The 62,107-nt window shown below is 31.5% G+C and overlaps 5 protein-coding genes and 1 long non-coding RNA gene across 11 annotated transcripts; 4 read left to right on the top strand and 2 right to left on the bottom strand.

The window, feature by feature from the left end:
• The first annotated feature begins 10,720 nt into the window (after window positions 1-10,720).
• Window positions 10,721-14,669, top strand: LOC105109088 (probable transporter mch1). The gene is made up of 4 exons (XM_011003680.1): window positions 10,721-11,207; window positions 11,357-12,237; window positions 13,906-14,389; window positions 14,424-14,669. Exons 1-3 carry the CDS (start codon window positions 10,872-10,874, stop codon window positions 14,381-14,383), a joined length of 1,695 nt encoding a protein of 564 aa, XP_011001982.1. The 5' UTR covers window positions 10,721-10,871; the 3' UTR covers window positions 14,384-14,389; window positions 14,424-14,669.
• Window positions 14,670-20,107: 5,438 nt separating this feature from the next.
• LOC105109089 (endo-1,4-beta-xylanase F1-like) lies at window positions 20,108-23,633 on the top strand. Of its 4 annotated transcripts, XM_011003682.1 has the most exons (9): window positions 20,108-20,521; window positions 20,598-20,688; window positions 20,793-20,827; window positions 20,917-21,073; window positions 21,336-21,511; window positions 21,656-21,757; window positions 21,889-22,035; window positions 22,148-22,786; window positions 22,881-23,633. In XM_011003682.1, the coding sequence occupies exons 2-9, from the start codon at window positions 20,601-20,603 to the stop codon at window positions 23,217-23,219; spliced, it is 1,683 nt and encodes a 560-aa protein (XP_011001984.1). In that variant the 5' UTR covers window positions 20,108-20,521; window positions 20,598-20,600; the 3' UTR covers window positions 23,220-23,633. The 4 variants fall into 4 exon arrangements, with proteins under 4 accessions (XP_011001984.1, XP_011001985.1, XP_011001983.1 ...); XM_011003683.1 differs by lacking the exon at window positions 20,108-20,521 and having other exon boundaries at window positions 20,528-20,688; window positions 20,793-20,835; XM_011003681.1 differs by lacking the exon at window positions 20,108-20,521 and having other exon boundaries at window positions 20,528-20,688.
• A 1,023-nt stretch (window positions 23,634-24,656) lies between these two features.
• Window positions 24,657-25,148, top strand: LOC105109092 (uncharacterized). Its single transcript, XR_839167.1, has 2 exons — window positions 24,657-24,997; window positions 25,032-25,148. It is a non-coding gene; the product is annotated as an uncharacterized LOC105109092 (long non-coding RNA).
• Window positions 25,003-27,973, bottom strand: LOC105109091 (thaumatin-like protein 1b). Of its 2 annotated transcripts, none has more exons than XM_011003685.1 (3): window positions 27,532-27,973; window positions 26,270-26,942; window positions 25,003-25,412 (listed from the first exon to the last, which is right to left on the bottom strand). In XM_011003685.1, the coding sequence occupies exons 1-3, from the start codon at window positions 27,602-27,604 to the stop codon at window positions 25,127-25,129; spliced, it is 1,032 nt and encodes a 343-aa protein (XP_011001987.1). In that variant the 5' UTR covers window positions 27,605-27,973; the 3' UTR covers window positions 25,003-25,126. The 2 variants fall into 2 exon arrangements, with proteins under 2 accessions (XP_011001987.1, XP_011001989.1); XM_011003687.1 differs by having other exon boundaries at window positions 25,003-25,409; window positions 27,532-27,972.
• Window positions 27,974-47,542: 19,569 nt separating this feature from the next.
• LOC105109093 (uncharacterized protein At2g29880-like) lies at window positions 47,543-49,712 on the bottom strand. Of its 2 annotated transcripts, none has more exons than XM_011003689.1 (4): window positions 49,600-49,712; window positions 48,549-48,893; window positions 48,403-48,475; window positions 47,543-48,326 (listed from the first exon to the last, which is right to left on the bottom strand). In XM_011003689.1, the coding sequence occupies exons 2-4, from the start codon at window positions 48,879-48,881 to the stop codon at window positions 47,842-47,844; spliced, it is 891 nt and encodes a 296-aa protein (XP_011001991.1). In that variant the 5' UTR covers window positions 48,882-48,893; window positions 49,600-49,712; the 3' UTR covers window positions 47,543-47,841. The 2 variants fall into 2 exon arrangements, with proteins under 2 accessions (XP_011001991.1, XP_011001990.1); XM_011003688.1 differs by having other exon boundaries at window positions 48,403-48,487.
• Window positions 49,713-57,156: 7,444 nt separating this feature from the next.
• On the top strand, window positions 57,157-61,441 carry LOC105109094 (auxin transporter-like protein 2). Its single transcript, XM_011003691.1, has 8 exons — window positions 57,157-57,531; window positions 57,644-57,829; window positions 57,968-58,080; window positions 58,206-58,389; window positions 58,637-58,734; window positions 59,539-59,746; window positions 59,849-60,106; window positions 60,834-61,441. Exons 1-8 carry the CDS (start codon window positions 57,376-57,378, stop codon window positions 61,104-61,106), a joined length of 1,476 nt encoding a protein of 491 aa, XP_011001993.1. The 5' UTR covers window positions 57,157-57,375; the 3' UTR covers window positions 61,107-61,441.
• Window positions 61,442-62,107: the final 666 nt, after the last annotated feature.

Consider the following 62,107-nt stretch of genomic DNA (forward strand, 5'->3'; position numbering starts at 1 on the left):
AATTCACATCTCACAGTGCACGCCTTATCATTAATGGCAGCTCATGTGACGTCTGAGGTGAAATGTGAAAAGGAAAGTGAAAGGAATATTACCACTAAGCTCCGAAAATCTCCATTTAACAAGTCTCTTTCTTTGCAACACTACACAGCGCGGGACGAGCAGTACGTTAGGCAAAATTTGTCAAAACATGAAAAGTTTTGAAGCATGTGAAGAAGAGTAGCCGACAGCAATGGCCGTACCTCCCTCTCACAAAATATATTCACCTGGCATCCCATGCCTGCTATACAAAATGATCTCCCTTCCATGAAATAAAACGATTATTGTATTGCCATTCATACAAGATATAGGATTAGTTAACTAGCTCCATTGGTGACCAAAACCATATTATAAATATTTTCTCCTGCAAACCTAACATAATGAAAAAAAAAAAACTTCACTTCATGACAAACTGAGTAGGACCCAAGCTGTAAACAACGACTTGAGAGCCCAATGTTCTTTATGGAAAATATCTTGCACAAATCCCCGATGACCACAGGTTGGATTAAGACAAGTTTTTGTCTATTTGTAGACAGGCTGTGACCACAGCATGTGTATAAAGCACCGTACATACCACTCAAATTTATTCACATCTTATCAAAAGTTATGATAAGCAAGCGGGTCCTTCAGGCGATAGAAATTACAAGAAAGAGACATTCTCCGTCTACCAATTTTGTGGTAGATACCACATATCATATCTTCATCAACGCCCATCCAACTTTTGATTTCAATCTATATTGGTAAACAGTCAGTTTGTAGGGTTCCTTTTGATTCTCTAGTCTATCGGATAAGGTAGAGTGTTGAATTTTCTAAAACGTGTACTTAGTAAATATTATAAATTTAATTTTTTTTATTTTTTAGAGTTTCAAACATAATAGATGTAGAATTATTTAGAGTTTATATAAAGATTACTTGAAAATTAAATTTTTTTATTTTGAATAATTGCTTTAAAGCCGGGCTATCATAAATTACAAGTGCTCCAAATATCCAACTTTTAAAAGTAATCCACGTAAACCATTAATAAGAAATCTTTTCAACCTTTTCAGAAAAGAATAATTGATATACATTTAAATACTAACTCTTTTCTTTTATATTTTAGATATTTATATAATATATTCAACTCATAAAAAATAAGAGGCATAAAGCTTTTTATTTATAGAAAAACCTAAAAACTCTATAACTAGTAAAATATTAATTTACCTCTTAAATAATATAACATATATTATTTTAAGTTAATTTCAGAAATTTATTCAATCATGTCTTTTCTTGATTGTTTCTTAGTCTAGAATTGTAATTCACTCTATTAATTATATTATAACTCTCAATTTCTAAAATTTATTTACAATCAAGTTACATTGAGTTAATCATCTCATTTTAATTTATGATCAATGATTTTTTTATATATGACCTAGTAGGTTCTCTAATAAGTATCTAAATATAAATCATAATACTAAATAAGATTGGATTGAATAAATTAATTTATTATCAATTCAATAATTAATTTATTTATATTTGAAAATTAAATATAATGTCTAGCAACTAGTTATCATGATCCTTCAAATATTAAGAAAGGTCACAAGTAGTTTGATTTAACCTTTTAGAGACCAGTTTTTCAGTATAATTATTATCCTTTCATCAACAATGTTTCGATTTAGATATTATAACACAAAATGTGTATTAGAGATCATTCCATAGATTATGCCCCAAATCAAATCATAGAAGAATAGCCGAGGATCAAGGATAATTATTGGAATAATCTCAAGAATTATGGATCACAACGGTCACAATTATCACAACGATAGTTATTGCTAGCTTTTCTAAACTAGTTTTTGAATTCTATGTATATATATAGCACTCTATTTATCTGTATAGTATTATAAAATATTGTAATCAATTTCATCAATATACTGTCAATATTCAAACTTCATCATGGTATTAAGAGAATCAGCCTCTTACGACAACCCAATCCCCAACTCTCATAACTCAATCTCCACTTCACCTTTCCTTATTAAAATCCTTTTAATTCTTCTTAATATCTCTACTCAGATCAAAGAAAAGCTCACTCCTTCCACCTTCACTCAAAGACATGCACAGTTTGAGGCTCTTCTCATTGGCTACAACCTTCTCGATTATGTTACTAGTGATCATCCATACCCCTTAACCAATAACACCCCTACATTCATCCTTTAAAAATCTCACTGGGTTAGGCAAGATAAACTCACCCTTAGTGTTATTTTGGCTTTCAATACCACTACAATCACCCATTTCATGTCGAAATAGGACTTAATCTTTTAAAGGATGCTGAATTACCACTCTTATATTGGCCCTCACGCTTTTCAAACAGTTGTTTACCTTATACATCATCAACCAACGACTCTTTTACATAATAAATCTCTCTTGAAAGTTTGTTCAACCAACCACTAAATTATCTAAAATTAAAAAAAAAAATTAGTTGTTTGTGTTTGCCCCTAACCCAGCCTTACAATACTCACAAGCTACAACCCAAAACAAGCCCATGTGTTTTTTAGGCTACTCCCAAACCTAGATTGTGTATCGGTGCATGGACTTACAAACCAAAAGAATTTATCTCTCACGACATGTTTTTTTTTTCATGAAACACAGATGCCATTTTCTTCTTCCCTTGTAGCTAAACTCGGCAATCCCTCTATCTTGTTATTGTCGGCCATTATATCACTTCAAATGCCGCAACTACCACTAGTGTGATTGGATGGTGCCCCTATTTTCGCATCACCTTTAGGTATTTCCCTTAATTCTTCATCCTTTATTTTACCTAATTTTTATCACTCCATACAACGCACATCTTCTCATGCGCCATTTTCTTCCTCTGTGTATGAATCGCCCCCTATCAACTTCCAATCTCAAATGCCATCTAGTCAATCTAATTCTCTCCTTGAATCCAAAGATAATCAATCAACTAATGACACATCTCACACCCATTCCATAACTACACACTCGTTGAACAACATCTACAAGCCAAAGTAATTTCATTCAGTCTCAAAACACCTTATTCCACCCATCATTAAACCAACTCGTGTGAGTTAAGCAATACATGAACTGAAATGAAGAAGTGTTGTATCTGATGAGTTAACGGCACTAATGCAACATCACATGTGTGACTTAGTTCCCCTGCCCCCTCATTATAAATTATTAGGCTGCAAATAAGTGTTTCAGGTCAAAATAAAATCTGATGGGTCTGTTGATAGGTTCAAAGCAAGACTTGTTGCTATGGGTTATACTTCACATCCTAGGTTGGATTACGAAACATTTAGTCTGTTTGTAAAACTGATAACAATACGAACTGTTTTAACCCTTTCTGTGATGTAAGGGTGGTCTTTACAATAACTGAATGTAAACAATACGTTTTTACATGGAAAATTACATGAAATTATGTATATAATTCAACCCTTTAGCTTCAAAGATTTGACAAAACCTAATCATGTCTACAAGTTACAAAAAAAACCATTTATAGTCTTAAACAAGCTATAAGGAAATGGTACTCCGCTTAAAGAAAAAAATTAGAACTTGGGTTTGAAAATTCAAAAGTCAACAACTATTTCTTCATTTATAAAATTGTCTCTATTTTATGCTTCATGTTGGTATATGTAGATGATTTGTTCATCACTGACAGTGACAATAAGTTTGTAAGCTCAATCATTAACCAATTTGGAGTCGTTTTCTCCCTAAAAGACATGAGGCCTCTTTATTTTTTTCTTGGCATAAAAGTCATTCCTACCACAACTAGCCTTTTCTTGATGATATACATGATATTCTCTAAAAAAAACAAACATGTTTGATGCTAAAGAGGTGTCCATTCTATTTTCCACCACAACAGCTCTCATATTTATTGATGATACTTCTTCTGTGGATGGCATAGAATTCAAGCGTGTCACAGGTGGACTATAATACCTCTCTCTTACATGCCCTGACATATCATTTGTTATCAATAAACTTTTACAATTCATGCATAAACCGACTACCGCGCACTTGATAGCTGTAAAGAGACTCCTATGATATTTGAAGCATACCATTTATCATGGTATTCATATTCGTAAAAGCTCTAGCTCAAACCTAATGACTTACACCGATGTTGACTGGGTAACTATAATGATAGAAGCTCAACATCTACCTATATTTGCTTTTTTGGTTCCAATGTAATTTCTTGAAGTTCAAAAAAACAAAAGGTTGATGCAAGATCATCCATCGAAGTGGAATTTAAAGCCCTTGTAAATACTGCCTCTAAAAGCATCTAGTTATTGTTCCTATTTCAGGAACTCGACCTATCTATCCCTTCCCCACCAACATTGCTATGTGACAACCTGGGTGCTACCCAACTCAATTTTAATCTCGTTCAACACTCTTGAATGAAGCACATTCAAATCAACCTACACTTTGTTCAAGATATGGTTTAGAAAGTGATGCTGACGGTTCATTACATAAACACCCAAGATCATTTTGTCGATCTCCTTACGAAGCCCATGTCCAAACAATGCACTAAATGCCTCAAAACCAAGATTGGACTTACTAATGGCAACCTTATTTTACGGGGGTGTATTAGAGATCATTCCATAGATCATGCCCCAAATCAAAACATAAAAGAATAGCTGAGGTTCAATGACAACTGTTGGAGTAATCTCAAGAATCAAAGCTCACAACGATCACAATCTTCACAGCTACAGTTATAGCTAGCTTTTCTAGAATAGTTTTTGAATTATATATATAACACTCTATTCATTTGTATTGTATTGTATTGTGAAATATTGTAATCAATCTCATCAATATACTGTCAATATTCAAACTTCATCAATGTGTCTACTATGTTAAATCATGTTTGTTTTCAACACCATAATCATTAGTTCTTTGAATAAGATTTGGAATTCTTTTCAAAACTCATTCCACCTCGCATAAGAACTTACAATGAATACTATTTGAGAAAAAATAGAATATTTTTTCTAATTCATCTAGGGTGACAAATTCTCTCTTGATTACATAAATATCATCATGTAGTTCATGTTATACTCAATATCTATTCATTTGTTATTCTTGATTAGGACAATATGTAGCAAGATCAAAATATAATACTCTTCATATAAGATAATTTAGTGATCTCAAGTCAAATGATTACTTACACAATTGTCACATGAGGTTTTTCATAGACATAAATGATATCTCCAACGTAATTCTTATGTAGGTCAATTTAGTATACAAGTCATCTGACAAGCACCTACATATTAGTTCTAGATATTTCTCATACCTCAACTTATAAGAACAACCATTTTTCAATAAAAAAAGAACATAATATGTATTAGTCTCAACAACTCTAATTAATATTCAGTTTTAATAAAGCATTAACTATAAATATTTAGAAACAATACTTTAATGCAATAAGAATCTCATAATTATAATAATTTTATAATTTCTTTTGGAGATTATTTTTATCTCAAGAACTTTATATTTGTTATAGATTTATTAATCAAATATTAGATTTATTAATGAAATATACCATGAATATTAAAGATAAATAAATATTTATTAATAAATTAAATATCTAAAAAAATCAGTATTATCTATAACCAATTAAACATAGACAGCATAGCATGGAATCATGATATACATGACATTTTTCTCTTAGGGAGACTAAGAGTTGCATCACTCTTCGGTGCTATGGCCCATCAAGATTCTTTATTTTTATATAAAAGATAATATGAAAACTACTTGAATGTATAGGATGCGAAAATGGTCACGGAACTAAATGCAATCGCCACACGGACACATTCAACTCTTTTTATCATTTGTACGGAAATGAGCTTGAGGCCCACTAACGTGAATTAATGGGCTGTTCCCCACAATCAAGAGAAGTCGCTGTGTGGTCCATAGTTTTGAATTGTGGAATATTACAGTATTATCACTTGAGGTCTGGATAGTATTTCAAGATTAAAAGAAATGAATAAAAAGAATAAAAATACGTTTGTTTGAAATGATTAAAATATGATATTATTTATTTTAGAGTATTTTTTTATATTTTTAAAACACAAAATCTAAATAGATATTTCTTTCCTCCGTCACCTCTATTCATGTTGTCCTTACAGAGAGGAGGAGGTAAGTTTTTGACTTGCAAAAAAAGCATATATCCCCAGCTGTTCAGCCCGAGGAGCACTCGCTACCTGCAGTCTGAGCCTAGCTTCCACGCACAAGATGCCCAGCTGGTGCTGTTAATTTTGAGAAATTAATGAATGGCACAAGATCGATGGTCATTTTGACGTATGCTTGCTGTAAATTAACAAGAGAAGAAGATATTTGGTAAAGTAACAAGTCAACGAGGCTAAATTTCCAGGTAAAGGTAGGTAGGTCGGCCACCTCTAACCTTTCTTTTCTTTTTCTGCCGTTTTCGTTTTTCTAAGAATATGTTCCCTTTTCACTTTCAACGGCAGCCATGCCTCTTGAAAGATTGGCAAGCAAAACCATGTTTGTACGTTTTGTACCTTGTTGATTTGAAAAGGTATAATTAAAATTATATTGTTTTGATAATTGTTTAAAAAACAGATCGATTTGCCCAATGGGAACTCGGAACTCCATGTTGAGTTTAATATATAAAATGTGCTTTTGCTAGCGAGTGCGTGCGTCTAGGAAAGTCCATCTGCATTTTCCATTAATGCGAGCAATGGTCAAAACTATTAAATAATATTTTTATAGTTTTATTTATTAAAATAAAATAATATTTTTAGTTTAATTTATATATATTTTATCTGTATTTAATTTAATTTATATATATTTTATTCAAAATTTTAACTATCTTTTTATATTTAATCTTAATTATTTTAACAAAATCAACTTCCAAAAGTAATCACCACGGGGCTCAATCTTTGGAGTAAATCTTGTTGTTCTGTGTTTTCATAGCGAAGGATTAAAAGCTTGGCTGAAAGCACAAGAAGAGAGAAATGGCATATGGAACCGCCCACACGCTTCACTAAATTGCAGATGCAATCTCACGACTGCAAAACGTGCCGAATTGCTTCTTGTCTAAATCACGAAAAAAGATCCATTCAAGTTAAAGAAAGAAGGAGGAGGATGATCCATTTGGGATTTATCCAAGGAATTTGAATTATTCTTCTTTAAAGAAACCCGTGAGCCCATCTGAATAGTCGCACTTTCCAGGAAACTTCTGCCAAACAACAGGTGTTCTGGTCTCTCGGATGCTCTGTTCCCTTTTTCTCAAATGAATCACAGCATTTTGTATCCATACGAAGAACACACCAAATCTTCAAATGCATATGTCCCAGCAATTACTAACGAAATAATATTCCAAACTGAAACGTTGCCGTCATGCGGCGAGTCGCCTGGTAATAGACGACTACCCTTCAGTCAATTATCAAAGAATCAATAATCATCTTCTTCCCATAATGGAAACGAAGCTGTGGGCTGACTTGGCTTAATTAATTCCCATCTACTTCGTCGCCTTTCTGGAGAGCTCCACTTTCTTCACCGAAATTGGAAACCCTTCTGTTTGCACGCAGTAGTTCGGGGCTTAGGGGCAAATGCCAGAACGTATCGATCGAGCAAAGCGATGTGTAATAACGGCGTGTGTCTCTCTGACTTGTAAGCTAGTTAGGGTCGTGTATGCAATAAAGTTTTTTCAATGAATTAAGATAATAATGCAACGCAAAAGAAAATTAGGACTCCGAAATTAAAAATACATGGTTTACCATGAGAGTTCTAATTGAACGGCGCAAGCAGCAGTAACACAACGACGACGACTACAAAACTTTCAGACTCTGTTTATTTTTGGAAAAAGTTTTTACTAAAAACTATATTATATACTTTCGTTAAATGAAAAAAATACTTTCGTTAAATGAAAAATTAGTATTAAGAAAAAAATTTCTTTTATTTTATTTCAAAAACACTTTTCATAACTTGAAAAAATAAATAGACTTATGGTAAAATAACTATACACTTTCAACTTTTTTTTATTATTTGTTTTATTTAAAATAATTTTTTTAATTTTTTATCATTTAGGTTTTGTCCTTATTTTTTTATTTAAAATAATTTATAAAATTAATTTTATTAATTTTATTATTCCAAATTTTTTATCTATCAGATTGTGTCGATATTTTTTAATAAAATATTAATTTTTTATTTTTTATTTTATTTTTTATAATATGTCTAAACATTGAAATTTTTTCCTAAATATATTTTTCATAATACTATCAAATATAAAGCATAATTCACTTTTAATAAATTTATTTTCTATACAAAATAATTTCAAGCAAATAGATCAATGTGCTAAATAAAAAGCTAAAAATAAAAAAAATATTAATTTAACTTTTCAATGTTTGTTTTATATAATCCACTAAAAATACTAAATAAAATGTCAAAAATACTATTTTTCTTACAAAAATATTATTTTTATATATCTTATAAATATTTTAAAACCTCAATATCTCAAAAAACTTTATTCATTTCAATAATTTTTTTATTTGATTAAAATATATATATTTCTATTTATTTTCCATAAAATTATCCTAATTTTATGATTCATGGATTTAAAAAGCTTATTTAAATTAATTTAAATTATTTTTTAATTTTATTATTTAATGTCTCTCTGACTTGTAAGCTAGTTAGGGTCGTGTATGCAATAAAGTTTTTTCAATGAATTAAGATAATAATGCAACGCAAAAGAAAATTAGGACTCCGAAATTAAAAATACATGGTTTACCATGAGAGTTCTAATTGAACGACGCATGCAGCAATAACACAGCAACAACGACGACAAAACTTTCAGACTCTGTTTATTTTTGGAATTTTTTTCTCCTAAAAACTATATTATATATACTCTTTGATGTTTGGAAACCTTAAAAAAAAATTGTCAATGAAAAAATACTATGGTTAAATGAAAAATTAGTATTAAGAAGAAAAAAATTTTATTTTATTTGAAAAACATTTTTCATAACTTGAAAAAATAGACTCATGATAAAAATTATACACTTTCAACTTCTTTTTATTATTATTTATTTTATTTAAAATAATTTATAAAATAATTTTTTTAATTTTATTATTTTTTAGTTTTTTATCCGTTAAGTTTTATCCTTATCTTTTATTTAAAATAATTTATAAAATTAAATTTTATTATTTTTTAATTTTTTAATTTTTTTATCTATCAGATTATATCAATATTTTTTCAATAAAATATTAAAAAATATTAATTATTTATTTTTCAATTTATTTTTTATAATATGTTTAAATATTGAAATTTTTTTCTAAACATATTTTTTATAATACTATCAAATATAAAGCATAATTCATTTTTAATAAATTTATTTTCTATACAAAATAATTTCCAGCAAATAGAGCAATGTGCTAAATAAAAAGCTAAAAAAAAAAATTAATTTAACTTTTCAATGTTTGTTTTATATAATCCACTAAAAATACTAAATAAAATGTCAAAAATACTATTTTTCTTACAAAAATATTATTTTTATATATCTTATAAATATTTTAAAACCTCAATAAACATTATTCATTTTAATATTTTTTTATTTTATTTTAAAAAAATATTTTTTTTATTTTTTTTTTATAAAATTATCCTAATCTTATGATTCATATTATGCATTTAAAAAGTTTATTTAAATTAATCTAAATTATTTTTTTAATTTTATTATTTAATACTGATCATATTAAATTATCAAAAATAGTTATATATCAAAATGTATTAAAATATAATCAGCTATTTTAAATGATATTTTTATCACTAAATTACATATAATAATAAAAATCATATATATATTATTTTAAAAAATACATTACCCATTTAAATCTTCTAAATAGCATCTTTTATCGGGAATTGGAGCTGTCGGAAGGGTTGGTACCTGCTAGGCAATTGCAGAAAAATTTGTTCTTTTCTTATCCATCCGAAAAGTGTATTTTCCTCTCTCTCTCTCTCTCATACAAAGTACTGTTGTTCTTGTTTTAGAAGAAAAATATTCTGTTTCTTGAAATCATCTTCCATTGAAGGGTAAAAAACGCACGATCGAATGAAATAAAAAGGAGAATTACAACTGCAATTTTTCTCTAGAGATCTTGGGACCCCCCACCACTAATCAAATGGCTCTTCTACAATCATGTCGGCCTCAGAAATGAGAATTAATGAATAAAAATCCAAGCATAATTCTCATTAAATCTGATACCCTAAATTACACTGTAGAGATAAAATAAAACTTATCCCATCCTTATCAAACCTCTGCTACAAATTCCCAAGTAAAATTAAAACACAAATCCTCATTAAAATGGGAATCAGAATCCTAACTCTGTTCTAACATTCTCAGTCTTAAGAAGAAGATCCACCAATATTCACAGAAGAATCCATAGCCCTAACCGTTGTGCACAATTGCCTAATCAAAGAAGCTGTTTTCCTGCGAAACTCCAAACCATGGCCGTCCCGATTCACAGACCAGTAAAATCCCCCCCCCCCCCCAAAAAAAAAAAACGTATTTAAAAACACAAAAAATAAAGATTAGAATATATTAACGGTTAAAAAACCACGCACGGCTAAAAAAAAATTCACGAAGTCTTTTAACTATTATCCCACCCCCACCGGACAAGACAGCCATCCATGATGTCATATGACATGTATTAGAACAAGTTCCACCGTCCGTGTCCTTTAAGAACTACGGTCGTCAAAGAAAAAAATCCTCCTTATATATACATGCCCCTGTGTGCCCGAGCTTCAAAGCAAGCACTTTAGGTTCTTTCTTTCTTTCTGCCAATCAATTTCTTTTGAGGTATCTAAGGCTGGTAGACAGGTTAAGATTTAGATTGGATTGATGGGTTTTCATCAAACCTCTTCAATTTCTTTCTCAGCTACAAAATGGCTAGGCTTTGTGACTGCCGTTTGGGTCCAAGCTATTTCAGGCAACAACTACACCTTCTCAAACTATTCTGATGCGCTTAAATCTCTAATGAACTTGACCCAACTTGAACTCAACAATTTATCTGTTGCTAAAGATGTTGGCAAGGCCTTTGGTTTGCTTGCTGGTCTTGCTTCTGATCGTTTGCCTACTCCTGTTATTCTTCTTATTGGTTCAATTGAAGGTCTTATTGGTTATGGTACTCAATGGCTTGTTGTTAGTGGGAGAATTCAACCTCTCCCTTATTGGCAGGTAAATCTTACCAATTTTATAGTCTCAGTAACCATGTTTGTTGTTAAGATTTAACTGTAGCTCAGGATTCTGCCGGGATTTGGTGCATAGTTAGTTTTCGGTGATTTTATGATCTTACCGAATAATTATTTTTCTAATGTGGAATGCAGATGTGCATCTTCCTATGTCTAGGAGGAAACAGCACTACATGGATGAACACGGCGGTTTTAGTAACCTGCATCCGCAACTTCCGCCGCAACCGTGGCCCTGTCTCTGGAATCTTGAAGGGCTATGTTGGTCTAAGCACTGCTATATTCACCGACCTGTGTGCAGCTCTATTTGCAGATGACCCTGCAAAGTTTCTCATAATGCTTTCCGTCATCCCCTTTGCTGTCTGTCTCACCGCCATCGTTTTCCTCCGAGAAACCCCACCTGCCGCTACTATAGAGGAAGAAAAAGAAGAAAGCAAATACTTCAATATCTTCAACGCTGTTGCTGTTATTGTGGCTGTTTATTTAATGGCTTACGGTTTTATTCCAAATCCTAGCCATGCTATTTCATTGGCGTTCTCGGTTATATTGCTCGTTCTTTTAGCTTCTCCATTAGCAGCTCCAGTTCATGCTTTTATTAAAAGCTGGACTTTGAACCGGTTCAAGAACCAAGCGGATGTTGAAAGGCAAATTCAAGAACCTTTATTGATAGAAAAGAAAACCCAGGAGGAGATTCAAGAAAAGCCCGCTGAAGAGTCTGCTTCAGCAGTGGTGGAGCAACCGCACGCTTTAGAGGAGGAGAAGGCAGCTGTGGAGGTAAAGAGGAGGCCGGTGATTGGAGAGGATCATACACTTTTTGAGGCAATGTGGACCGTTGATTTTTGGATTCTGTTCTTGTCTTTCCTTTGTGGGGTTGGCACAGGTTTGGCTGTGATGAACAATATGGGACAGATTGGCTTGGCTCTCGGATATGCTGACGTTTCTCTTTTCATTTCCTTGACAAGTATCTGGGGATTCTTTGGAAGGATTGTTTCTGGCTCGGTGTCTGAGTACTACATCAAGTAAGTTTCTTGATCCCTGGTTTATTTTCTTAGAAGTTGAGTTAATTGGCATTTTCTCACCATAACTTCTCTATTAGTTGACTTTTATAAGTCCTCTTGCAATTTAGAAATTCGAATCCTTATTTTTAGGTATGTGCTTTACCCTTTTTTTTAAAAAAAGCATTAAGCACCACGTTGGTGCCTGCGTTTTCCACACCCGGTTGCTTTCCTTTTCCGTTCTGTTTTTCTTTTTCCTTCGAACAATGAGATATCTTTACTTCTTGGAATGGGCTGTGCCTGCTAAAACACGGCTGCTTGTTTCTTTTCTTGGATATATTTTTTATTAATTGATTCAAAAGTCCCCATTTTGAAAGCACGCTGTGAATTAGACTCAAGATTTAGGCTAGTCAATTCTTAGAATCGTTTGCCACCGTTTTTTTTTTTTAAATTTAGACTCAAGATTTAGGCTAGTCAATTCTTAGCATCGTTTGCCACCGTTTTTTTTTTTTAAATGATTTTCGTTTAGTTTTAAGTTAAATTGTTGTTGTATTTTTGGATTGTTCGTAAGTTGATTCTAAAAATAAGAATATATTATTTTAATATATTTTAAACTAAAATACACTTTTAAAAAATTCTTATACAGATCTGCGCAACCCCCACTTGTCTTGAATCTCGTATCGATTGATTCTAGAAGTGAGCCAACTAATTCAGCACTCGAATTTTTAGGTCCCAGAGGTCTAAAAGCACATGCCATTTTAATAAAATATATTCTTGTCTCGCTGATAAAGTACATGGTTAAGTGATTTAGGGGGGGGGGGGGGGGGGTGATTTGAGAGATTAGTTGAGCATCTTTATAACTCTTCCTTTTTGTTTTTTCAGACCACTCAATTAAATTCGACACCTTGACACATTGAAGGGTCAAATTTTTTGGATGTAATTGTTAGGATGGTCCATTTATAGGGATAGGTTAGGGTTACGTGGAGAATCTCCTTGCTAAGAGCTCATGGCAACCATCAACCATGGACTCCTTGCTTTTTAGAACCTGATAGAAAAAATATACAGTTTGTGTTTTTGGTGTCGATCTCTCCCTTTAATCCTTTGTCATGTATTTATCTGGCATCGTGCTTAACGCATCAAGCCTTCGTTGAGTCCTGAGAAGTCTTTATTTGAACGAGCTCCGTTTAGTCCTGAGAAGTCTTTATTTGAACGAGCTCGTTGGAGTAGTTCAAATATGCTGGTCTTTACAAGGGTCATGACTCGGGATGTCAACCTGCTATGCCGCTTTGCCCCAGATATGAATTCTTATTTCCTTTGCTACCCCGTGACAATGCTTAATTGCCAAGTAAATTTTACTTTGTGCAAGTGGCTTGGGTAATATTCCTCATCACAAGGCTGGGTCCAATTCTTGACTTCTTGGGTGATGTCGGCTTCACGATTGCCACAGTTGAGCTTGGATTTATTCTGGCGTCTTATCATCCAAGACCCCCCCCCCCACACACACACACGATACAGCTCTTGAACTGTTCTTGATGAGTCTGCGTCAAGAGAGTTAAATGTTACTACGGAGTTGAGAATTTCTGTGGTGCAGAGAAAAGAAGGTTAAACGGGTGTTAAATCGAACGTAAATAGGGTCTTTTAAGTTAAAAGCGGGGACATATTCTGACCTTTTGGTCATTTTCGTTTTTGCAGGAAAGCTGGAATACCAAGGCCTCTTTGGAATGCAGCATCTCAGATTTTAATGGCTGTTGGCTACATCCTCATGGCTGTGGCTTTGCCTGGGTCGCTATACGTCGGTTCGATAGTCGTTGGTATCTGCTACGGAGTTCGTTTAGCTGTCTCAGTCCCGACAGCCTCCGAACTATTTGGTCTCAAGTATTTTGGTCTGATATACAACATCTTAATCCTCAATCTTCCTCTGGGCTCCTTCCTATTTTCTGGTCTGCTTGCTGGATTTTTATACGACGCAGAAGCTACCCCAGCACCAGGAGGTGGCAATACTTGTGTTGGTGCCCATTGTTATAGACTTGTTTTCATCATCATGGCCATTGCATGTGTCATTGGGTTTGGTTTGGATGTTCTTCTGGGAATCAGAACAAAGAAGATTTATAACAGGATCTACATGAGCAGAAGATCAAAGAAATTGGCTGCAGCATCCAATCTGCAATGATATGAAATTACTCGCGGCATCCAATCTGCAATGATATGAAATTACTTGGAGCTGCGAGATAAAAAATAAAAAATATATATGGTGGGATTGAAGGGCTTCTGCCCAATGACATCCAAAGTTCATCATCTGTTGGTCAATTTATTTTTGGTTAAAAAGTAAATTGCACAATCGAATTTTCCAATATGGTCTGATTTGTATTCTAAGTAGACGGTGTGCAAGCAATTTTGTTCAAGATTGTAATTTCATTTTTTCCCATGTTAATCAATCATGATTATTATTACATGGACCAGATCCAAGGAGGCCAGAAGTTGTAGTGGATTTTAGTCCCCTGTATGGCGATTGAGTTTTTTCGTGAACCATGGTCAAATAGTAATTTTCCAAAGTGAATTGTGAGGTGTGCAATAAAAACCCTGTCAAGTGTCAGTGACATAATGGACGGCAGGTTATAGATATGAGCTTCCACTTACAGGTCCTCTGGGCTGGTTATCTTCTTTGGTTCAAAGTCAAGGGGGGACGGCAGCTTACCTCGTTAATAGATCTGAGCTTCAACTTACAGGTCCTCTGGCTTGGTTATCTTCTTTGGTTCAAAGTCAAGGGAAGGCTAGGAGAAACTTCTCCGCTGAATATATTAATATGGGTGAATTCAACTAATAATAATAAATCTTCTTTGGTTCACAGTCAAGGGAAGGCTAGGAGAAATTTCTCCTGCGAATAGATTAAGATGGGTGAATGCATATAATAATAATAAAGTTGTAGATTTGGGTTTTGAAGGATTTCTCTCGATGAAGAACTAGCCGATGCCAATCCATTCTCAGCAAGCACTACGACTCATCATTTTCTGCCTCTGCTTCAAGTAACTTTATATTACGTGGTTGGCTGTTAGTTGCAGAATGAAAATGGGAGTAATGAAGAATTACTCCCCGTCTAATATCAACACTGTCACTTGAAACGAAACATTTTAACAGTCAATTTTGAATATCAGCATAGGAGGAACTGCTAGGCAGATTGTGCTTTAAAAATTTCCATAAGCTGTAAATCTTTGTTGTGGCTTACTGAATTGACAGAAAACTCCTATACTGTCAATCTTGCTTGTAGAGCAGAAAATTATTTCGGCTTTGATTCTATAGTTTTGAGCTTTGATTCTAGCATGATCAGTCCATGAAAAGAAGTTCAATAGTCGGGCTTATGATGGGCCACACTTGCTCTAAAGCGATGACGGGCTTTGTGACCAAAACCTCTTACTATACCATGGGCACTCAACAAGTTTAATGCTTCTTGGTTGTGTTTGAATAAATTTATGCTTGAACAAATTAATTCTAATCAACAAAACCTAATTGGCCTGTAGCTAAAGATCCACTGGCATTCTTAATAATGATGATTTTGTTCTTTTATCCGAAAAACTTTACACTTGTTTCCAAGAGTATTGAAGTTTTTTTACATGGCTAATGTGTTGTTTTTAAATTAATCAGTATTTTTCTATAATTATTGCAATAAAATAACTAGATTACTCTTGGATATAAAATTTTTTAACTATTTTTATATTTTCACAATTTTTTTTTGTTATTATCACAATTTAAGGCAATTTAAAATTTAATTAAATATAAAAAAAGTCATAAAAAAGTAAAATAAACAACAAAACAATAAAAATATTTTTAAAATAAAACATATTAAGCATGAGGTCAAGGGATTTTTTGGTTTTTCACAATATGTTTTTAATTAAAAAGTCAATTTAGGACACTTTTGTATTTAGATAAATAAAAAACAGAAAATGCTTGTGTCACCCTCTCAAAGTGTCCAAAAAATCATTTTCCCGATATATTTGAAAATATTGTTTGTTTTTTTTTTATTGGTGTGACGGGTGTCTTTAGTGGTGATCTCATTTGTTATTGGTGAGTTTTTTTCTCTTTCCTCCCTTGAAAATTACAGTTTGGTCCTCTTAGTTGTTAGTATTTTTTTTTTAATTTTTTTCCTTATCCTAATTGTTTCAATTTCATCATTTAATTCAAATTGATGGTGTTATGTTTTTCAATTTGATCCTTGTTGTTTTGATTTCTAATTTTTTTTCTTAATTCTTTTGTAAAAGTTATTATTCTTTTCAATTTCACCATTTAATTACAACATTGTTTTTATTTTTAATGTCTATCTTAAGCTTTATTCTTTTCAAAAAAAAATTGTTCTTTTATTAAATTAATTTTTTTTTTATCAATTTCACCATTTAATTAAAGATAAAATTTAATTTTTATCATCATTCTTTTAATTGCTATTTTTAGAACCCTTTCGTATAATTAAAATTATTTTTTTAATTTTATTATTTAATATGTGATTGATTGAAAATTAAACTTTATAATTTTTTCAGATTGTATACTTCAAGTTTAATAACTAGGGTCACGGATTTAAAAAGTAATCATGATTTTTTTATAGAAAAAAAACTTTGTAATTCTCTTTATTTATTTATTGAATTATTTTAATCATATGATTTGAACTAGAAGTTATATAATTAGCTTAATTTTAATTAGCATGGTTACAGGTTTATCATGACTAATTTTTATATATTTTTCTATCTTATTTTAGAATATTAATATTAATTTTTACACAAAAAATATTACAACCCCGCTTTGAAATGCAAGCATCAAAATCAGTCATTTACCCTCGTCTCCCACAAAAAAAAATATTATACAAATTTCCAATGTTATTCTCATATTTTCCTTACCTATATTTATAATTATAAATAAAGCTCTGGGGAAATCAAATTTCCCCACACCCATTATACCTTTAAATTATAATAGTAATCTATAAAGTTAGTTTTTTTTTTGGCATTTTGACCTTTTTTTTCTTTTAATTATTGATTTTTTTTTAATTTAATCATTATATAATATGTTTATCGGGGTTTAGAATTAATAATTTATTTTAATTTATTTTTTATATAGTTATTATAAAAATATCTTAGCATCATGGTATGATCTATTTTTAAAAAACAAAATGGTCAAATAAAAAATAATTTTAAAAAACTAATTTAATAAACTTTGTGGAGCCAATGACTCAGTTTGTAAGTTTTGCAAGGCAGTCCTAATTGTTTCAATTTACAAGTTTAATATGGTACTTTTTTTATATTAAACTCAATTATGTAATTGTCTATTTTTTTTAATCACATAATTAAAAAAATAGCTTTAGAAAAAAATCATGGTATTAAATTTAAAAAATCCATAGGCCTGTTGACGGATACGACGAGTGTAATTTTTATATTTTTTTAAAAAAAAAATTTTTATCTCATATTTTGATATTGGGCTGCTTGAGAATTGAGTTTCATAATTTTTTTTTATATTCCATGAGTTTATCATGATTTTAAAAAAAATCTTAGTATTGGTTTAACACTTTATTTTGTGATCATCTATTTTTTTTATCGTACAGTTAAATAAATAATAATTTTTAAAAAAAATAAGTTATTAATTTCAATAAAGTTCATTGCCCGGTTTGCGGGTTTAACATGTTGACTTGGGTCACCCAATACACGGGTTTAGTGAGTTTGCTTATCAAACTTTATATGTTTGTTTTTAATTTTTTGGTCCTTTAATATTTCTAGTATTTTTTTTATTACATTCTTATTCAATATTAAATTGGTTAAGAAATAAAATTCATATTTTTTATTTTTTATAAAGTTATCATGATTTCAAATAAATATTATTTTAAAGTTGATTGTCGATTTTGAAAGTATCTAATATTATTATAAAATTAAACAAAAATAAATTATAAAAACAATAAAGTTATTAAACATATTAAAATCTATAATTCATGTAGCAAGGCGATTAAGGCCGATTTAATTTGATATCGTTTCAATATATAAAAAATTATTATTTTAAAGTTTATTTAAAAAATATATTATATTTTATTGATTATTTAAGTTATTTTTAAATTTATTAAATTGAACAATTTATTTTTCACATGATTTAATTTGAAATTAAAACATGGAGTTGAATTCACAAGTTTTGTTGATTGGATTTAATAATACTAAAAACAATTTATATTTTTAATATTTTTTAAAAAATTAATTTAATTAAATATCACGTGCAAATATGCCAGTGAAAATGATGACAAGAACTGTCATCAGAACTCTCGAAATAATAAGGACTGTAATCATTTTTTTTCTTTTTTTTAAAAAAAAAAACTCACAGTGCGAACTTAATGGCCAAGCCACTAGCTACCAATAAAGAAGAAGCATTTGTGTTAGCATGAACAAACAAATTTATTCTCAAGGCACACATAATTTTACAATTAATTTATACAATTGCCAATCAATGTCTTCTGAGTACATTCCAAAATATACAGTAATCCCTCCACTTTGGGATTATATATATATATATATATATATATAATCCGTACACTTAAATTGAAGTTGGGTATTCTGGAACACATTTATGCTCATGTTTGTCTCTCTTTAGAAGGTTGAAACTTTTCTTTTGAAAACTTCAGGTTAGAGAATCCATTGGTGTCCTTATTTGTTTTTATTTTTTTATATGAGATACAAAAATTTAAATAATCTTTGTTATTTATAACAATTCCTCGCATATTTAAAAAAAAATAAAAATAAAAATATACTTGTTAAATTTTTATCTATTGAGTGTAATGTATATAATTTGATATCTTTTGAACTATAAATCAAATGATATAAAGAATTAGATTTAACTTTAAGAATTATCAGTGATTTTTTTATTTTTGTAAATTAAATTTTTTTATTATAAGTCAGTTATTTCACCAATCACATTAAATCTCCATAATTTCTTATTGTTTGATTCAGTTTTGTGCTTAAGAGGCCATGTGTGCTCTTAATTGTTTATGAATGATCTTTTAGTTGTTTATAAATACTCTAAAATTTTATTAATATCTCATAGAAGTGACTTCGGTCCATACTTATATAGGTGATTTATTCATGTATTATTGAGCATAGGAGTGGCTTCGGTCCATTCTTATATAGGTGATTTATTCATGTATTATTGCAATTTAAATACTACATAAAGAATATAAAACTCATTAAAAACCTTTGTAGGTAATCCTTTTTTTAAGAAAAAAAACCTCTCAGTTTGACCAGCAAAGACCTAGTTACGTGGAAGAGAAGGCGGGTAATTGCCCTCTTCAATGTTTTTTAAAAAATCATTTTAGACCTTTTAGTTTTTGCATTTCAAATTTACTCCTTAGTTTTAGACAGCTGCCCTCATATTTCTCAAGAGTCTCTCTCTGCCGCCCCTATCTTTGAATCCTAGCTCCCCTCGTGACCACAGCGCACCATTTTCTCCCCGTGCTGTGAATAATTTTGTCTTGCTGACATTGGACAAGGAAAATAAGGGACCTTTGTAGGACATGTGTGGATCTCCATGGTATGCTGCATCATGAAGGCGTGCCAGTTGAAGCCATGAAAGCTCTCCCACTTTTTAGACTGCAACGCATACAGGGAACGGCAGCTTGAAGTCAAAGCATGCACCATCTTAATTCATCAAACGTACAGGACCTTTCTATGAAGTCACTGTCAATACCTCTTTGTCAGTCAATTTTCTACCAGCTTAAGCTTCGCAAGCCATAAATTATACGGCAGTTGTAACTCAGTCAATTTTCTACCAGCTTCAGCTTCGCAAGCCATAAATTATACGGCAATTGTAACCACTCTTCTGAACAAACCAACCCGTCCTCCACTCCCTAAAACACTGACTAAAAGCAACGGAACATGGATCGTGCCACTAAATTATAGCAGGATCGGCTTCACTAGTTAGGTGATGATGATCCTTTAACACTCACAGTTGCTGGGATTTCCATCAGAGCAAAGGGGGAGACTATTGATTAGGCAAGGATCAATAAAGCCAGATAATAATGGAATAATAAACATCCACCCTACGTACGTAGCTAGGGACTCGACTCTCGGCCACAGATGATAATTAAAAATGACCATTCAGCAAAGGTTACAGGTAATTAAGAAAGATCCAAAAAAGATACTGAATCCATACACAAAAGATTGAGTTTTAATTGATGGATGGCATGTCTTCACATAAGCATCTCAAATAACATGTGAACAAGGGCAACGATAGGCTTATGAAAGACAAGGTAGCACTGTACCCTTGTGAACCACCTCAAATTTAAGTGGCATTCACTCTTGTAAGTTGTAGCCTCCATTCCAGTCCCTCATAAAAACATTTATCTATATAAATTACAATCCATTCCATTCATGCTGTTCATGGCTTTTCTAAGCAAGAAGAGCATGCACAAGGCTCCTATCTTGGGCTTCTCAGTTTTCTTGATCCCTTTCTTGGCTTTTTCTTACGGTGCTTTCTCAATTTCTTGCATTGCTTCTGGGTTTTTAAATTCAAGTTTGTTTGACCTATAATCACTATTTTTTCCTTTTCTTTTTTGTGTGTGGTTAATGCAGATGGACCTTTGTATGACTTCACAGCCTACACTGAGGTAAACTGGTATGATTTAGGAGATCATTGATAAATTCTCCTCTTCAAATTTACATTACCTTTCCATGGCTATGGATGTTTTGTTGGCAGTGTAAATCAGTGCCAGAGAAGCCACTATATAATGGAGGGATATTCAAAGATCAAGCACCACTTACCCAGCACAGAATTAGTACTTCTTCAGATGGCTCTTATACACCAGCTTTGATATTGCAAAATCTAGCTCAAAACACTATGTATTGTTTTTCCAGTTGAGCGATCGTTTCTTCTTTGCTTTAATGTTCCATCTCCTATAAAACTATAGCCTTGATTTTTTGTTGCACAATCAAAGGGCCAGGTTCAACTCAGCAAGCCATTGTGCAAAAACGAATGTTATGAACTCCATAATTAAGCTATTAGGAACCATTTTCCTGGCATGAATGTTTTGGTAACGGCTTGATATAAATCATTGTTATGAGCTCTATAATTGATAGATGTTCCCTGAGGCCAGTGTAGTTTTTGGTGTGATGCAGTTTGGGTCAAGATACAGGGTGCAGATTCAACTCTAGTAACTGCAAGCCTAATGACAAATAATAATTCCACAAATGATTGCGTTGGGACTGTTTTGGCCAAGAGTGGATGCTGGTCGTTTCTCAAGGGAGGATTCATTCTTGATTCACCTTCAAGTGTATCAATACTATATTTTCAGGTTAACTTGTTTATGATTAAAAGCTTCTTCTATTACTTGTTCATTGTCTGGACCTATCAATGTTGGGTTGTCCTAATATTAAACAAATTGTATAATGTCTATATGTTGATGAAATTATTTTCTGTTTTTGAATTGTTCATGCAGGGCACAGCTGACAAAAGTATCGATGTCGCAATTGCAAGTGCTTCAGTACAGCCGTTTACTGAGCAGCAATGGAGAACAAATCAGCAATACATAATTAACACTGTAAGCACTGTTAACACCTTGTGTTTTCATGGGCTGATAGTGTCTGTTTTTCTAGGCCTAGTATTGCCAGATCTAAGAAATAGTTTCAACTGAAAGAAGCAGCTCGGTCTCTTATATATTTCCTTCACCAGGAAAGAAAGCGTCCCGTGACAATACATGTGTCAGATAGTCATGGAGATAGGTTGCAAGGAGCATCCATTACAATAGATCAAATCTCAAAAGATTTCCCATTTGGATCAGCAATAGCAAGAACAATTCTTGGAAATTTACCCTATCAGGCAAGTTCAGTACAAGTAATAGTCTTACAGAAGATTGTAAATTAAATAAATAGGAAAGAGTACTAATTTCTGGCGACAAGGCTGACTAAGAAAATTGCTCTGATTGTTTCAGAATTGGTTTGTTGAGAGATTCAATGCAGCAGTATTTGAAAATGAACTCAAGTGGTATGCGACGGAACCCGAACAAGGGAAGGTCAATTACACCATACCAGATCAAATGTTGGAATTCGTTCTAGCCAACCAAATAGTTGCTAGAGGCCACAATATTTTCTGGGAAGACCCCAAGTACAATCCAGCATGGGTTCGTGATCTCACAGGTCCTGCCCTAAAATCAGCAGTCAGCTCCCGGATTCAAAGCCTAATGAGCAAGTACAAAGAAGAGTTTATACATTGGGATGTTAGCAATGAAATGCTACATTTTGATTTCTATGAAGAAAGGCTTGGTCCGGATGCCACTTTACATTTCTATAAGACAGCACACGAAGCAGACCCCTTAGCATCATTGTTTTTGAATGAATTTAATGTTGTGGAGACTTGCACTGATGTGAATACAACTGTAGATACCTACATTGATAAGATAAGAGAACTTGAACGCGGAGGATCATCAATGAATGGAATTGGCCTAGAGAGTCACTTTTCTAAGCCAAATCTTCCTCTAATGAGGGCTATTCTAGATAAACTGGCTACCCTTAAGCTTCCCATTTGGCTTACAGAAGTTGATATCAGCAATAAATTTGATAAAGAAACTCAGGTGCACTAGGGTATTCATCATTTATTCTCAGTTAATAAAGAATCTAAAATGAATATTCGTATCCTAACATTTCCTTATGGTGTCAACTCTGCAGGCTATTTATCTAGAGCAGGTGTTAAGAGAAGGCTTCTCGCATCCTGCAGTGGATGGGATCATGCTTTGGACTGCAATCCATCCCAATGGGGGGTGCTACCAAATGTGCCTTACAGATTATAATCTTCAAAACCTCCCGGCCGGTGATACAGTTGACAAGCTCCTAAGAGAATGGGAAACCGGGCAAGGAAAGGGCCGCACAGATGATCAAGGATCATACAGCTTCTTTGGCTTCTTAGGTGAATACAAAATAATGGTGCAATATGGCAACAGAACTACAAATTCAACACTGTCACTCAGTCAAAGTGATGAAACGAAGCATTTTAACATTCAGTTGTGACCAACACCATTCCTATAATCTTTATCACCATACTAGGAACAACCGAACAACCAAGGTAGACTGTCAGAAATTTTTGACTAGTTAAATATCATTGCAATGGCCTATGGCTTTGTGCTGCGCTGAACTTGGAATTTCTAGCAATGTTGGGCTTCCGAGTACAGTAATTTATGTATTGACAAGAGTTAAATATTGTTGACTTTTGTTTCTTTATGAAAAGGCCATGGTAGAAGTTCAAAGGTTGGGCTTAAGGTTGGGCGTACTTGGTCCCTTTAACGGGGAACTTAGATTTTATGAGCCCAATGTCATTACAGATTCTTACACAAGCTGTAGTTCAAGTGGCCAGTGGAACTGTTCTGCTAATATTATTTCGAATGCGAATCTAAGGAGTTAAGATTGGGAAGTTTTTTGTTAATACATCACCATCGTCTCGTTGATAAGAGTGATCAAAGAATATCAAATCGTTACAAAAAACACTTGAAGTAACGGTAGATAACTAAAGAATGGATGGAAACATTTCTCACCTGTCAATAATCTTCAGCAAGAAGATCAGGAGAGGTTTCTTTCCTTCCCTTTTTCTTTTTGTAATTTTTGCAGTGGGTTGATGGTGCCTCTTTAAAGCTGTTCGACCAACAATAATAAATTAAAAGCATGGTATATCCTGTAATGGACCTCTAGCAGGCGGCTTGTGCCACACTTTTCCGCCTCTTCAACAGCCTTCTATCGTAGCCCACTTTCAAGCCTTTAGCAGACTAGGGTTTCCCATTAAAGTTCTTCAAGAACAATTGACTTTCTTGTTTCTTGTGGCCGCTTAAGAGTGCAAGTTGAAATTTTTAACTCCTGCTGCTGACTTTATATTATCTTGAGCTTTCTAATGACTGCAAATAATTCAAAGCTTTGTTGAAAAACTTCTCCGGGTAACATGAAGGGCCAGCAAATATGATGACAATCAGTAGTGGTAGGGCCCAGAAGAAACATGATGGAGTCCTTTCAACACACAAGATTTATTCGCGAGATTGATGATTGCTTTCTGTTGATTTTGCAAAATGAGATTGTGATCTTGAACTTGTGGAGTAGTAATTTCTCTTCATTAACTGGTGGGTGTTATTTGTTTTTATTGTATAATTAGCCCGGAGTAGCAATTTCTCTTCATTAACTGGTGTGTTATTTGTTTTTATTGTATAATTAGCCCCTGTAACCATTATTGATGATTGGCTCTTCATGAAAGAGGGAGGCTCATTATGTGCTAATTAACACGACGCGATAAGCTTCCAGGAAATCCATTTCCATGACAAACAAGGACAAGAAATGAGCTAGAGACTTGCATTCCCCGCAAAGGGATCCCATCCCGTCTGTTTTTTTATTTTAAAAACATTTTTTTTCTTTACTAAAAATTATTTCTTTATATATTTTCAAATTATTTAAAAAAAAACACCTGCCAGCAAACCTATTCACATTCACATTCACATTACACAAATCACTCTCAATTTATTCCTAAATTCTTTCTTTCTTTACAATCAACTGGACACGATGTGAAAAGCCCAAAAAAAAAAATGCAAGCACAGATCAAGGCCTTGTCCTTGATCTGTGCTTGGTTGCGTTAACTCTCGCCAAAAAGGCTTAGACCTGTGAAAGCAAAGAGAACCCTAATAATCCTGAAATAACACAGAGAAAACGAACACTTTCTACGTATTTAACATTTAAAATTCAAGTGGAAGAGAATCTTGGAGTGGGTGGTTTACAATCTGGATAAGCGAATCTGTCAGCTTTTCCTAACAAAGGCAAAAGAGAATCTGTCAGCTTTTCCTAACAAAGGCAAAATCCAAGAATCCATCAAGGCTGCAAATCTGTAATGAAAATTCATCACATTCAAGAGCAGGAGCCATTAAACAAAGAGAAAGGTCCTAGTGCTACGAGTGAAGAAGGGCAAAAGTAAGGACAAGAGTCGTAAAAGCCATTATTGCTGATTGTAGAGCAGCAGGAGAAGCTGTCTTGTACGAATCTCCCATGGCCAAACCAGCTAACCATGACCCATCTGCTAGCATGGTTTCTCCTCCGGATCCAGTCCCAGATCCAGCCCCAGAATCAATGCCTGAACCAGAGCCCGTGTATTCCAGCCCGGATCCTGTGCCAGACCCCTGTGATGTTGTTGCTCCTTCTGTCGTTGGCGTTGAGTAGCTTGATGATTTCTGACTGCTAACACCACATGTCAAAAAAAACCATCAATTACAAAATACCGTAACAGGAATAATCATTACGGGTCGGGTCAGATTCTCTGGTATAATATAAATGACAACTTTGATTGCAACCTCAATTAATCCTCGAGCACTAACACAATTAACAAATGAAATAAATTAATCATTCAAAAGAGGATCTTTGTCGTTGCTAATTTGCCTCCATCTACCTCCACACGAACAGAAGGTGAAATTAAACATAATCACCATCAAAAAAATGGAAAAAACTACTACAATAGCCGTCACACACAACTAAAACCATAATTTTGCTTTCCACAAACACTAAACCAGAACAAGGCAGCCCACGATACTCGATATTCCCATGTGTGGATAATATCATTGTGATTTCACCCAGATCATTGTTAAAGCACGCAAAGGAGGGATTTACCAAAGACACTCGCGGCTGCATGCAGTGGACGAAGATCCTAGCCGAGTGTCCGATGCTTTAGTTCATACATATGGCTAGGATCAACCACTGCAAGTAGCCCCGGCTGTCCCTGGTCCTCCTCGCAAAAGAAAGATGCTAGCCGCTAGGCTACCTTTATCTTTAGACAACATCCATGTAAGAAAGAACAAACTTCCAACGAGACAAAAAAATAAGCATCAATTCTATATTAATCAAACAAAGAAAAATTTCAAACAAGTGGAAGATTCACCAGAAAAAAAAAAAAACGAAAACCCAAAATTATAAAGGCAATACTAACCAAAGAGAGACATTTCCTTACCTCGGAGATGACTTCAAACAAGTGGAAGATTCACCAGGAAAAAAAAACCCAAAATTATAAAGACAACACTAACCCAAGAGAGACATTTCCTTACCTCGGAGATGAAGGGCAAAAGGTCACTGTATAATCAGCTCCGCTACAAGTAAAAGTGCTAGTTGCATCATCATAAGCATAACTGTAAGATTTAGGACAAACAGCCTTGAACATCTCTGAATAAACAGATGGTTTGCAAGTGGCGGGTGTGTTGAACGCGCCACTACAACAGTACTCCGGGCTCCCAAAAGCTTCACACGCGCTCTTACACGCGTCGCCTTCACCAACCCTCAGTTCTTGTGGACACTGTATGTTTAGATCCGATATACAGCCCGTTGAAGCGCACATGCCCGACCCCCCACTACCTTCCACAACCATGGGCAAATTGTACCCATCTACAAGACTAACATCGTAAAAATCCTGCCCACCCGACCCGAGTGTGAACTCTGCTAATGTAGCAGGTGGAGCAGCTCCAAATCCGTTACATTCAACTTGACCCGACCCACAGTCACCTGTTGAGCACAACCCGGCTCCGGATTCGTCGAAATTACAGCCGGTTCGGGCCCAAAAACGACCAGACCAGCCAGATGGGGCTATAAAAGAACGAGAAGCGTCTTGTGGAAGCTCAAATCCTGTGCTGTCAAGTCTAGGACTGCCCGCATTGGCAAGAATTCCAGGCCAAACTGTGTGCTCACATTTGTTTACAAATGTGAACGTAGCAGCTAATACACAACCTATAAAAACATGGAGGTCTCTTTGAGAATGTGATAATGGTAGTGTTTATTGGTTGGAAAAATATTAAAACAATATTTTATTTTATTTTTTAAGATTTATTTTTTATATTAAACGACCTAGAAACAAAAACAAAAGGATTAATTTATAACTAAAACAAAATTAAAAATTTTAAGACATGATTGGACAGTGATAACAAACAGAAGCACGAAATGCAAAACCCATGAAGGAAAATCCAGAAAATAGCAAGAATGCCGGAAAATAGCAAGAATTCCTCCGGCATTCTTTTAGGTTGTTCTTAGAAGAAAAAAATGGTGACTTGATGAGAAAATAGGATCAGAATGTGAATTAGTAACTAGATACAAACATGAGCCCATAGAAAACGTTGTTGAGATTGGGTAAGGTGAAAAGATTGGGACTTTTCAGCAAAATGAAGTTAAAATTCAAAAACTCTTTAAGCCTAACAAAGAAATGAGTACTTGACCACAAAATGAGCCTAGTAAAGGGCTGTGTCTTAGTTAATTAGAATATAAATGTGAGGGAGGGACTGGAAAATAACAATGGAGAGTGCATTTTTTGTGGGATCATTACCTTTATAACTCACAAGAAGAAGAAGAACACAGCTGGAAATGAGAGTGGGGAAGCAGCAAGAGAAGTAATCCATGAGGTTTGTTTGTCTCTTTTTTATGGCTTTTGGGATTCTCTTTTCACTTTGAGTACTGGTTTAGTCGGCACAATTGCAGCATAAGTTAGAGGAAGTGTTAATGATGAAGGTGATGGCGCCTTGAGGTAATGGCATTGGAGAAGACAATGAAGGGACTGATGATGCCCTGAAAGTGGTGAGGAGTAAAGAGTGAAGAAAGAGAGTGGTGTGATTGAGGGTTCAATGCCCCATAAACAGACAAATGAGCTTATGGAAAGAACCAGAGAGGAGAAAGAAGCAGGAGAGACGGTGAATGAGCTGTTAGCTCACAGGTATAATAGAACCTCTTTCTCTCTGAGACAGACAGACTGGGCCTCTCTATCTCACTGCGTCAGAGACATTGTAAAAGAGAGTGATTGCAGCCAAGGTCTTGTTTGGCTTTTCTAACAGCAAATTGGAGTTTTTACCTTTTTTTCTCAATGGAGACTACCTTTTATTTTTATATATATGAAATGTTATATATATATATATATATATATATACACACACGCACTCTACCGCAGTGTTTGGCACTGCAATTAGAAAGTAATTTTTTTAAAAAAATTATTTTATAAATTAATATATTTTTAATATTTTTAATTTATTTTGATATATTATTATTAAAAATAATTTTAAAATAAAATTATTTTAATATATTTTAAAATAAAATTCACTTTAAATATAATCACTATCATATTTTTAAATACTCTTTGAATCCTCTACATGTATGCACCTGATACTATGCATCTAGGTTGGTATTGTTTATATATTATTTATATTTTAAAGGTTATGTAGTAATTTTTTAAAATAATTTTTATTTTAAAATATATTGAATAATAATTTTTATTTTTTTAAAATTATTTTTAATATCAGTAAATTAAAATAATTTTTAATTTAAAATAAAAAAAATAATTTAAAAAACCCTTTTAATTCATTAAAAAACCCTTTTAATTCATTAAAAAACCCCTTATTGGATAATATAACTATAAAAAAATCCATTCATTCATGTTCGTTTGAATTAATACTGAATGAATTTCAATTAAATTGCTATCCTTGTTTTTTTCATTTATCAGTCCTTTGATCTAATTACTGTCCAAATCACCTTTGGTTTTTGGCAATATATACAATGCAGACATGTTAAGAATTAAGAGTAAATTGGATAGAAGGAGTGGACAGCTAATAGGAGGTTTATTTTTATATTTTAAATAATATTTTTTTAAATATAATAAATTTTATTTTTTATTTACTTAAAATTAATTTCTTTAATATTTTTATATCACTTTAATATATTGATATTATAAATATATTTTTAAATAAAAAACTTTAAAAATTAATAATTATCGTAATACTAAACATGGGAGCCTGGGCGAAGTAAAAAGAGACAAGAACTCAAAGAACCTATATATAACTAATAGGATTTTGTCGTTATATAACTAATAGGATTTTTTTTATGAATTATGTTTAGATGTTTTAATTTTTGAATCCTCCGTGTCAGCCCTTATAAATTTAAAATTTTCAATTACCTTACATATTTTGTAACGGTGAATAACGTGGTTAAAGTAAATTTTTCTGTGAATATAGTTGTGATTATTTTTTAAATAATTTTTTATATTAAAATTATATTAATAATATTTTTTATTTTTAAAATTATGATATCAAAATAATTTAAAAAAATAAATAAAATAATTTAAAATAAATAAAATAAAATTTAAAATTTAAAATTTTTAAAAAATATTTTTAAAATATAAAATCAGTTTATTTAATTTTCAAAACAAAATCACCTCTTATCGTGTTCTTGCTTCTACTAACGAAAATGCTCCTCCTCCAATATATTAGACCCAAGCCCCTAATTTACAGAATTTATGATTTAACACCACAAAGAAAAACGTATTCTTGATTTTCTTTCAATGCCAGAATAATAAAGTTACGAAATTTTCAAAAGAACGTCAAAAGGAAGCCCTTAAAATTCAACTATTTCAACATCCTGCAATAATAACTTTTCATTACTTCAAAAAACTAAATTAATTAATTAACAAATTTAGTGGGCTGTTCCAGTACGTGAAACTCCATAGCATAAATAACGGGGAACCGTTTGATTCGTGTACATAAAGAAAGTCAAAAGGAAGCAAAACTTTTAAGATTAGAGGCCCCACCAATCACATTTTGCCACCACTTTGTTTTTCACATCAGCAACAGTGGCTTAAAACTAGAAAAAAAATACTGATTCAGTACATTGAAGCTTTAGATGTGGGTCCATCCGATCATTGGATCATAAATTGCCACGACGAGTAATATGACGTTCGATTTGTGCCACGTGGTAAGTCCGGATTTGGGGTCCTCGCTTTTGTAGTGCAATTATGGGAAAAGCATAGGATTCTTATACTCTCTCGTCTTTTCATGATTTACTGTTGATTCTTCGGAAGCTGAAAAGATCATTGACTTTAATTATTTAAAAATTAAGAGTGTAATTAATTGGAACGATCCAGAAGTATACTGACAATCAATCTTGTTACCCGTCCATTCCCTCAGTCCTCGTTCTAATGGTTTTTACACAAATGTTTAAGAACATCAAATAAGAGTCCGCGCTACTCCCAGAATGCGACCAATTTTTTTCAAATGATATAATAATATAAGATAAATTGGGTTAAATTTATTAAAATGATATCTATAATATGAGATTAAAATAATTTGTTAAAAAAATAAAAAAATATATAAATTTCAAGATTTAATGACTTGTCAAAAATAAAAATAAAAATAAGATTAAAATTAAATAAAAACTATGACACAAAAAAAAAAATCTAATTCAACTCAAGTTAACATGACAATCTCATAACTTATAATATGTAATTAAGATAAAAAAAATAATTTAAAAAAAAAACTTAGCATAAAAAATAAAAATTTAATAAAAAATATAAAAAAAAATCAAGTCAAGTTAATGAATCCATAATCTACAATATGAGATTGAAATGAAAAAACAATCTTAAGAGAACAACCTAGTAAAAACAATTACAGTTCAATAGAAAACATAAAAAAAAAAATCAAATTAACTTAGATTAATTTACCATCTTATTCTTGAAATAACCAAATAAAAAATAATAAAATAACAAATAACTTCATACAGAATGATGAAACTAGGAAAAAAACTCATAAAAAATCAAGAAAAAAAAATGAAGCCAATCTGGGTTGAATTAATTAATCTATTACCCATGATATGATATTTGAATAAAAAAAATCAAGAAAGTGATTAAAAAAACTAAGAAAATGATTTTAAAAAAATAATTAAAAGAATGAGGACTATAACTAGATAAAAATAAATAAATTAAATATTGAGGGATAATTATTTTTAAAAAAATAATAAATTAAGAAAAGATAAGAATATAGAAATAAAAAAAATGAGGTTAAAAAATAGATTAAGAAAAAAAATGCAATAAAATCGGAAAGGATGATATTGCATAAAATAACAATAATCAATAAAAATATAAAACACAAAAATAAAGTCATCAAGAGTAAAGGGACCAAATTGAATAAGAAATCAAATTAAATAAAATGCTAGGCAAGAAATAAAAAAAACTTCAAAAAAAATTAAAAGCCAAATAAACAATAATAAAAAAGGGTCAAAATCAATAAAATCATTAACTGAGGACACAATTATTTTTTGAAAGTCATGTAAGAATTTCTAAGGAATAAGAGAAAATATAAAGAAGAAAATAAAAAATCACAAACTAAATAAAATCAATTATTTTTTGAAAGTCATGTAAGAATTTCTAAGAAATAAGAGAGAAAATAGAAAGAGAAAAAAACATTCACCACAACCCAACTAAACCTCCTCTACAAGCATATATAACATTACTGGAAAAAGAATGACTTGTCTCCCAATGCCACCACGAAGGTAGGATTTTGGCAATTGGACGTAAAGATTATCATATGGTGACGCGTGTAGTGTATGTATTCATAACTTTTTTAAAAATAATATTTAATAATATAAAATTATCGTACAAACCCTGACCAAAATAAAAAATAACAACAAAAACATAATTAAAAGATTAAGACACACTTGAAATTAATCTTAGTTTTTTTCATATTCCAAATGTAGTTTTGCAATTTCACTGGTTTTTTAAATGGATAAGATGGAAAACCTTCCATACATGTTCATTTTATTTTTCTCCTTGGGGTTACAATCATAACCTAATTGTATAAATTATTTTCAAAAGACTAAAAAGCTTGTTTGCGGAAGCTTGATATTTTTTTTCTTTTAAGGGTGAAATGGTCATTTTACTGCAATAAAAATAGTATCCAGATCAATTTATCTCCAATCAATTTTGCAATGATTAAGACACTTTATGAAAAAGACTATTGTGCCCATAATTACAAGCATAACTATTTTTTTAACAATAATCAATAAATTTTTTAAAAGGATAAAAAAGTAATTACATTACTTTAAAGAACGAGGAAGTATGTCTAAGGGCACAATAAATGACCGATGCCTTTTAGTATGTTTTTTGATTTAAAAAATAACAAAAAGTGAAGTATAAACATTTAAATTAAAAGTATCAAAGATATTTAATATTAATTAAAACAAAACTAATAGAGAAAAGCATTTTATTGTAACTCTCATCACAAAATATTATTTATTAGAATAGAGTTTTTTTTTCTTCCATTGATTTTTTTCAATCAATGTTTTTTTTGGTTCACTTTTATCAATCAAGATCAGATTTACTTTTTGTTAGATTATCTCACTCTTATGACACAGTTACAAGTTTGGTTGGTTAATCCAGTTAGCTCGGGGTTTTTTTCTTAGCTCACCCCCCTCAATTTTATCATTTAATATTGAGTTGATTGAGACTTAAATTTCATGATTTATTTTTGGTTTATTTTCTATTAGGTTATCCCAACCTTATAAGTAGAGAATAGCGCTTTTCGAGTTAACCCAAGTTGACTTGGGTTGTTTTTTGTGTTTTTTTTAACAATTTGTTTTTTCAATTTCATCATTCAATGTTAGGTCAATTAAGAATCGAGTTTTATAATTTGTATTGATTTGATTTTTATTGAATTATTTCAGTCTCATGATCAAGGTCATGAGTTTAGCAGGTTAACTTAGGTTAAATCCAATTGTTTTTTTGTTTTTTTTCTGCGAGGTTATTCTGGTCTCATGACCCGAATCACGAATCTTTCAACATTGTATTTACTTTTTATTGTTTTATCTCGATATCATAAACCAGCCCATGAGTTAAGCAAGTTAACTCAGTTGACCTGAGTTTTTTCTTTTTCTTAATTGACCCCTACAATTTCATCTTTTAATACTGGGTTGATTAGGAACTAGGTTTCATGGTTTGTTTTATTTTTAATTTTATCAGATTATCTCGACCTCGTGACTTGGAAATAATGCCTGAGATGCTAACCCGAGTTAACTCATATTGTTTTTTGTGTCATTTTTTAAATTGATTTTTTTTTTCAAATTTCATCATTCAACATTGATTTGACTAAGAAATAAGTTTCATAATTTATTTTAAATTGATATATATGGAATTATCTCAGTCTCGTGATCAAGATCGTAGGATTGGTAGGTTAACTCGGGTTAAATTGGATTTTTTTTTAAAAAAATTTCATGAAGTTATCTTGGTCTCATAACTCATATCGCGAGTTTGGGCAAATTGGCTTGGGTCATTTTTAATTTTTTTATTTTAATCATACCTTTTAACATTCGGCTAATTGAGAATTTTACTTCTTAATTTGTTTCGATTTGGTTTTTATGGGATTACCTCAGTCTTATGACTTGGATTATAGGTTTGATATGTTAACTCAAGTTTCTTTTTAAGTCATTTACTATTATTATTATTATTCAACATTGGGTTGACTATAATTGGATTTTATAATTTTTTATATTTACTTCATGTGAGGTTATATGGTTTCACAACTCGAAAACGTGGATTTGATATATTATCTCAGGTCAGCCCACATCAACCCAATATGTTGTCATCATAATATTAAGAAAAGATATATGATTGGAATTTTTTAGTCAAATTATATTTTTACCAATTATTCAGGTTACTTTAAACTTGCCATGTGAATTGGGTTATATTGAGTTAACTTCCACACAGTTATTATTTTTCCACTAGAAAAAAAACATTAGAAACATCTAAATATTTTGTGACGCGTAAAAAAAACCGGCTCGTGGCGTAGTGTAGGTTAATTATCTAGCTAACAAAAAATTAAAAAAAGAGAGGATTTTACTATATCTTCTCCTACAAAGTACTATTCACTCAAATAGTTTTTTGTTTTCTTCCTTTGAGTTTTTTGTCTTGTTTTTTATTTTTTCAACATTAGGTTTACTGAGGATTGAGATTTATGATTTTTTTTTAATTTTTTTTACAAGGCCATCTCAATCTTGTGACCTGAACCATCAGTTTGACAAGTTGCCTCAATTGACTCAAGTTTTTTTTTTTTCCTTATCATTATTTTTTTTTCAATTCATCATTCAATACTAGTTTAATTAAGAATTAGACTTCATAATTTATTTTAATTTTCTTTCTATGAGATTATTTCAGCCTCATAACTCGGGTCACAAGTTTTGTTGATTAACTTGGGTTAACTCGACTCATGTTTAAGTTCTTCTTTTAATCGAATTTTTTTAAGCTTCTTCTTTTAATATTGGGTTGACTGAGAATTTGACTTCATAATATATTTCAATATGTTTTCCATTGCGTTATCACAGTCTTAGGACTTAGATCGCAAATTTAATATGTTAACTCGGGCTGATAAATGTCATTTTTTTATTCTTTTTTCAATTTTACCTTTTATCTTTGAATTTATTGAAAATTAAGTTTCATGATTTATTTTAATTTACTTTTTTACAGGGTTACCGTGTTCTCATAACTTGATATAAAAAAATCATGTAAATAAAAAAATTCAAGCACGCATGAAATCAAAGAAATCAAGAACTGTTAGTGTTAATAAATAGGGAGAAAAGTCATTAACGATAATTAAAAATAAAACTAAAAAAACCAAGAGACAAATATAAATAAAGATATTTAATCTTACAAGACGAGATATTTATCCGATTGTACTTATTGAATTTGTTTATTAAAATTATTTTTTATTCAATCAAATAATAATATAAATAAATACACACATTAAATTCATTGAATAAAATAAAAGTAAAAATCTTATGCAAGGTTATACATATTAAAAATATTCTCTGAAAATAAATACCTTTTATTTTAAAAAATAAAATTCATCTGTATAAAAAACTAAATAAATATTGATGAATCAAAATAATCTTTTCAAAAACTAAATACACACAACACCATTAAAAAAATCTTTATTTGAAAAAGGTTAAATAAGAAAACAACATCATAGACGAGGAATATTAATTAAAACATAAACTTAAAAGTCATTTAAGAGAAAAAAATATTAAAAATATATCAATTAAAAAAACAATATTATAAAAAAAAATAGCATGGATATTATGGCTTAACTTGTTAAACTTATACTCCGGTCATGGATTCAACTTGGTTAAATAATTTTTTAAAAAAATTATACTTAACCTTAAAAGAGTAAAAAATACAGCTTAGACTCTCATGCCTACGGCTAGCACGCCTGGATCATTGCAAAGAAAGCCTAAGCGCGTGGGCTTGATTTAATTTTATTTAAATATATTTTAATGAAGTGGATTACTTGCCCCTATTTTTTTTTAAAAAAAATATGATGATAATGTTGTGTCGTCTTCGATTCTAGATTCCATCCGATGATATCTAAAAAATCAGGTTAATATTTTTTTTGTTAAAAAAACCTCATTTTAAAAAATCATTTCAATCTAAAAACACACTGCCAACATCATTGATAAACTTGTAAATTAATATATTAACTCAAAACACCCAAAAAAGGGTCAAAAAACACGAAATCAAACCTGGTTAAGTTTATCTTCAACGACTTAAAGATGTTTTTTAGGCAACCTCGAGATACTAAACAACCACCATCTAGCATCTCTCATCTAATGAAATCCATAGACATAAAAAAAAAAAAAACTTATTTTGATGATTGGAAATGACTTGAATGATTATCTTTTTTTTTTATATCCAAAATTCAATGACTTTTCTCTCTTTTCTTTCTCTAATCAAGGATTGAAAAACATTATAAATGAATTTTTATACTAAAATTAATTTTTTTAAATCTAAAATTATCTAAACTATCTAATTTATGTTATTTTTAAAATTTGAATACCTAACTATATTTTTAAAAAATTTCTAGCACACCAATCATATTTGACACCTTTTTAATTGAAGTTCCTCTCCTTTTAATTCTATTATTGCCTGAGCTTTTTTTAAAAAAATGATTTTTTAATTAGAATTAAATAGCATAAAATAAAACTTGAGAGACTAAAATAATTTATTAAAAAATACGTAAAATATACACAATGTTTTGTTACGTGAGGAGGTGTGGGCCTAGTGAAACTTTGTAAATATGGTAGGGGCAGGAAACTCGCATCCTTCGTAGGTCCTCACCGCACGATTTTGAAGATCATTCAAACCGCTTTCCACGATAAAAAGTGTACCGCTTCATTGTTCCCCTCCCCAGAGGAATAATAAAGGGTTTGAACAAAAACATAATAAAATATAAGTGATTCTTTGCTTTCGTCACCATGTATTATATATATATATATATATATATATATATAGGGTATATTGGTCGGTTTACACTTTTATACGTACCAAATTAGATTTTTATATCCTAAATAAAGCTTACGAAACAAAATTTATACCCCACGATCCATGAATATTAATATTAATGAGCAGAGAAAGCCTTGCTACAAATCATACACGAGATCACACATGGAGCATACTTTTTTTCCCATTCATTTTAACAACTCAGCCATCAACTTATAATCACGCCTAGAGGATAAACTGTCAACTTTTCATAATTATTTCACGGACATAACATTTCATGCCAGTAAAATTTGGATGTACGGATTCCAAAATTTATTTTTTTTAAATTATTTTTTTAATATTTTTAGATTATTTTGATGGACTAATATCAAAAATTATTTTTTAATAAAAAGTATTTTAAAAAATAATTATAATTACTAGGTTTATTTTGTATTATATATTTATAAAAGATGTGCTTTAATCGATTCGGAACAGGCTTGGTCGTGAAAAATGCTGAACATCGGAAGTTTTTTGGCTTACATGTAAGCTTTTGTAGAATCCCTCCAGTCCCCCACTTATAATTATGTGTTGATTGGCCGGAGAACTCAGGTTGGTGAAATGAGAAGCAACAAAACCACTCATCAAATATTAAACCATGAGCTGCTTCAGAAAATGTTGGATGCATCCGATGTGCAAACTCGAGGGATCGGAAATGAATAGATCCAGTTATCTGCAGGTCTGGGAAGAATCGACAGTTTATAAAATAAAATTTTAATATATTTTAAAAAGTACTTTATAAAATAACTACCACCATACTAAATAAACTCTCAAAATCATGGGCACATGCAAGTATATTGAGTTCGTGACATTCTTTGTTATCAAGACAACCAGATTATTTCCTCTTTGATATTCCCAGCCAAGAAAAGAATATTAAATTCCCACAATTTTGTTTTATGCCTTCAGGATGGGAGAAAAGCCAACCAGAAAGTTACAGGAGGAACAACAAATGTGCGATCGCCATAGCCATATCTGTCAAGGGCGAGCAAATCCATATGCGTTTTATTCTCCCTTCCTTGTAATTTATTCATGATTGTTGCATTTGTTTGTGAAATCACGAACATCAATTCATAAGAGACCGTGAAGGCAACTCACAGTCTTCCTGGACATGTACACTATTGTCTAGTCTACCTCTGTTTTCTAATCACAGTCTTTTGTTTCCACTCCTGTATTTTTCGCATGACCAATGGATCTTTTATTCTTAATACAAGCAAGATCCATCCATGAATCACTTGATGCTGTTTCTGTTAGCAATTATTTAATTGTAAACATGAACAATCAAATAAAATCATAATAATCATGATCTTAGAACTTCATAATTCTCACATTTAAAATAAACAAGTAAAGAAAGCTTACATGAATTCATTGTAAACCCCTTTAAAAATCTCGAATGTGAACTGATGAAGATAATTGTGTTTCTCTTCTAACTCCTTGGATTGTTTTACGTAAGTTTTGATGGAATAGAGCATATTCCTATGGGTAAAGAATGGACTGGTTTCACACGTTTATCAAGTATCTATTTATTAAAATAAAAAACTATTTTTTTAAATTATCCAATAGAGTTTCAACATTAGTATTTTATTAAATCATTTAAAAGCCCAATATTTTATTTATATGAGCCACATCTTATATTTTTCCACTCAGCTCATATAATATTATCTATCTTTATGGTTTAATAAATATACTAATATACTGCACATAGAGTAATGCTAAACTTTACATATACTGGTCTCATATATATTATAAATAAGTAAGAACTAATAAGAGTCATGTCAGTTGTATATTATTTATTCGACATGGTTCCTTCTATGTATTACAATATTACTCTTAACATAATTTATAAATAAAAAGCACAACACAATCGGTCCAGCAATAATATTTCTATCAAAGATAATTCATGTTATCATTATTGTAATTCAATCATGTATACCAAATAAAAAACAATAAATATAAGAAACATCTTTATAAATGAGCTCTTAGTATCAAATACATAATCATGATTTATCATGGTATAATATTAACAATTATATTCCATGGTACCTGTTATTTCAACATGATTGCTGAAAATCTTTGGTGACAATTCTTTCGTCAATGGATCAACAACAATAATAATTGTGCTCATATGTTTAATTGACAATTTTTGTTTATGCATTTCTTCTTTAACAGCAAAGTATTTCAATTCCATGTATTTTGCACCTTTTGAATACATGTCGTTCCTAAAATAGAAGACTATTGCATAATTATCATAATAAGTTTTCAGTGGCTTAGCGATGCTATTGATTACTCTAAGTCCTTGAATAAAGTTCTGCAACCAATTTATCTGAATTATAGCCTTGAAGCATGCCATAAATTTAGCTTTCATAATGGATGCAACAATAATGTATTACTTTACACTCTTTTATGAGATTGTTCCTTCAACTAAAAGGAATAAATAACCAAATATGAATTTTTTTCTATCCATGTATCTAACAAAATCTAAATTTAAATATTTTATCACTTCAAAATAATCAAATTTTCTATAAGTGAGCATGTAAATTTTTGTCCTTGCACATATCTTAATATTTTATTTAGAGTCTCCTAATGATTTAAACTTGAATCACTTTGGTACATACTTAGCATTCCAAAAGCAAAATTAAGGTCTAGCTTAGTACGAGTTTTAGCATATATCTAACTCCCAACAACTGATGCATATGAAATTCCTTTTATTTTTTTGTGTTTCAATTCATTATTTGGGCTTTTAATGTGATTGAACTTATCTTTCTTTTAAATGGGAATAATATTTGTTAGAATTTATCCATTTGAAGAGAGCATTTAAAAACACTGGTTAATCTATATTTTTAAAAAATTTAAATTTTTTTGACTATAAATTATTTTTTTCAATGTTTTGAATCGTTTTGATACGTTAATCTCAAAAATAAATATTAATACACTAATTATATTTATTAATATTAATTAAGAACAACTATTTAATTTTGAGGGATCCTAAAATACCTTATAACAATGAAATTTAATTTAATTACCCATAAATAAACAATTATCATGATATTTATAAGTATCAATATTTATAAGTCATTGAAAAGAACATTATACAATTCAAAATTCGTTTGTCTTAACGATTTGACCACTTTAATGATTAACAAACCAGACATAATATAAATTTGAAATTGTAAACACATTACTTAACGTAAATATTCTAACATATAGTCATAAATATATTATTCTCTTAACTTTAATTTTAATCATGCTTAATAACATATAAAAAATAATTATTATATATTAGAAATAGACTAAAATACTAATTATTTTAAAGTCTCCATTCCTATACAAATAATAATAATAATAATAATAATAATAATTAACTATTCCAAAAAAATAATCAAACGGCTATAAATCAATTGGACAGTGCCAAAAAAATCATGATAAACTGGAAGTGTCACAACCTAGGTTTGGGCCCCGCCGAAGCATTCTATATATGTGCGGTAGTAGTTTTTGAAATTTCAGGGTAGTTTTCAGTCATGAGAATAAAAGCAAAAATATTCTCTTATAAATATTCAAATACAAAAATCATTACAATAAGCAGCGGAATAATAAAATAAATTCCCCTAATTAAATTCTAGAGTTTGTAAGAAATTAGAAGAGAGAATGATTTTTAAATGGAAAAACATGAATTTCTAAACTTAAAGTTCTTATACCACGCGTTAGAAATCTCTAACTAGTATGAATACACTTCACAATGGTGTATATTTTCTACCCATTTTCGAAGAGATATTCGGTATAAGCTATGCACTTGAACTGTATAATTCTTTCTATGCTATACGTGGAACTGTTTTTGACGATGTAGCTTGTCTCGTCCTTCCTGGGGCCAGTGAAACTTTGGAAGGGAGGCCCCAGGGCCACCCTAGCAGTGCCTGTAAATTGTAAAAAATTTGAAATGTTGAAATGTGGATCAGGCTTTGCTTTTTATGCATTGCTCGAGACGAACAAAGCTTTTGAATTCCTCCTTTTCCTCCTTTCTATAACTTTCGTTTTGTGAAAAGAACCAGCAAAAGCATCAACTGTAGCGGTAATTAGTGTTAAGAATCAAAACATTCCTTCTTGGATCCATTGCTCTCTCTGTTTTCTCAAAAACCCCTTTCAGGCATTCATCCTTCTTTTGAAAAAAGAAGAAGAAACTCTTATCTATGGTTTAATGGTCTGTATGAACATGGAAGCATGCTTTCTTATGATGACTTTCTTTTGCTCATGGTGTATTTACATCAACGTTCATTCACTGAAATCACCTGTTCCTTAAAAAAAAGAGGAAACCCGGTCCTTTTTTTTAAATAGATTAAGCCTATTCCCAATAACTGAAATTAAGCCCCTTTCCGATCACGGATCGGGGAGGAAAAACAATATTTTTTGGTTTTTCTTTGAATTTAAACACAAAGCGCGGATGATAAGACAGATAGAGAACTCCCACTTCGTAAGGGTTCTTGTAGGGTTTGGTGATCCAATGTAATCTGTTGATGCTTATTGCTATAACTTCGAGCTACGCGTTCTTCTGCAAAAAAACATAAAATAAGAAGAGCATTTTAGTTTCGACGTAAAAAAACATATCATGTTATATGGGAGATTTTGCATGTCAGCACAACAGTCCGACTCTATGTCTGCTTTGGTCAAAGCATGGGCGGCTTATGGGTTGCGTGGCTTTGATATCTTCCGCCTCCTGGAACTCTGCAAGAAGAGAAACCATTGCGCCGCCCGGGAAATCATGTGCTAAAGGTAGTTCTCCACTGTTTTGGGACTATCAAGTATCTGTGCCTCTCTCATAGTCACCTAAGTTATGTTTCTTGATTGGTGCAAATTATCGTGGTGGTGACTATTTTAATGCTTGTGGTCATTATTGCTAAAAACCTTTTTTTTTTTTTTTACACAACACGAGAAAAATATATTGTGGACTTATATTATAAAATCATAAAATTAAAAGTGTATTTTTTAACTAATTATATAGATAATTTTAGCTAAATAATAAATAACATTATAATATAATTAAGACAAAAATAAACAATACAAAAATTAAAGCATTTTAATATATATAATTCAAATAAAGATTTATATATGATTTAACTTAAAAATCTCTTGCAGTACAATCATGTTCATAAAATTTCATTACCTAATATCACGAAAAAAATATATTGCCTAACAATTAATAAATTTAAAATAAATAATTTGCCGGTATACCATACAAACTAAAATTATTATCATTGCTTTCAACTTTCTCATTATTTCTAAAACATTTATAAAAATTATTAGTGTTATTACTAATATCAACACCAATATTTTTAACATTAGTCTTATTACTAGTATTAAAATCAATATTTTTAATAATATTTAATTAAAAAATTCTTAAATTCTTTAGATATCATTAATTAGAATCTCTAAATTATCTCCATTACCATAACTATTTATTTCAATATTATTAGAAATTTTTTATTCATTATTTTTATTTTCTTTACCATCTTCTTTTTATGTTGCATTATCAATGACATCAATCAAATTAAAATTTATAATTTATTATGAATTTTTTGGATTAACATCAATTTTTGAATCTCTAGATCATCTCCCATCATAACTCTTTATTTCAACATCATTAAAAAATTCTTCTCGATTATTTTCACTATTTTCTCTGTGTGTTATATTATTAATGACACCAATCAGAGCAAGGTTTAATGAATTACCATGATTTTCTTCTGTAGTCATCTAATCATCATCACATGAAAAATTATTTATAATTCTATCAAAATTATTAGTATGCATTTTGACTTAGTTGCCATTCAATTTTAAATTTCACATTACAAATATTAAATCATTTATTTTTTCTCAATGCAAATGATTTTTTTATTTTGTATGAACCTAAACAAGCAATTCAAATTTATAACTTATAAGATTCTTATCAAATATAAAAATATTTAAAATAAAAAACTTACCATCTAAAATACATTCCAGTTACACTTATATCTAGATGAATTACAAATCAAGCTTAGAAATTAAATTACAAATATTTATAATTTTAAATATTAATCCCTATAAAAATCTAATAATTTAGCTAGAGTTTTATTTGTCATTGTCCTGAGAGTCTCAATACTAAATAACTTTTTTATATCTTTAAATGAGTCAAGTTATGATTTAATTTTATATATCTAACTTACATCAATCACTATTATTTGGGAGTATTGATATTAATATTATAATTGAGATTGTAATAATAACAAGGATTGAAGTACCAAGCTATTTTATAAAGAGATACAATGGAGTTGAAGTTTCTACCTTCCATCGACATCATATAGCTATATACTACAAAATATTAATTAGCACGTCCTGGGGTTTCCTAATTTAAAGGACATTCTTTCCATTAAAAAAAAAAGGGAGAGAGAGAGAGAGAGAGTTAGATTTATTTTTTTTGTAGCTTTGAAATAAAATAAAATTAATCAAGGTAGTATTTATATTTCATCATAACTTATAAAATTAATGCAAAATCACTAGTTTACAGTATTTTACTGAGTTTCGAGTCGAGTTTAATTTTATTATTTCTTAAGTTTTTTATTTGATTTTTGGACACCAAACACAAATTAACTAAACTTGTGATTTTAATAATTGTGTTCCTCTAAGGTACCGTGACTTGATGGTACAATTCCAATTCAATGATACATCGCTTGCTTTTCGTGACCAACACCATGTCGGCTAACGCCTTCCAATACTTCTCGTAGAGCCGTACAATTTGACAGCGACAATTGCTAAGGTGGTTAGCGTGGACGCATCAACTGGATATCATGTTTAGCCCAAGACTTCAACTCCACATTTTAGCAGATGTGGTGCGATTCCAATTATGCACTCCAAGATTTATGGTTGGTAAATTAACCTTAGGAATTTATTTCTTTTCCATAAAAGAAATAAAGAAAGAAACCCTTAAATTAGACTAGCATGGTTAATTTAGTAACAGTTAATTATTATGGTAACTTTTGTTTTTTACAAATTAACATAGAAAAAATATTTTGATCAGCTATTAAACTTTTCTCTTTTACAATGAGTTCCGTATATAATTATATTTTAATTTTTAATTTTATATAAGTTAAAATAAATTGGTTTTATTCATATAGATTTATTTATTTAATTTATTTTGCATGTAAAAATTTATCACATAACAGATTTAATAAAATATATATATTTTTAAAAAATCGTAACTAAAAATATTTTTTTTAAAACCAGTATTTTTTTTAATGAAAACCACAATACTGAACGCATACTTAATCTCAACAAACACAAAATGCTCTAAAAAAAATACATTCCAATCTGATAAAAAAAATACCAGTACTAATATATCCGTGGGCTATCCTCTAAAAAGAAGGAAAAAAGTTATGGGCTTTATGTAGCTGCTACTTTCCCTGGCTTGTAGCTAAGCCCACCTGGAAAGCGGTGAAAGCAGCTGGCCCACTAGCAGGTGTGTAGGCTACGAGACGAGACGGAAAAAACTTTTCGGTGGCTCAATGGGCTGGAAAGTTTACAGCCCAATAAAGATTCCGATAAACATGAATTTGCTAAAGATGATCATCACAGCAGATTGATTTGTGCTATGTACAAAGAGTCTGATCTTAATTTCACTTTTTTTTTCCCCATATTTTCCAAACTTTCTTGGCAATTTCTCCGATGAAAGAAAAGAAAAGAAATCTTTGGATTGATAAGCCAGTAAAGGCCTAATATCTTGATATACAATCCAAAACGAGTACCACTAAATTTACCAGTAGTTTAACTAGTGAGTTTTAAGTTTATTTTTTAAAATTTATAGATTCAAGTATTTAAAATTTTAAAATTATAAAAAATTATTTTACTATTAACTCTAAAATTTATAAAATTAATTAACATTCATGCTAATTTGAATATTTATATTAATAATAATAATAAAAAAATAGAGATCCAGTCACCGCCTCTCGGACTTTAAAAAACCCCAACATTTGAGGTAATCTTCCTGATTAGTGCTGTACAAACCCGTTATTTCCTGATGCTTATATGGATGTTTATCGTTCCGAAACTGAACAATGGTATGAAAATCTCCTGTCCGGTTCAGAGGAGGACTCTTTGCTCTTTGTTTATTTATTTATTATTATTATTATTACAAAGAGAGGCTCAGATCTCTTAGGAGGAGGGAACCCTACTGCCATTGGCAACCTCCTCATTGTCGTTGCGTATAACGCGAAGTTGTATTGGTACAACAGCAATTATTCTGAAGTCCATGGTCCCTTTAATGATTGTCCAGCCATAGCCATTTTCATCTATGGATCTGAAACTGCACTGGCACAGACTCTATCAGACTATTAGATCAACCGTAGTGAATGTCTCGGGGTGTTCCAAGGATTTTTGCATTATGGAACCATTTGAGGATGATAATGCGAGTGTTAAGGAGCTCAAGGACTATGAGAGTAGATTAATGATCTTGATAGGAAAGATCTTCTTTAACAGCATGATCTTCAAGGACCCTGACAATCGCCATGTTAGCGTTGCAACACCGAGTCGGTTCACTCCACAAAGGCAGTAGATTTCCACCCTAACAATAATGACGCGGTGTGCTTGCTCGTATTTCTCACGTTCATCTCGTGAAATATCCCAAGCGGAGAGGTGGGAATCATCGGTCAATCTCCACATGAACATATAGGATACCATAAAAGTCTTGCCAATTGCGCTCCTTTGGTGACCTACACCAGTTTCAGACGATAACACAAAATGCCCATCTCTAGCCATGCAACAGCTTTAGTTTTATGCGACTCCAGGAGTCTTATGATCTCAATCCAATCCCCAGCTCCACTCTTTCTAGGCTGACATTTCACCGTGTGGAATTCAGGCAATATAACTCTCGAGTATCGATCTCCTAGATGATCATGGTTTGAAGCTTATAAGCAAGAGTCAAAGGCAGCAGAATCTTCCAATTATCCAACCTCATTGGCAACGATTCTGATGGACCGAATAGTATCTTACTGATCTGCTGCTAGTGCTTTTCAAACTTCATGGGACAATTCAAAATATTCAAGGAAAAGGAAGAAAACACCTCAATTCGGCGCTGCCCACTTAAATAATCCCAACTTATGCTGTAATATCCAAAGCAAAACAGCCTTCATTTTCAATATTCGGGGTGATACAATCACTTGACCATAGCAATTTTTTCTTAAATCTATCGTCCTAAAATCATTCTGATAGAGAGACGGTCCACATGTGTTGGGCGTAGAATACGGAAAAACTCGGATCAAAAACACTTCACACGCGCTCCTACACACCACCTCACCCTTCCCACCACCAGCAGACGCGGCGGACAACCTCACCAGCATGGGTAAATTTTAACCGTCAACTAAGCTGACATCATGAAAACTAATCCTCCAGCAACGTTCAAGGTAAAATATGCCAACGTGGCAGCTGCTGGCCCACTGCCAAAAAACTCTACTTAAGCAGACCCGCAGTCACCTGTAAGACATGAAATTTTTTACCAGTCGGGTCCTGAGTACAAAAGACCCGACCCAGCCTTGGAATCCTCACTGTTCTTGATTCACCGCTGGAGGTAAAACCCTGTGGTAGGGAGCTGTGCCGTCCGGACGCCAGATCAAACCAGGCCATATCGTGACCCTACAATTGTTATTAAAGTTGAAAGTAATTGGTTCTTCTCCAAGAAGAAGAATCAAGAAAATCAAGAAACTGGCTTAATTTCAAATTTGAAAAAATTAATCATGGGTTCTTGAATACGGTTCGTTCATTACCTGAGAATGAAGAGAGGGAGATGAGAGTTCAAAGAGTGATATAGAGACAAAGATGATAGATGAATGAAAGATAAAGAAGATTGGAGAAAGGAGAGGTTTTCGCGTTAGAGAGTGACTAAAAAGAACTGTACTGTTTTCTTGTTAAGTGTAGGCTGTGTGGTCATGGAAGTTGACTGTTAACCGTTTTATATTTGGCGGTTTATTTTGCCTTATGTGGTGTTGTTGGGGGCCTTTGAGAACTGTTAATATTGAGCTGAGATAGGCTCCTTTAAATTTGGGCCTTATGCATCTTAAAAATATTAAACAAAACAATAAAACATGTAGCTAAAATTATTGTAGAAAATTTTCCACACAAACACAAAAAACTATTCATTATTGCACTTAAATTATGATTTTTTTCCTTTGAAAAAAAAATATAACGCCTTTGGTGTTTAGGGTAATTTGGTTTTTTTTTAAATGGTTTATTGGTCATTAAAGAATTGTGAGGGACTATTTTTGTATTTTGAATATTTTTAAAACAGTAAAATAATTTATTTACCCTAAAATAAAATAGAAATTAGAAGTACCAACCAAGGGTATTTCTATCTTTTTTTAACAAAACATTTAAATAATTTTTTATCTTAGATTTTTAAAAAAACTTAGGGTTGTGTGCATGGTGTTTTCATCTTTTTATACAGTTTTTTTTAGTAATTCTATATTTATGATAGATATTTTAGATTTTTTCATTTAATAATTAATTTTTTAATAAAAAAATTACCAATGTGGAGAGGCACCAAAACCTTTAGGCACCACACAAACATTTTTTATTAGCTAAATTTACTGTTCAATTGTGTTATTAGAAGCGTCGTTATTCTTTACAACACGCAATAATGATTAATAAATAATTGATTGCTACTGATCGTTTTTTTTTATCTTAAAAGACACATCGTAACCCTCTTTGTTTTTTGTTTTTTAATTTTAACTCTTGTTTTTTTATTTTTTATCTTGATCTTTTTATAAAAGTTTCATTTAATTATAATTTATCATTGATTATTTTTTTCAATTTATTTCTTGATATTTTGATTTCTAATTTTTTTTCTTTGATTTTTTTTTGGAATTTTATTAGTTTTTAATTTTATTATTTAATTAAAATTTATGATGTATTATTTTTTTATTTGACTCTTATTCTTTTAATTTTTAAATAGTTAAAGCGTAAATCTACAAAAATCAATTGTTAAAGGAAAAAAAAACAAGAAATAGCTAGGACTCAAGTTTTATGCTTCATTTTCGTAGATATTGGTATTCATTTTCGAAGATTTGCCTTCCATTTTTGGAAACCAATATATATATATATATAATGAATAGGCTTTATTAGATAATGAATATAATTAAGTTACTATAGTGAATTTATCGAAAGAATAGAGAATCATACGGGAAAGAAAGAATTTAGGAGTACCTGCCAACAATAAAGGAAATCCACCACATTAGCCAATCAGATTGTTTTGATTCACGTACATTAGACAAAATATAAAATAAATAGATAATACAACAGTGAAAAATTGATTAATATGGACCGCAATAATTTTTGTAAAGTCGTTAGGTCACACATTTAACCATGCATTTAACAAGAAAGTCACGCCAGACCCGAAAAGAACAAACACTAGCGGGGTACTGAGAGTAGCATCTACAAACTACAGAAACACTAGAACAATCTGCGTGTTATAGATCATAAGAGGTTTCCTATCCTGTGGAATATGAACTGCGGTCACTGCCAGAGAGACCTTAGCCACATCAAACGTCTAGGCCCTTTGATTGTCATGAAAGCAATTGCGTTCTTATCATCTCTGAGAACATCAACTGCCTTTACAAATTCTGTATCATCAAAATCGTCCAATTTCTGCAGCTCCTCCAGGCATTTCTGATACATGGCTTTCTCATTTGATGCATTCCTTTGTATGGCTTTGAATGTAAATGCAGAGAACATTTCATATAATGCATTCTCTAATGTCTCTCCAATGTTCTCGCATGCCCTTTTCTTATGACCTGATGCCGAAGGACCGATAGATTTTCGCTTCTTAAGGTGTCTGTCATTGACACGGACTGTTGAATCAGAATCGAGAGTGCCATCAACTAGATGAGGAGGCAGGTTGGCAGGTTCCGATGACTGCACTGTTTCAGTGTTGCTATTTCCCTCTTCGATTTCAACAGGAACTCCATTCGGTAACTGAAATTTGCCAGCAACTCTTTCTCCTATACCGCACATTACTTAATACATCAAAACTACAAAGAGATAAACAAATAATAACAACAAAGATATGAAATTTACCTTCAAATATGATGGACATCTGTTTGTACAGTGGAAAGCTCTTTCGCCGAAAAGGTCTGGCTTCACATTTCACCTGCAACAAAAACTTAACAAGCTGTGACTTTCTATCAATGCATTCAAATCAATCTGCAGAAATAGTTACATACTGCAATGTAGCTGTCCCAAACTTTATCATCAGCCACGACCATTTGCCGACTTTCATCCCAGCCAAATCCAGTATGAGTCAGCAAGGTTTTCACAACACCATAATCTTTCTTCATCACATTGTAACGGTTTTTAACTTGGCTTTCCTCTAAATTCATGCTAAACCTCTTGTTAAAATCTCGGGTGACAGATCTAATCATTTCATTTTTAAACTCATTGTAAGCAGTTCTTCCACAATTATGTTGATCGATGAAAAGCTCAACCAGATATGCATCACGAGTTGGAGTCCATTCTGCCTTCGGCCGACCTAATATCACATCCTGTGTGGCAGACATCCTATCTCTCAGCTGAAAAGGAAAAAACATAATCAAGTTATTAAAAAAAATATCTAATACAAACAAAATCAAACCCGACACGATTAAGGACTACAGCTAGCTCTGGATTAGATGACAGTGACTTAATTTGTCATTGACAACCATTTCCTCAAGACTTCTCACACAAATTGAACTCCACATTTCACAACCCAAGGTGCTGTTAAGAACCTCATTTTAAACGATTAAATATAGACAATTAATGTTTTATCACCAAATTAACGGCTTCAAATTCGTTCACATTTTGTCCTATTGATTTACGACAAAAAAACTACTACATATCCTAATATGAGTGCTTTTTTACAGCTCTTATGCAGAGTTGAGTCACCAAATAGACATTTTTAGATCATTAGATCAACACAGTTTTGCCGACCAAGTATCTAAACTTTCATAAATACCCCTAAAACTCAGATGACGATCCAAGAAGTGATTAGTTCAAGCAATGCAAAGAAAACTAATAAGTCCATGACTGTATACACAAGCAAAAATCCACATTAAAAATATTTCATTTTGTATCAAAAACATTCATACCGGCACAGTTAAAGACACCATACTAGATTCTTTGTTCAATTAAGGTTCAGCGCTCAGTTTTTCCTACCTACGGAAACTTTTCCTCGGCAGACACGAAAAGATAACGTTAATTCTTGTAAGAGCTATATGGACATAGAGGCAGCTAAAGTACCTGTAATTTCAATAACCTATGACGGAGAAGAGATCGGAAATCGTGACTCCGGTGACCGGGAAGTACCGAAACGTGTTAACTGAAATGGTTTTAGTTTTAAGTGGGCAGTTTAGAGGATAGCTAAATAATGGTTTAAGTAAAGAGAGGACAAAGTTAAAAGTAAATTAATTCAGAATCTCATGTTTGGGCTTAAAAAATAGACCCGTGGTTCTGGAGCCACTAATAATAGCCCATCGGAGTTTAGAAATCAATATAACTGGGCCTGGCTATAAAGTGGGCAATGGGCACTTCTCTTTACTACTCTGACGTTAAGTTTAGTTCAAACTCCATTTTAGACTGCAAATTAATTGAGCTGTTCAAGTTATTTATAATCACTCAATTGATAAAATTAATAAAAAAAATTTACCCAATGATATTAAAAATAAATTTTAAACAATAAAAATAATATTATATTTATATATTTTTAAATAAAATAACTTTAAAAAATAATTACTATCATGATATCAAACGAATTCTAAACAACACTTTCAACTAAGTTTTCTTAGAATATAAATTTTCTATTTATATTCATGTTAAACTTGTAATGGAGGGATTTATTGTTAATATAATGGTTCGAGATTCGACATGTATAACTTAGGAATACTTGATGATTAAATGAAAAAATAAAGAAAAAGAAGAACACTATAATGATTTTAAGGTAAAAATAATTTTATTTATGTTTTTGGCAATTACATTTGAAAAGGAACAGCAAAAATAATGGTCAAAGAGGAAAATGCAATTGCATGAGCCTATTTGCAAGAGCCTATTTTTATTTAGCATTCAGTAGGCTTCCATTCTTCAAGTAGATGGCATGTAAGTCCCACATTAATGGAGTTAAAATTGAATGGAGACATTTTATTTTCCTTACAAAAAAATGGCAAATATATAATCTACATTTTTTTTAAAAAATGCAGCTTATGCTCTTTCAATGGAGGATTCTTTGATTCCAAAAATTGCTTCCAATATGGTGACCATAAAGGGTAGTTTGCAACTTTGCATGATGGTGTTTGTTGATAAAAGGATTCATAATCAGTACGGGCAGCTGATGATAAGTGATGGAGTTGACTACAATTGAAAATCAATGAGGACAGAATACATTATTTATAAGTACTGTTTACTTTTACATTTCAAAAATGTTTTTAAAAAAGTTTAATATTTTATTTTATTTATTTATTTTAAATTAATATTTTTTTAATATTTTTAGATTATTTTGATATACTAATATTAATTTTAAAAAAAATATTTTAATATATTTTTAAGTAAAAAACAATTATTGTTATACTTTAAAATATCCCTTTAAACACCTACTAACTATTATTGCATCGTAAGTCAAGTACTTGCAGGGCTGTTTGTTCTTGTTTTTTATAAGTATTTTAAAAAAAGTTTAATTTTTTAATTTTAATTTTTTTTTATATCGTTTTGGTATATCATTATTAAAAATAACTATTTTTTAATTTTAAATTATTTTTTATATCATTTTGGTATATCATTATTAAAAATAAATTTTTATTTTAATATATTTATAAACATAAAGTATTTTAAAAAATAACTCCACATGAATATGAAATGAAGCTTGTAGTTTCTAATCTCATCCCCCTTTTGAGTGCAAAAAGGCAAACATGGGCGTGCTGCTCTGATAAGAGATAGACAAGACTCATAAAAATTGTTCACCGTTAAAGGAGTTGAACTTATGCCTAAAGTTTCATACGGTTGGGGACCTTAATGATTGCTGAAGAGAAACTATGTGCAAATTTCTTCAATGAAAATCTCTCCGGATCTGGCTGGAAAAAAAAAAAAAAGGAACTCTGAGAAAGGACATAAAATGCTAATCTAGGGCGTTACTCATAAAACCTACCCAATATCTTGTCTCAGGTGGCATTCACATCATTGAGAGAGGATTAATGTTGCAAGTTAATTCATGATTATGATGATTAATTTTCCTTCAAGGAGAAACAAATCCGTAATAGCCAACATGTTTTGTGTTCTTACTTGTTGGTTCTTGCAATTAAAATCATAGCAAGGGATGATTATTGTTCATCATAAGCTATAACTTTAGCATGACCTATCACAATTGTGATTGATTTCTTTCTGCAGGCATGGCGTGCTAAATCCCACAACATGCTAATCTTGTATCATTAGTTAGGTTTTGTCTTTGTGTCCATTGTAAGTATGGCTTGAGCTTGAGGCACAATTTTGGAAAATAATTATTGTCTCTTAACCAAAATTATCACAGAAAATCGGACATGTGCCTCTTGTCTAATATATGGTTCCCCGTTTTAAGGACTCCAAAATACAGTTCAAAACACAGTTTTAGCCTGTCATGTCCATATCATCGATTTTAGTTTCAATCATAAGAGATTAGGACTCTCCATCTTTCCCTGTCTCAGCTGCACAATCTAGCTGTTTGAAAGAGCCCTGAAGCAGCTCATGAGATGAAGATTACTTAACTTACTAGCAATAGTGATATGGCAGGTTCCCACAATTTTTCCTAGAAAATGAACTCACCTGCCACAACTACTGGGAATGGTCATAAGTTAAAATTATATTTTGATGACATCATGGGATTAAACAAAATTACTTCTGGTAGACAGTGAGATGTAAATATTAACTAGCTCGTAATTAACCTTGAGAAATGATGCCAACAAATGGCTAAAAACCTCCACTGTATCTCCCACAGACAATGAGCATCCAAATTCATGAGAACCAAGAAAGATTGATAGACATATCAGAGATTATAGCTAGCCTCTACACAGTCGAAATGCTTGTATGTTCTGATGGAGGACAGATGCAAACAAGCAGGCAACAATATGCGGTGCTTTGCACTAACTACAATTGGTCAAAGGAGACACAATTCTCACAGAGAATGTTTCTGGTCCCAGTGGCTTGCAAGCATGACTTATACTAAGAAGTGTATAAACATGGAGCCCCAACAAACCCCATGAATATGTTCCACACCATCAACACAATAAAGGTTTTTTTTTTTTACACCTGGAGATGTCTTAATAATTTCAGCAACAGGTAGATGCATATTTCTTTTCTAAATAATTTATAAAAGACAAAATCATTGTGATGTATAATCATGAGATGATAGGTAATCAATAATCTCTCGAGGCGAGTCCTTCAAATTCAAAAAGAAGGGGCTGTTGAAGAAAATACACCGAGCAGTCTCAAGGAAAAGTGGAAAATGTACAGTAGGGATCTTGGGCATAATTTCCGTGGTAGGTCTCATAAAATTTCTCTCTTCGGATTTATCTGATATCACCTCCTGTCTCTCTTTTAAAAAAAGCAGTGCTGTGGTTCAGCACACTCTTGTTTTTCTTCCTTTTCTTTACTTTCTTTTTTCCCAGCCATTAATCCATGGTCATACAAAATGTGGTTATGCTGTAGCAAAAATAAGTCAAGGAGCACATCTTGCTGTCCTCAACTATATAGGAAGAAGTGAAGAGAATCCAAATGATGAGAAAACAGGAGAAATGTGAAGAAGAACGCAAACAGTCAAGCACATTGACAAATATCCAAAGAATTAAAACAATAAAATACTAAAAGAAGCAAGTACTTTCCTAGGACGCATGATCTAGAGAAGTCTCCACTGGTTTCTTATGTGGTCTATATATTTGTGCTAGTGTTCTTGATTATTTTAGTTACAACATGCAAATGAAGAAGGACTTTTGGGTTTTGGGCTTGGAGAGATGGGGAGGTAGTGTTCTCGAATTCACAAAGCTTAGGCCATGTGATAAAAGCAGCTTTCTTCTTCCTGTCAAGCGACAACGCCCGTTTCGCTGCAATCATACGGTCTCCTTGGTTATAATTTCTCTTCACACATTCCCTTGCTTATTATTATTATTATTATCATTATTTTTTAAGCTTCTTTCACCCCCCTATGTGCCTTGTTCTTATACAAATATTTTTGTTTAAATCACAGTTGCTTGCTTTTTACCTCACAACCCTTACCAAAAAACCCTTTCGTGATCGAGTAATTATCATGCCCTCAAGAACTAGAAATTATTTGTCCCCTTTCTTGAACATGGATATTGAAATTAATCAATTAAATAATGAAATGCAAAGTGGGGTGTTATAAAGATTAAACAAGGGCATGTTATACATATACAAAATTACTGCAGTAATCATCAACTTGGGAAGCGTGGAGACCCACTCGTGCGGAGAAGCCACCCACGCCCTCTAGATAATTAAGCTTTGGAGAAAAGCGATTACATTACGCCAGTAATTTTCAATTAAGAGCTAGAAAACAAACAAAATTTCCGGGCGGTTTTTTAATTTCAATATTAATTATTGAATTATACTCCATGTACCTTGATTACACTATTTTTTTATACTCTATTTAGATTAAAAGGAAATTATTATTTCTATAAATAAAAAGAAAAGAAAAGATTGCTTAAACTAAAAAAGCATATATTTGCGAGTGGAGATCGGGCAATATATATTACTCAAATTATGATAGTTTTGCGCTGATTGATTTTTTTTCTCTCTCCTAGTTTTCTCTCTTCACTTCTTGAAATTCATGTTAAATCAATCAAAAAAAATTTGTGCTCCTATTTATGTTTGTATTGGTCTTTTATTGTTTTAGATTTTTTTTATATTTCATTCTTTTCTATTTGATTTTATTTTGTTTTTATATCAAATATCATATTTATTCTCTTAATTGTTTTTTTTATCCTTTTCTTAACTTGTCTTTCTTCTTTTAATTTTTTCCTTAACATTTTATTTCATTTGTTTTTTTATCTAATTTTAGTTATCATTCTCATTCTTTTCATTATTTTTTTTATCAATTTCTTTTTTTTTGATTAAGTTGTTCATTATTTTATTTTATTAGTTTTTATATTAGAATACGCCCTTATTGTTTTGATTAATATATATTTTTTAATTTTTTCATGGTTAAGAATTTTATACGAGATTTTTTTAAATCTTTTATAGGGTCATTTCGATCTCATAACTAAAGTTATTGGTTTCAAAAATTAGCCAAATTTAAAAACCTTGTCTTTATATATATATATATATATATATATATTGTCTTAATATTTTTTTCTCCTTCCTTCCTTTGAGGTTGTCTCAGGTCTTGGTTTAGTTAAGTTAACACGGTTGTTTTGGATTTTTTCAATGTTTTTTTTTTCGTTTTATGCTTTGATGTTGGGCTCTTAGGTCTTGAGGTTTTTTCTTTTTATGTATTTTATGTTGGTTAAGTTAAGTTAACACGGTTGTTCATGTTGGGCTATTAGGTTCATTTAATGTGAATTAAGTTTTTTTTATGTAATTAGCTCTAATCTTTGTTTTTTCTAGGTCATTTTTATAAAAAATAATTTTATTAACTCAATCTTATGTTACGGGTTGTTGGTTAGTAGAGTGAACTTGGATTAACTCAAGATTTCTTCTTTCAAGTTTATTTTTTGAAATTTCTTTTTTACAATTTATCTTTTAAAATTAGTTTTGTTGGGCCGTAAGCTTCCTATTTTTCCACTTTTCCTCCCTTTAGGATTATCCCAAGTTGCAAATTAGTCATGCTAACCCCGTGTTTAATAAGATTATCATCATTTGAATATCTTTTTTATGTTAGAAAAAACTTGACTCATATCACGACGCAATGTGGGCAAAAAATCTATTGTTTAACTATTTGATAATCAATACATAATAATTATTTAAAATCACTTGAAAAAAATATTAATTTAATATTTTCCAGAGTTCAAATACATTTCAAAATCAATTATTATCAATGTTAGGCAATAAAACCTGTGAAAAATTACATTCTCATCAAAATTTTCAACATAGCCTGATTTATAATTCAACTATTGAAGGAATTAGTTTGTATTAATTTAAGTGAATCTAAATTTAAAATGATGTTGTTTCAATGTTTATTAAGATGTTAAATGACATCATTTTATTTTTTTAAAAATAAAATCATATTTTAATCGAATTATGAATTGATCAGGTTGTCTTATATAATACCTATTTTTTGGCTCATCAAGTCCAAACCTATATTTAGCTCAAAACTTAAAATACCAACCTAACGAGGATTTTTGCTAGGGAATTGAATTTTATCTCTTCTCCTCTAATCCTTCTCGTCGTGACTTCCCTCTAATATTCACCAAGAGATTCAATTTTAAACTTAAGTTTTTGGATATTAAGAATGGTTGAAAAAGCAAGTACGATGAATTTCTTTTTTGTTGTTTTGAAGAGGAACTTGATAATTGATGGATTAAAGAAGTATTTTAGGGTTTTTATGATATTTAATATATTAATTTGATATATGAATGATTTAAGAGTTTTCATTGTGTTTAAAATGTTAATTTTAGCTTAAAACAAACTGATTATGAATCAAAATTATGAGTTTCAGATGAACAACTTAATTGTTAGAGAATTTGCAATTTGAAAATTAATAGTTTAGGATTTGGGAAATTCCAATCAATCGATTGGCCAAAACTAGCAGACTGATTAATCCAATTCGGCTGGCCAGTTGGCTTATGATGGTAATCGATCGATTGACCCAACAATATAGTTTTATCGAATTTATTAGGTTCGATTAGTTTGAGTTATGTTCAGAACCGATCAAGTGTATCATTTTAATTATAGTTATGTTTTTGTCTATAAGTATTATGGATTATTTGTTTTGTTTTATCTAATGATGATAGTTTTTAAAGTGATATTTGATTTTCTTAATTTTGAAAAATATAATATTTTGAAAGATAATAAAATATTGTAAAATCTTTATATAATTTGTTTTATGATATTTATATTTTTGGGATTTAGTATAGATATGGGGTGTCTTTACAATACTACTCCGATATTGTTGATTATAAACTTAGAATTCGAGTTGTGAGATCCTAGGTTAACTATCATCTAATTTAATTTAAAATCCAACTTAATTTAATTTATTAAGTCAAGTTAAATTTAATATTATGAATTCTTAGGTTTTGTTTGAAATTGTGTTTTTAAAAATATGAATTTTTAAAAAATTCAATTTTTAACTTTATCATAACTAATATTTAAAGTGTAATAAGTTTTCAAAACTTTAATTTTGAAAAGGTTATTAAACACTTTTGACTCAACTGTTTTGTTACTCAGCCGAAAGTATTTGCAACTTTATCATGAATATTGTAGTAATTTTGTTTTTAAAGTATTTTATTTATAAAAATAATAATTTTTTTAAAGTATTTTATTTATAAAAATAATTAAATTATTGTTTTTTTTATGATTTTAATATATTGATATAAAAAATTATTTATTCAAAAAAATCATTGTAATATATTTTAAAATAAAAAAATATTTTTAAAAAATATTATGTTTAACAAAAACAATAAACACACGAATCTAATTCTACATGATGAGATCAGGAATTTGATTTATCAACGAACCAACTTGAACAGCGTAATAAAAATTACTAGCAAAAACCATAATCAGAAAAGGGAGCTTAAAAACATAATATCTCTTAAAAAAACACAAACTTTAAGCTCCAAAAAGTTGATACGACGATCTCTTCCAAAAACCCCGATTATCTAAAATACCTTTCAAACTCAGCCTTTCCCAACCTTCAAGAATACCTCTCCTGTCTTATCTATATATGCCACTACTAAGAAATGCTTCTCTTCACTTCCATTTCTAATCTCAGAAACCTTCTTTACTACTATTGACACACTATCTATCGCAGTTACTACTGCTATATCTACATAGTCACCACTTGAACTAATAACAAGTGAGTGTGTGTGCGAGAAAGAGAGAGAGAGAGCAATGGCTGCTGAGAAGGTTGTGGAGACAGCGATAGTAGGTAACTATGTGGAGATGGAGACTGAAGGGAAGCCTAACGACATGAAAACACGATTTTCTAAGTTCTTATGGCATGGTGGTTCTGTTTATGATGCCTGGTTTAGCTGTGCTTCAAACCAGGTTTTATATGCATTTCCTACTTACAATCTTTCATTAATTTTATTTTAGCATATTAAGTTATTTGTTAATCAGATTGCTTGCTTGCTTGCTTGTTCTTAATTCTTTTTCCCAGGTGGCTCAAGTATTGCTTACATTACCATACTCGTTTTCTCAACTTGGGATGCTATCAGGCATCTGCTTTCAGCTCTTCTATGGATTGCTGGGGAGTTGGACAGCTTATCTAATCAGCATACTCTATGTAGAATACAGAACAAGAAAAGAAAGAGAGAAGGTTGATTTCAGGAACCATGTCATCCAGGTTAGTAAATTAATTTTCACTCTCTACACATACAGAGAATACAAGACAAAGTTTTCTTAACTTGTTGATCAAATCCATGTCTTAACATGGGTTACCATGTTTATCTGTGTATTAATTTTATTATTATCAACCAAGCAGTGGTTTGAAGTTCTTGATGGACTCCTTGGAAAATATTGGAGGAACGTAGGTTTGGCATTTAACTGCACTTTTCTTCTGTTTGGATCTGTCATTCAACTCATAGCCTGTGCAAGGTTCGGGCTACAAAAACCTACCCCCTATTTAATCATCTTTATCATCATTTCAATTGTTAAATATGGAACTCTCCACGGCAAAGAATCACCAGCCTGACCATTGGGTTTCTTTAATTTTGATGCAGCAACATATATTACATAAATGATAATCTAGACAAGAGGACCTGGACTTACATCTTTGGGGCTTGTTGCGCTACCACAGTGTTCATCCCTTCATTTCACAATTACAGAATCTGGTCATTTCTTGGTCTTATTATGACTACTTACACTGCTTGGTACCTCACCATTGCTTCCCTCCTTCATGGCCAGGTAGCTATTTTCTCCCACCATTTTATTATTTCAAGCACCAAGCTAGGATTGCATGCAATAGAGCCATGACAGTTGACACGTTTCCCATCACATTAGGACAACCTGCCCTTCACATGCTATTTGTCTTTGAACTCTGTCAAACCAAATCCTTTCTTGTCAAGAATTAGAATAATGTTTTGTTACATTAAACTCTTAATTGATATTATAACGTGTTGATGATGGTAATGAATGGAATCATTATGTGCAGGTGGAGGGTGTTAAGCATTCGGGCCCAACAAAAATGGTGCTATATTTCACTGGGGCCACAAACATTCTCTACACATTTGGGGGACATGCCGTTACTGTGTAAGACAAACCTAGATTTATAGTTCGTGTCTTCTACGTTATTTACAGAATTAATGTTTCTGAATTTCTATGAATTGTGTTAATTAATGTCTTTTCTTTTGAACTTGGTCATAAAAGTAATAGGAAAAAAGGGATAAAATTTAAGAGGATAAAATGAAGGGCTTAACGTCACTGTGAAAACGACTGATCCTTCGATTGCCAGGACATTATCTGTTCGAGTGATCATCTAATGGCCACCCTCTGAGTATGAGCTTTTATGGCTAATTTTTTAATGCTCAAATTGCCCTTTGTATTATTTTAATATATTTTTAAATATTTTTTTTTAAAAAAGTAACAGTAAAAAAAACTTTACATGCATGAAGCCAATCATCTTTTCTACTTGTTTCTTTTGCTTTTATCACTAGAAGATGCCAGGCGGGGTCCAGTTTTATCAGTGATTCCTGTACTAGATTTCTGGCTGAGAAGGAAAAAGACAACTGTCCAGTGACTCCTTTACTACTAAATTAATGCAAGAACTTCATTAAATTCCTGATCTTTCGATTTCAAATGTTTTAGTTGTCCTGGAATTTGTGCTCAAAGGGAACTAAGATCATTGCTCGATTTTGTAAACGGGCTTTTCAATAGCTAATAAGCTAGGAACAAAATGGGATGAGGTGAAGTACGGAAAAATCACCACTCAATTAGTCCCAATTCAATCTTACTCAGACTCAAAAGAAATTTGGAGCTGGCTCAGAGCTGTACCAGCAGGAAAAAACAATAGAAATTTTATTAACTTAACTAAAGAAATGAATTTTGGTGTAACAGGGAAATCATGCACGCCATGTGGAAGCCTCAGAAATTCAAGGCCATATACTTACTGGCTACTCTGTATGTTCTGACTTTGACACTTCCCTCAGGAGCAGCAGTATACTGGGCATTTGGTGACACGCTTCTCAATCACTCCAATGCCTTTGCTCTGCTCCCAAGATCTTCCTCCAGAGACATGGCTGTCATTTTAATGCTCATCCACCAGGCACGCACCTGTACACATGCATTTATGTATACATATATTTATACTTATGTGCGCGCGCGCATTCATAAATAACGAAGTAGTGTTCGTTTCATGTGTTTGCAGTTTATTACATTTGGGTTTGCATGCACACCATTATACTTTGTGTGGGAGAAAGCGATAGGGATGCATGAATGCAAGAGCTTGTGCAAAAGGGCTGCCGCTAGATTGCCTGTGGTCATTCCCATTTGGTTTTTAGCTATCATCTTCCCATTTTTTGGACCTATCAATTCCTCAGTTGGATCGCTCCTTGTTAGCTTCACGGTCTATATCATACCTGCCCTAGCCCACATGTTCACCTTCAAATCATCTGCTGCAAGAGAGGTACTCCACCTTCTTCACTCCTACTGGTACTGCTTTACTTTACTATCCTCTCATCTCTTAGATCTAAACCTAAACATGGAGAAGCTAGCAAATTAGCCTGAGGATGCTTGCAGGTGGAAATGCCTGCTTTTGTCAGACTTCGAATGATGTCGAAGCTTGACTGAACAGTAGTAGCTAGTGAAAGAATTAAAATTCAATATTTAAGCCTGTCCAAATCTTTTTATAAACTAGAGATGATGGCGTTGTGTAAACATCAAGAATGCAGAGTGGTAGGGTGTGGTCACTTCCTAGCAGACCAGACCCGGATCTTTCTCCTAAACGGATAATGATATGATTATCATCATATTGCGAAGTCATATATAATTATATGTTGAAATATTGATGAATTTAAAAGGATGAAAAGTATATTTTATCATTTCCTAGATTTAAATTTAATAATTGAAAAGGGAGAAGCAAAATATGGTTAACGATTGTTTTGGGAATCGGCTTGCAAAAACGCAGGCGTCTCAGAGTATCTATTCGTACCTGAGATTCTTCATATCTTGTTGTTTCTACTCTATTAAATTGTCTCTCTTGATGCACCTTTTTCTTCTGTACACCGACAAGCAGTAACATATAAATAGAAGTCCCACAAGAACAGGAAGTCTCAATACGTTCATACTCGACTCGATATTTCAATTTGGACACTGTGACTTTCTGTTTTTCTGATTAATCGTTGTGATTGCAGAATGCAGTGGAGCAGCCATCAAAGTACACGGGAAGATGGGTAGGAGCGTACATGATCAATACATTTGTGGTGGTGTGGGTGCTAATTGTTGGGTTTGGATTCGGTGGATGGGCTAGCATGACAAATTTCATACACCAAATTGATACTTTTGGCCTCTTCACAAAGTGTTACCAATGCCCACCTCCGACACTGGCACCACCATTGCCACACCTCAATGCCACAGCAGCTCCTCCGCCACTTCACCACCCACAAAACCATACTCGCACCCCTTGATTTTGGCCACATAAGAAATTGCTTACTCCGAAGTTCCCATATTATTCGTCTCCATTCCACCCTTTGATCAAGGCCATGCCGTCTTAATCAGCTGCTCGATAGGCCGTGGACAGAGAGGATAGAAAACTCATAACGTGTTTGGCTAGTCAAATTTGTCAATGTACTCATAAAACAAACACGTTCCATCCTGTTTTTGTAATCATTCTGTCTTTAATCTGCTTAGAGAGTTGTTTTGTGTTCTACATGGAGGGGAAAAAAGCAGTAGCAAGAAATTTTTTAACATCTTTTAAATTTAGATATGAGATGCCAAAATGTTCCGCACCTCCCTTAGCCAAGATCCTACTTCCTACCATTGCCATTCTCCTCCAGTATCCTTCTGCAGGAGTCAAGAAACAGTCATTAAAGGGGATATCTTTGAATAGACCCTCTAAAAACTTGAGGTTGTATCATTTAATTAGAGGTCTTAATTTGTGAGAATGAATAATGATGTCAAATAAGTTATAACAGAGACTACATGGAAATGAAAAAAGACTAATCAGCAAAGACTTTAGTAAAAGTTTGCAACTTATAGTTCTTTAAATTTAAAATTTTACAGTTATTCAAGTATTTTTTTACTTACTCTAAAGAATCACTTCAACTAAATGATCTAAAGAATCACTTTAACTAGATGATTTATCATATCTCATTTGAAGAGTGCTAACACTTGTCTTTTAAACATACCGCATTCTCCTTTAAGCAGACTAATCAGCAAAGACTTTAGTAAAAGCTTGCAACTTATAGTTCTTTAAATTTTAAATTTTACACTTATTCAAGCATTTTTTTGCTTACTCTAAAGAATCACTTCAACTAGATGATTTATCATATCTCATTTGAAGAGTGTTAACACTTATCTTTTAAACACACCGCATTCTCCTTTAAGCATATCAATTATGCTTGGTCTGAAATAATTTATCAAGCTCTACACTAGGGTTTACAACACCCCCTCAAATGGAAATATCCAA

Source organism: Populus euphratica, unplaced genomic scaffold (genome assembly GCF_000495115.2).
Source record: "Populus euphratica unplaced genomic scaffold, PopEup_1.0 scaffold589.1, whole genome shotgun sequence".
Taxonomy (NCBI): domain Eukaryota; kingdom Viridiplantae; phylum Streptophyta; class Magnoliopsida; order Malpighiales; family Salicaceae; genus Populus; species Populus euphratica.

Bases quoted from the DNA above. Each gene is read 5' to 3' on its own strand.
- LOC105109089 (XM_011003681.1), top strand. From the start codon at position 20,592: ATGCTGTTCATGGCTTTTCTAAGCAAGAAGAGCATGCACAAGGCTCCT. The intron at 20,689-20,792 runs GTGCTTTCTCAA...TGGTTAATGCAG, and splicing joins TTTCTTGGCTTTTTCTTACG to ATGGACCTTTGTATGACTTC. The intron at 21,758-21,888 runs GTAAGCACTGTT...TTCCTTCACCAG, and splicing joins AGCAATACATAATTAACACT to GAAAGAAAGCGTCCCGTGAC.
- LOC105109093 (XM_011003688.1), bottom strand. From the start codon at position 48,881: ATGTCTGCCACACAGGATGTGATATTAGGTCGGCCGAAGGCAGAATGG. The intron at 48,488-48,548 runs GTATGTAACTAT...CAGCTTGTTAAG, and splicing joins TTTGGGACAGCTACATTGCA to TTTTTGTTGCAGGTGAAATG. The intron at 48,327-48,402 runs GTAAATTTCATA...TGTGCGGTATAG, and splicing joins GATGTCCATCATATTTGAAG to GAGAAAGAGTTGCTGGCAAA.
- LOC105109094 (XM_011003691.1), top strand. From the start codon at position 57,376: ATGGCTGCTGAGAAGGTTGTGGAGACAGCGATAGTAGGTAACTATGTG. The intron at 58,735-59,538 runs GTAAGACAAACC...TTGGTGTAACAG, and splicing joins GGGGGACATGCCGTTACTGT to GGAAATCATGCACGCCATGT. The intron at 59,747-59,848 runs GCACGCACCTGT...ATGTGTTTGCAG, and splicing joins TTTTAATGCTCATCCACCAG to TTTATTACATTTGGGTTTGC.
- LOC105109091 (XM_011003685.1), bottom strand. From the start codon at position 27,604: ATGGATTACTTCTCTTGCTGCTTCCCCACTCTCATTTCCAGCTGTGTT. The intron at 26,943-27,531 runs GTAATGATCCCA...ATGTTTTTATAG, and splicing joins TCTTCTTGTGAGTTATAAAG to GTTGTGTATTAGCTGCTACG. The intron at 25,413-26,269 runs GTAAGGAAATGT...ATGTGGTGTTAG, and splicing joins TTTTGCCCTTCATCTCCGAG to CAGTCAGAAATCATCAAGCT.
- LOC105109088 (XM_011003680.1), top strand. From the start codon at position 10,872: ATGGGTTTTCATCAAACCTCTTCAATTTCTTTCTCAGCTACAAAATGG. The intron at 11,208-11,356 runs GTAAATCTTACC...TGTGGAATGCAG, and splicing joins AACCTCTCCCTTATTGGCAG to ATGTGCATCTTCCTATGTCT. The intron at 12,238-13,905 runs GTAAGTTTCTTG...TCGTTTTTGCAG, and splicing joins GTGTCTGAGTACTACATCAA to GAAAGCTGGAATACCAAGGC.